This window comes from Mytilus galloprovincialis, chromosome 9, assembly GCF_965363235.1.
Source record: "Mytilus galloprovincialis chromosome 9, xbMytGall1.hap1.1, whole genome shotgun sequence".
Classification (NCBI taxonomy): domain Eukaryota; kingdom Metazoa; phylum Mollusca; class Bivalvia; order Mytilida; family Mytilidae; genus Mytilus; species Mytilus galloprovincialis.
The window spans coordinates 29785722-29846540 of record NC_134846.1 but is presented as its reverse complement, the minus strand read 5'-3'; the positions used below and the strand labels follow the sequence as shown (position 1 = coordinate 29846540).

At 31.3% G+C, this 60819-nt stretch overlaps 2 protein-coding genes across 2 annotated transcripts; both read right to left on the bottom strand.

Moving 5' to 3' along the window:
• Positions 1–22628: 22628 nt before the first annotated feature.
• On the bottom strand, positions 22629–25346 carry LOC143044770 (uncharacterized). The gene has a single exon (XM_076216932.1). The coding sequence runs from the start codon at positions 25335–25337 to the stop codon at positions 23769–23771; it is 1569 nt and encodes a 522-aa protein (XP_076073047.1). The 5' UTR covers positions 25338–25346; the 3' UTR covers positions 22629–23768.
• A 5233-nt stretch (positions 25347–30579) lies between these two features.
• LOC143044769 (annexin A5-like) lies at positions 30580–60112 on the bottom strand. The gene is made up of 15 exons (XM_076216931.1): positions 60097–60112; positions 58765–58993; positions 58296–58375; positions 57834–57929; positions 57332–57397; positions 56135–56236; positions 46049–46301; positions 45282–45376; positions 44108–44221; positions 42164–42254; positions 41238–41338; positions 40298–40549; positions 36581–36656; positions 35908–36020; positions 30580–31792 (listed from the first exon to the last, which is right to left on the bottom strand). Exons 1-15 carry the CDS (start codon positions 60109–60111, stop codon positions 31667–31669), a joined length of 1809 nt encoding a protein of 602 aa, XP_076073046.1. The 5' UTR covers position 60112; the 3' UTR covers positions 30580–31666.
• Between the last annotated feature and the right edge of the window lie 707 nt (positions 60113–60819).

Sequence of the window (60819 nt, the reverse complement as noted above, 5' to 3'; positions counted from 1 at the left end):
CATATGTGCTAAAAATATAGCGATGAAAGCGTACATGTATCTTAGAAAAACCTGTCAGAGTTTCAAGATCTATATTCAAGTTTTTTTAACAACAGAATCACCACATTTTAAGGTCATGAATAAGGTCAATCCATAGAATCATCTACATTTTCGTCAACGACATCTACCGAATTATCATCACCATCATCTTCATCATCTTCGTCGTCATCGTCAGCCATATCAACGATTTGATTATTCTGGTTGCTACAATCATTTGTACATTTGCAGCCATCTGTATAGGATAAACACATGAACATCTTTTGGTGGCAAAACCAACTTTACATGAACAGCTTATCAGTATCAATAAAGCATCTAACGCTGGCGGTTGGTCTAGCCAATTGATGCTGATCAAATCGTTCTTAACAATCCAACCATTGTTTTTTGGCGATGGAACAGTGTTGTGTTGAAGAGCAGATTTCCAAATCTTTGACTGAAAGTTGGCTCGTTTGATGTGCTTTAACATTGCATCTTTTGTTGGGGACAGTAGATGACAATGAATGTTTTTTGTATTGCAAAAAAATCTGCATCTTAATTCATTGATGTTATTATTCTCGTAGCCTTATATAGCACACAAAAACCTCTCGAGTGTTTTTGACAGTTCTTCGTATACCTCTTTAAAAGTTTCACCAAGACGGGATAGACCTTCTGAAAACTCCACAGAACATGTCAAAACGCCGAATGCTTTGCCTTTTCCTTTACAAGACAAAGCACTAACTGTACCACAACCAGTAATTGTGTGAAATCCTAGCAGTGCTCTACAAACATTCTCCCCCAATTTTGCGCACATTGATTGCACATTTAATAATCTGCATTTGGAAGACGTACCTGTCAGAAGAATAATATTTGAACTGATACAATTCTGAAAATAGCAGGCCAATACTTCCGCCACAATGGAATCGTAATCTTTTTTAGCTGCGTGTTTTGCACGAAGAAACATTTTTGTGTCGGCTTCTTCCTGTTTGCTTAGAAGCTCAGTGCATTTTACACTTGTCACTATTTCATTTTCAACAGAAATTTTGTGGCACATACTTCCATGTGATACAAATAAATCAATTCCTTCAAGTGTCTATAGGATTGTTTACTCCATTCCGACACAAAGAACTCAACAAGAGCAACTTTGTTTCTACCAAATGACAAAAACTTCTTCCATTGCCGAGGAACGATTGTGATTGTCTCGAAATTATTGTTATGATTTGCCCTCCCAAGGACCTGCGATCCCGTTCTAAATTTTTTATGGATATTGTGAGATACTGATCAGTGACAAAATCAATGCGGGGAGCTCTTTTTGAATCTGAAAGGATGGTTTTAAAAACATCATTTGCCAAATCAGAAAAAGTAGTTGGTATCCTTGTTATAGATAGAATGACTGCCATGCCATCAAATATCCACATGCTTTTCAAAGGAATAGCTTGCATTTGTTCAACGTCCTTTTCTAAAAGACCAACCAGGACAGATTTATTTGTCTTTACATGTGTACCATCAACGTTTGCAAGAGACCATGGAAGAGTACCTAATTCAAATTGGAGGACCTCTCGCATATCCAACTGTCTTGTCTGGGCTATTACAAGCAGGTGACCAAAAAGATTTCTATCTGATTTCAATGTGTTGTTGTTCTAATCAGCCATTAACTGTTAAGGATTATGTACCCTTCTGTTGATTCAATGCTAAACATATGGAAATTTTATAGAAAATCCACAGCCTTTATCCTTGTACTGTGATATTTGGCAATTTGAGGACTGATAGATATAGGATAATTGCATGAGTACTAGCATCGATTTCCTTAAAACAAGTTTATTAATGTAGTAATTGGTTAAAACAAATAAAAATATGGACCAAATCAAGTACGCCTTTTAAGGTGTGTTCGACTTTAGTGACTCAGCACGAGGTATTTTGAAATTTACAGGTTGGTTAGAATTTTTTGTAAAAAATAAACACTAGCACATCATAAAAAAGCAAGTGAGTAATCTATGTTTCAAATTTTATAACAAAAATCTCTGTATTAAAGGCTGAGGATTTTCTATAAAAATCTTGGTTTATTTGCCACAAAGTACTCTTTTTCTTTTAAAGGCAATGAAACAGTAAATTATAATGCATTACATCAAGTTTCCCCCTAGTATATGTACAAAATAGCCTTCTCTATTATTCATTATATCTGTAGTTTTGATACAATTGATGTTTGAAAAATTTGTACGAAAATGGCTACAGAAGGGGTCATAAACCTTAACCTTTTATTTCCTTTGTTGAAAATGTAACAAATGATTGTCTTTTGATTGGTTTGAAAATATTGGTTGACTTTTGAATAAGCCGTTCAGTAATGACATTTTCTGATGCCGACTTTCCCTTTTCATACGCGTTTGGAATGTCGCACCTTAATTCCGAAGAAGCAAAAGTACCCGAGGACAAGCCAGATAATTGCTCAGATGTTTCAAATGGATTTGTCCACCATCACAGTGTCTGAACCAATTTTAATAGTCAGTTTCTTCTCGCTTCATTTGCGTTTTCCAAGTTCTTTTTGTGCGGATGTTTCAGGGATAGCAATTCCTTCCAAATCTCGACATTTTGATGTTATTGAAGCTTTTTCATGTGTATTTAACAACCAAAATTTGACAAAACTTTTATTAAAACTGAAACCAACAATGCTACCTCTTGTTTTTGTATCTCTGTTCAATGTTTGCTCGATTGTTTGGTCAACTGGAGATTTAGAAAATCCATAAGAGCTTCTCTGAACACAAAAACAACCAGATGAAAGATATTCTTGCGCATCAGGATGGATATTTAGCATATGAAGCATATGAAGCAAATAGACTCACATGTATCGGGAATAGTTTTGACGGTCATATGCACAAAACTAAATGCAAACAAAGTAACAAAATCATTTGACAATATTTACAAAATTTATAAAACATTAGTGAAGCAATATATCCAAGTAAGAAAGAAAGAAAAAATGATTAAAAAAACACTTTCAAATGAGGAACAATGTAGACATAACGAAAAGCAAATAAATAGTAACCAGATGGTATGTCAAATCGACATAATGTTTTGCCAAAGAAAGTAAAAAGTCTGAACAAATTCCCCAACTGACTATTTGAAAGAGGGACGAAAGATACCAAAGGGACAGTCAAACTCATAAATCTAAAACAAACTGACAAAGCCATGGCTAAAAATGAAAAAGACAAACAGAAAAACAAGAGTACACATGACACAACATAGAAAACTAAAGAATAAACAACACGAACCCCACCAAAAACTAGGGGTGATCTCAGGTGCTCCGGAAGGGTTAGCAGATCCTGCTCCACATGTGGCACCCGTCGTGTTGCTTATGTGATTACAAATCCGGTAAATAGTCTAATTCGGTAGGTCACATTCATGAAAGGGAAGGGGATTTTAGTTACGACGTAAGGAACATATCCGATATCATTTGTGAAACGGTTATTCCATAACGGTCAACCAACTCGTAATGGCGTCCGTAAAATTTACGAAGGGATGATTTCAACTTCACCATTTGGAACTCTTGGTTTAGTAGCTTCCTTGTAAGCAGCAACCCTCTATCAAGAAAATCATGATAGGAAATGCAAGCACGGGAATATCGTATCAATTGGGAGATATATACCCCGTATGCAGGTGCTGCTGGAATGTTGCTACTTAGAAATGGAAAGTTCACAATTGGAAAGCTGAAATCATCTCTTTTGTCGTAAAGTTTTGTTTTCAACCGACCCTCATTGTCAATTTCTAGATGTAAGTCAAGATATGAAGCCGACTTAACTGTATCTGTAGTATCCTTTATCTCTAGTTCGATTGGATAGATGCGTTCCACATAGTCACCAAATTTTGAATTGTTTAGTGAAAGAACATCATCTATATAGCGGAAAGTAGAGTTAAATGATATTGCTAACTTCTTATCTTTCTTCCTAAGAAGTTCCTGCATGAAGTCAGCCTCATAATAATAAAGAAACAAGTCGGCAAGTAGAGGGGCACAGTTTGTTCCCATTGGAATGCCGACAGTCTGTTGAAAAACACGTCCTCCGAAAGTAACAAATATGTTGTCAATCAAGAAATCAAGCATCTTGATAATATCAGTTTCAGAGAATTTTTTGTTTGAATCAGAGTGATTCTTTACAAAGTAGGATTTATCCCTCCCTAAGACAAGATACTTGTATCTACGTTGGCCATTCTTTTTTATGAAGCAAAATGATACCAACTCTTTCAATTTGTCTTTTAGTTTGGAATGTGGAATACTTGTGTAAAGAGTAGAAAAGTCAAATGTTTTAATACTGTTACAAGATGAAAGAGAGTTTGACCTTCGTTCAAAGCAATATTTGTCGATTGAATGACTAAACAATCTTAACTCAATCACCAAATAGCTAAAACACAAAATGTAAACAAGCACACCTTTATTGAGTTCGATAGAGTGCACCCTTTCAGAACGCAAAAAAATAACTTTAATTTGTCATTTTTTCATAAATATTTTGTTACAGATTTTCTTTTTAAAATAATTTTTCTCGCAAAAACAACATAATCAACAATTCAATGTTTGTTTTCAGTTGCAAATTGATAAGCTTAAAGGTTGCAGTCATGTAATTAACTGCTCCATAGGCTTACATGCTAAACAGCTGATCTTTGAAAATAAAAAAATAAAAAATGCTACATAGAATAGAAAAAAAATTTCATGTTCATATCATGTATGTACTAATGTGAAATTGTAATTTAATCGAAAAAAAAGTGGCTCATGCCACGAAAAACAAAAATTACGTAACCCTGAAGTCAAAACATTTTTTTCTATTTTCTGTTTGCTGTTTTTACTAGGCCGCACCACTTCCAGTAAACATAATATCCTTCCACTTTCCTTGATTGATATCCCCAAAAAGATGCAAGATTTTTTTTAAATCTATATATATGTTTCAATTCAGCATAAACCTATAATCAAACAGAAAAAATTGAGTCCAGAAAAAAAATCAGAAAAAAATGGACTATTTTGTTTCCCTCCATGTAATGACATGCACCGGAAACTGGAGTTGTAATACAAGACTGGTACCTAAAGTGCTTATGTGTGCATGCACTCAGGTATGAATATATCATGTATATTGTCGACTTAATCGAAGACGGTAATGTGATGATTTCCGGTATTTCACGAGTATTTGTACGTACATATGTGTTATTGAATAATTCATATTTTAGACGATATATAAATACTACAAATAGTTTAAACATTGCATACTGGTCAATTTTAAAGTTTAATTCACAAAACCGAATAATTGTATTACGAATTTCTTTATAACATGAGAAAATATGCCTTAATTTTAACCCAAAAAATCGGATTGTTTGTAATGTAAATAAACATTTTTTGAAAACAAAAATTCTTCAGTGTTACATTTGATATGATAGTTTTATATCTGTTTTAGTTGTTTAAACCTATACTTTAATTTTTTAAATCGCTTTATATTAAAAATTTTCATTAGAAATTAATTAGTCGTGTTAGCTAAATGAGGGGACCAATGAAAGGGACGTTTTTAAACCTCTTCTGACACTTCTTTTTTAGTCTAACACCTTGTATTTTATCAATAAGATAACGAAGTTGAATTATATAAAAAAAAATCGCGGTACCCTGGGGTGTAACACAAACTCCTTAACTAGAGCGCTTTTGAAAACTTGTTGATGGACTAAATACCTAGATTTCCAATAAGTTGTGCTATATGAACATGTGGTGAAATAATCATTGTATTCCTCAGATGCAATACAAAAGATAAAATTTAAAAAAAAATGAACTCCGAGGAAAATTCAAAACGGAATATCCCCTGGAGAAGAATCCCAATTTGTAAAAAAAATGGCTTAAAATTCTTCCCAAAAAGACAACTTTTTTCCCAAACAGTGCAGTCTCAGTCATGTCAGTAGTAATTGTGCATGAATACAAACTGAAAAGACTCATTTAAAACAAATTCATGCCTAAAATGACTACATGTGCAGATTTGAGGGTCTATTTATGAATCATCACTGACATAACGGGGTGTTATATTAAAGTTTGACTCTTGAAAATGGGTCTGTAAATTGAAGTTTCAGTCAAATTCATGGTTTATTTTAAATTTCCCAATTTGATGAAAATGACGCATATTGTCCTAAGAAAAAAAGGGTAGGGGTAGTTTTGAAAAAAGCCAACAATATCACTGTATCAATAACGTGGTTTATAATTGTTTTTATAAATTTTCTGGTCTCTAAAAAGTTACTTATTTGATTATTTTTCAAATCATGCAATTTTATTAATGATTTTATCCAATATTGATAGAAATGTGGTGTATAGTTCCATATCGTTATCAAGTAATTTTATTTTGATAACATTTATCATTCAATGGTGTGCAGAAATGTTAGACACTCTTCCTTATGTTTTTATTAATCTTTTGTGTATGCTTACACAAAGATTTTAACAGCAGATCTGCTTTGCATAAAACCAATTAAGTTAAGATATAAAATCGTAGTATCGTATGATATGTTAAAAAAATCCGTCAGTTGGGAATAAGTCACAACTTTAGTAGTTTTATGCATATCAGCATTTGTTCTTTTTATAGAAATTTATTGTACCTGAATGTTGACAAAGTACACTTCACTAGTTTTATGGGTTTGAATTATAATGATGGATCTCTAAAAAAAAATGTATTGTGTAAGGTTAATCATAACCATTTAGCAAATATGAATAAAGTATTTGATCTCAAATTTCACTCCTATCACAGACAAACCTGTGCACCTGGAAAAGTTTTAAATAATAAATATTCAATTAGTGAGTTGTATTGATTTGATTGACAATAGACATTTGCAAACAATTGGTGATTCAAACTGTGTTACTTCATGGACCGTCTCAAATGAAGATTAAGTGATAATTATTTTTTGCAGTCTTTTGCAGACTGAAAAAAAAATGAACATTTAATTCCACGTACGTTTTTTGTTTATTTTCTTGAACAAAAACTTTTATTTTTCTAGGTCCAGTCTTGCCTAAAATAAAAACTTTCCGTAATGGAGCATTCTCCCATCACTATAGGTAAATTTTGTGGTGCAAACACAGCCGTATGTTTCAATTTTTTCCTCAATATTGGCGTTCGTCTCGTGAAAAGACTACTGTCTCCTTAAAGGTTTCGACGTGTACTCAAATGTATATATAAGTGTAATGCTCTGCACAACCATCTTATCTCTTTATCAGTCCAAGTAAATCTTTCTCTTTGTTATTGTCTGTCTGACTTTGATAATAATTAGCAAAGATTGCGCTGCGCAGACTCCGTTCTCGGCTTCAGTCAGGTGTCTTACTGATGTTGACAACGGTTGGTTGTCTTATCCTAATATGGAGAACCTCCTTACTTAGGGTAAAGATACAACACCACACAAGATGTTACGAATTGTTACTTATTTCCCATGCATCTCTAATGAAATAATATAAATAATTAATTCAATACTTTATTTGAATATGTAGTTGTTATTTCTATTGACCCCCCTATGAACATTACTACCCCCTATGGATCGATAGGGATCACCAAGTGACGGCTTGAAACAATTAAAATATGATAACTTACCCGCAGTGCGATAAATTAGATTAGCACACATCTCATGAAATAGAAATAAATAGTTTTACTTCCCTAGTCCGATGCTTGAACACATCATTGGGTTTTAACTAAACAAAATAAAAAAAATAGACATTACACATATCATTGATTTACAAATGTTTATGTCCCTGCATATATTATTAAAAAAAAAGATCTGTCTCCTTAAAGGTTTCGACGTGTACTCAAATGTATATATAATTGTAATGCTCTGCACAACCATCTTACCTCTTTATCAGTCCAAGTAAATCTTTCTCTTTGTTATTGTCTGTCTGACTTTGATAATAATTAGCAAAGATTGCGCTGCGCAGACTCCGTTCTCGGCTTCAGTCAGGTGTCTTACTGATGTTGACAATCTGTAATGAATAATAGTATTGTAGTTATGTCCCTTTCCCCATGTCCTTTGTCAATAGATAAATTGTTTATTTAATATATGAATGTTGCCTATTGGAATGTCCATGGTTTAAATGAAGATGGTTTGTTTATTGACAATATTTGGAAATATAATATAGTTTGTTTTGCAGACATCATGTTGAGAGTACGGGGTGCCGAATGGGACTTGAACTTTTTGTAATCAAAATCAATTTTGTGTACACAAAATTAAATTCTGTCATAACAAAATCATTTTTGTCTTAAAAAAACTATGTGATACAGACTTGTTTTATGAGAACTTCAATTTTGTAATGCGAAAATTCATTTTTGTAGACAAAATTCATATTTGTCATGACAAAATTCATTTTTGAAGACAAAATTCATTTTTGAAGACAAAATTTATTTTGTCAAATAAATATGCAAATATAAACTTATTTGCATAAAGTTTCCTGATATGGAAATTAAAACACGAAATGTGTACGCAATTAACATGTTGATTAGATTAGCATCCTGTGATTTTGTAATGAAAATTATTTTTTGTGTAGACAAAATTGAGTTTTGTTGAACAGAAGTGAAAATTTAACACAAAATTGACTTTTGTGACAGAAGTCAATTTTGTGTTACAAAAGTTAATTTTGTCTACACAAAAATAAACACGAAATTGAACTTTGTTATGACAAAAATTAATTTTGTCATTACAAAATTTTGTTTTTACTTTAGTGTAAACAAAAATGACTTTTGTGACAAAAATGACTTTTGTGACAAAAATGACTTTTGTGACACAAAATTGACTTTTGTGTTAAATTTTCACTTCTGTGTAACAAAACTCAATTTTGTCTCTACAAAAATAATCACATAATTGAATTTTGTGTATGAAAAAAAGTCACAAAATCCAAACTTTTGTTCACTGAAAGATAATTTTGTTTGACAAAAGTTTTTTTGTTTTTTTTGTTTTTTTGAACTTCAGATGCTTTATTTCACTATAATAGTTGTTAACAAAGCCCCTTAATGTTACAACAATGGCACTAAGGTTCTTTCCTGTATTGTTAATTACCAATAAAACCAGGGGATTTCATTGGCAAACTTTTTACAATTCTACATAGTATTGCGTGTTAGTTACAATTTACAGAGTAATAGCTGTCCACAACATGTATACATTACTTTACTTTACAATGAAAAGGTGTTAGACCACCAATTACTCCCTCCAATTTAGAACGTATGTAAAAGGTGTCCTACTCTGACACAAAATAGTGCTGTTGATGTCATTGTTTACTTAAACTAACCAACAAATTTGCAGAAATGAAATTTTTGGTGAAAGGGAAATATATTTATACCATTTTGAGCCAAAATTCACTTGTCTATGAGTTTGCATTAAAAATTCAGGATTAATGCGCTACATAGTACACTAATTTAAGATTTCCAGAAAACCGGGATTTATTTTGGTAGTACCTGTCTTTTCAAGATCAGAAATTTGTTACAAGACTTTAAACATTGGTTGAAAATTGGCATGTATAAAGGGGATACATGTACAATTCAGGATATACCTGTTTTCCTTGAAGTTAAACTGAAGGTAAAATATTTAGAAAGCTGTGAAAATTGCAAAATTTGGTTGAACAGATAGGGATTTTTAATTGGTGGTCTGACACCTTTAAGGGAAATGCGGTGAAACCCCAAATTCAGAAAACAATTGATTTTTTTTACTTTACTGATCATATGAAGTGATAGTAGTCACATTTCAAACTTTTTGGGGGCAAAAAGTCACATATTGCAAATTTAGAGCCTTAAACCTGAATTTGTGCTATTTTTAGCTTTTTCCCACCCTGACAATATGCTTTCACTTAAAAAATGTCCCAACTTGTTATAAATGCACAGTAAGTTGTTTCTGTGGTATTAACATTAAAACATGGTTATTTTACTACCAAAAAAAGTTGTTGTCATCAAGATTTAATGAAATTATTTGATTTTTATCCCTTTTATCATTGCGTCATAGCATGTATTTGGCAGATAACATAGCCTGATGTAAACATTGCAAAAACTCACAAAAATCCCATTTAGTATCTCAAATGAAAGTTTTATACCTTAATTTGTATCAACTGATACTAAATAAAAACAGTTAAATGACCATGACTGCACTTTTGATCATTTAATAGTCCCATTACTTACACCAGGTGTAAAAAAGGGGGATCAATATTCCTTGACTCTTCAATACCTTGGATTTTTTACTTAACCCATTGTAAAAATTGTGGAAAGTCTTTTAAGTAGTAGAACAAACAAGAAAAAAATCAACAAAACTGATCTTGATATTGAAGTTTATGTTCCTGTAGTCCAATATGAAATTTTCAAGTATTTTCTATCAAAGTTATAGATTACAGTCAGTTTAAATTGAGCTGTGAAATTTGTAATATAAGTCGCATTATGCTCAGATAGGATGTTTCTGACTTCAAATTGACTAAGGATTAAGAATAAAGCAAAGCAAAGATTTCTGAGCAACTTTTTTGGCTCTTTAAGGGAAATGCGGTGAAACCCCAAATTCAGAAAACAATTGATCTTTTTTACTTAACTGATCATATGAAGTGATAGTAGTCACATTTCAATCTTTTTGGGGGCAAAAAGTCACATATTGCAAATTTAGAGCCTTAAACCTGAATTTGTGCTATTTTTAGCTTTTTCCCACCCTGACAATATGCTTTCACATAAAAAAATGTTCCAAATTGTTATAAATGCACAGTAAGTTGTTTCTGTGGTATTAACATTAAAACATGGTTATTTTACTACCAAAAAAAGTTGTTGTCATCAAGATTTAATGAAATTATTTGATTTTTATCCCTTATATCATTGCGTCATAGCATGTATTTAGCAGATAACATAGCCTGATGTAAACATTGCAAAAACTCACAAAAATCCCATTTAGTATCTCAAATGAAAGTTTTATACTTTAAGTTGTATCAACTGATACTAAATAAAAACAGTTAAATGACCATGACTGCACTTTTGATCATTTAATAGTCCCATTACTAACACCAGGTGTAAAAAAGGGGGGTCAATATTCCTTGACTCTTCAATACTTTGGATTTTTTACTTAACCCATTGTAAAAATTGTGGAAAGTCTTTTAAGTAGTAGAACAAACAAGAAAAAAATCAACAAAACTGATCTTGATATTGAAAGTTTATGTTCCTGTAGTCCAAAATGAAATTTTCAAGTATTTCTATCAAAGTTATACATTACAGTCAGTTTAAATTGAGCTGTGAAATTTGTAATATAAGTCGCATTATGCTCAGATAGGATGTTTCTGACTTCAAATTGACTAAGAATTAAGAATAAAGCAAAGCAAAGATTTCTGAGCAACTTTTTTGGCTCTTTAGGTGTCAGACCACCAATTACTCCCTCCAATTTAGAACGTATGTAAAAGTAGTCCTACTCTGACACAAAACAGTGCTTTTGATGTCATTGTTTACTTAAACTAACCAACAAATTTGCAGAAATGAAACTTTTGGTGAAAGGGAAATATATTTAGACCATTTTGAGCCAAAATTCACTTGTCTGTGAGTTTGCATTAAAACTTCAGGATTAATGCGCTACATAGTACACTAATTTAAGATTTCCAGAAAACCGGGATTTATTTTGGTAGTACCTGTCTTTTCAAGATCAGAAATTTGTTACAAGACTTTAAACATTGGTTGAAAATTGGCATGTATAAAGGGGATACATACATGTACAATTCAGGATATACCTGGTTTCCTTGAAGTTAAACTTAAGGTAAAATATTTAGAAAGCTGTGAAAATTGCAAAATTTGGTTGAACAGATAGGGATTTTTAATTGGTGGTCTGACACCTTTAAGGGAAATGCGGTGAAACCCCAAATTTAGAAAACAATTGATTTTTTTTTACTTAACTGATCATATGAAGTGATTGTAGTCACATTACAATCTTTGTGGGGGCAAAAAGTCACATATTGCAAATTTAGAGCCTTAAACCTGAATTTGTGCTATTTTTAGCTTTTTCCCACCCTGACAATATGCTTTCACATAAAAAAATGTCCCAAATTGTTATAAATGCACAGTAAGTTGTTTCTGTGGTATTAACATTAAAACATGGTTATTTTACTACCAAAAAAAGTTGTTGTCATCAAGATTTAATGAAATTATTTGATTTTCATCCCTTATATCATTGCGTCATAGCATGTATTTGGCAGATAACATAGCCTGATGTAAACATTGCAAAAACTCACAAAAATCCCATTTAGTATCTCAAATGAAAGTTTTATACCTTAATTTGTATCAACTGATACTAAATAAAAACAGTTAAATGACCATGACTGCACTTTTGATCATTTAATAGTCCCATTACTTACACCAGGTGTAAAAAAGGGGGATCAATATTCCTTGACTCTTCAATACCTTGGATTTTTTACTTAACCCATTGTAAAAATTGTGGAAAGTCTTTTAAGTAGTAGAACAAGCAAGAAAAAAATCAACAAAACTGATCTTGATATTGAAAGTTTATGTTCCTGTAGTCCAAAATGAAATTTTCAAGTATTTTCTATCAAAGTTATACATTACAGTCAGTTTAAATTGAGCTGTGAAATTTGTAATATAAGTCGCATTATGCTCAGATAGGATGTTTCTGACTTCAAATTGACTAAGGATTAAGAATAAAGCAAAGCAAAGATTTCTGAGCAACTTTTTTGGCTCTTTAAGGGAAATGCGGTGAAACCCCAAATTCAGAAAACAATTGATTTTTTTTTTTACTTAACTGATCATATGAAGTGATAGTAGTCACATTTCAATCTTTGTGGGGGCAAAAAGTCACATATTGCAAATTTAGAGCCTTAAACCTGAATTTGTGCTATTTTTAGCTTTTTCCCACCCTGACAATATGCTTTCACATAAAAAAATGTCCCAAATTGTTATAAATGCACAGTAAGTTGTTTCTGTGGTATTAACATTAAAACATAGTTATTTTACTACCAAAAAAAGTTGTTGTCATCAAGATTTAATGAAATTATTTGATTTTTATCCCTTATATCATTGCGTCATAGCATGTATTTGGCAGATAACATAGCCTGATGTTAACATTGCAAAAACTCACAAAAATCCCATTTAGTATCTCAAATGAAAGTTTTATACCTTAATTTGTATCAACTGATACTAAATAAAAACAGTTAAATGACCATGACTGCACTTTTGATCATTTAATAGTCCCATTACTTACACCAGGTGTAAAAAAGGGGGTCACTATTCCTTGACTCTTCAATACCTTGGATTTTTTACTTAACCCATTGTAAAAGTTGTGGAAAGTCTTTTAAGTAGTAGAACAAACAAGAAAAAAATCAACAAAACTGATCTTGATATTGAAAGTTTATGTTCCTGTAGTCCAAAATGAAATTTTCAAGTATTTTCTATCAAAGTTATACATTACAGTCAGTTTAAATTGAGCTGTGAAATTTGTAATATAAGTCGCATTATGCTCAGATAGGATGTTTCTGACTTCAAATTGACTAAGGATTAAGAATAAAGCAAAGCAAAGATTTCTGAGCAACTTTTTTGGGCTCTTTAAGGGAAATGCGGTGAAACCCCAAATTCAGAAAACAATTGATTTTTTTTACTTAACTGATCATATGAAGTTATGGTAGTCACATTTCAATCTTTTTGGGGACAAAAAGTCACATATTGCAAATTTAGAGCCCTAAACCTGAATTTGTGCTATTTTTAGCTTTTTCCCACCCTGACAATATGCTTTCAAATAAAAAAATGTCCCAAATTGTTATAAATGCACAGTAAGTTGTTTCTGTGGTATTAACATTAAAACATGGTTTTTTACTACCAAAAAAAGTTGTTGTCATCAAGATTTAATGAAATTATTTGATTTTTATCCCTTATATCATTGCGTCATAGCATGTATTTGGCAGATAACATAGCCTGATGTAAACATTGCAAAAACTCACAAAAATCCCATTTAGTATCTCAAATGAAAGGTTTATACCTTAAGTTGTATCAACTGATACTAAATAAAAACAGTTAAATGACCATGACTGCACTTTTGATCATTTAATAGTCCCATTACTTACACCAGGTGTAAAAAAGGGGGTCACTATTCCTTGACTCTTCAATACCTTGGATTTTTTACTTAACCCATTGTAAAAATTGTGGAAAGTATTTTAAGTAGTAGAACAAACAAGAAAAAAATCAACAAAACTGATCTTGATATTGACAGTTTATGTTCCTGTAGTCCAAAATGAAGTTTGCAAGTATTTTCTATCAAAGTTATACATTACAGTCAGTTTAAATTGAGCTGTGAAATTTGTAATATAAGTCGCATTATGCTCAGATAGGATATTTCTGACTTCAAATTGACTAAGGATTAAGAATAAAGCAAAGCAAAGATTTCTGAGCAACTTTTTTGGCTCTTTAAGGGAAATGCGGTGAAACCCCAAATTCAGAAAACAATTGATTTTTTTTACTTAACTGATCATATGAAGTGATAGTAGTCACATTTCAATCTTTTTGGGGGCAAAAAGTCACATATTGCAAATTTAGAGCCTTAAACCTGAATTTGTGCTATTTTTAGCTTTCTCCCACCCTGACAATATGCTTTCACATAAAAAAAAAATGTCCCAAATTGTTATAAATGCACAGTAAGTTGTTTCTGTGGTATTAACATTAAAACATGGTTATTTTACTACCAAAAAAAGTTGTTGTCATCAAGATTTAATGAAATTATGTGATGTTTATCCCTTATATCATTGCGTCATAGCATGTATTTGGCAGATAACATAGCCTGATGTAAACATTGCAAAAACTCACAAAAATCCCATTTAGTATCTCAAATGAAAGTTTTATACCTTAAGTTCTATCAACTGATACTAAATAAAAACAGTTAAATGACCATGACTGCACTTTTGATCATTTAATAGTCCCATTACTTACACCAGGTGTAAAAAAGGGGGGTCAATATTCCTTGACTCTTCAATACCCTGGATTTTTTACTTAACCCATTGTAAAAATTGTGGACTGTCTTTTAAGTAGTAGAACAAACAAGAAAAAAATCAACAAAACTGATCTTGATATTGAAAGTTTATGTTCCTGTAGTCCAAAATGAAATTTTCAAGTATTTTCTATCAAAGTTATACATTACAGTCAGTTTAAATTGAGCTGTGAAATTTGTAATATAAGTCGCATTATGCTCAGATAGGATGTTTCTGACTTCAAATTGACTAAGGATTAAGAATAAAGCAAAGCAAAGATTTCTGAGCAACTTTTTTGGCTCTTTAGGTGTCAGACCACTAATTACTCCCTCCAATTTAGAACGTAAAAGTAGTCCTACTCTGACACAAAATAGTGCTTTTGATGTCATTGTTTACTTAAACTAACCAACAAATTTGCAGAAATGAAACTTTTGGTGAAAGGGAAATATATTTAGACCATTTTGAGCCAAAATTCACTTGTCTATGAGTTTGCATTAAAAATTCAGGATTAATGCGCTACATAGTACACTAATTTAAGATTTCCAGAAAACCGGGAGTTATTTTGGTAGTACCTGTCTTTTCAAGATTAGAAATTTGTTACAAGACTTTAAACATTGGTTGAAAGTTGGCATGTATAAAGGGGATACATGTACAATTTAGGATATACCTGGTTTCCTTGAAGTTAAACTTAAGGTAAAATATTTAGAAAGCTGTGAAAATTGCAAAATTTGGTTGAACAGATAGAGATTTTTAATTGGTGGTCTGACACCAAAAGGAAAACGGAGCTTTGACCGTCTTTGTTTAGCTTTTAGTTTCGGATTAAGCGAATTGTGAAAGAGCATGGTTTCTGATCGGATCAAGAGGTCAGTATAATTGAATTATGATTGTTTTTTAGAAATACACTTAACATTGAATAATATACTAAACATTGAATAATATACTATATCTGATATTCAAACAAAAAATTAAAGAGGCATTTTGTTTAGAAATTGTTCTTCTTTTTATTTCATTGAAATTTTTGTGATTCTCAAAAAACTAGGTGAATTAAATTTAAACAAGACAGACAGAGAATCAAATTTCTAAAAATTTTCTTTGAAATTTTCTCAAAAGGAAATTTTCTGGATGATATAAAATTTGTGTATCAATTTCGTGTTTTCGGATTGACATCATATTCACATATTTGGTTCTCTTTTCTGATAAATAAAAGCATTTATAAATCACAAAGCAAACAATTGTTATAATATGATGAAGAACATAATATTCAACATCTTCAATTGTGTACCCTATTACAAGATTTTTCAGACAAAAAACATGTTGACCAATATTAAGATACATAAATATTTTGTGTAGTAATATCCAATAATTGTTTACCCATGTGCATTCAAAGAAAAAATTAGTATAGCTATCAGATTTGAAACATAGCTCACAGTTTTCACTATTAACTACCTTCCAGCGATAAGATTATGGTTGATAGCTAAAATATTATGCAGTAGTTTCCATCTGAACATTTTTAATCTTTTATCTTTTAAAAAAAGAAAGGTAAAAGATAGATTTTTTTTAATGAAATAAATAACATTTTCGTCTGGTAGTTGGCTTTTCCATGAGCAAACACCTACTGGAAGCTCTTTATTTGACCTGATTATAATATTATAATTTCTTTAAACTTAATTTTGTGTAAAATTTAAATTTGTAGTATGCTACAAATTTGGTTAAACTGAACACATTTTTGTGGAATAAAACTCACTTTTGTCCGTACAAAATTGAATTTCGAGTACAAAACTACAAGAGTCCCATTCGACGCCCCGTAGAGAGAGTATTCTGGAAATCTTCAAGGTTTTATATCTCCCTTTATACATGTTATAGTTAAGCCTACTTAGGCAATAAAGGGGGAGACCATCAGCTGACATGCTAGTATTTATAAAAGTTAAATTTAAAAGGTAATAAAATAATACGAGATGTCAACGAGTACTCGAGCAAGGCTCGGTAGTACCGAGTATTACCAAATTGATACTCGACAAATCGGTTTACTGTTGCTTTCTTAAGTTTAAACAAAAAAATATGTTTATTGAGTGTACCTCCCAGGACATTATAGAATGAAATTCAAAACAGTGTGGCTGTGGCCATTGATTGACACATTAAATTCATCCATTGACTGGGACAATTTAGGTGAACGTTTGTATGTAACGACCACTGCTCACTATGTACTTTTTAAAGACACTTAAACTATGGGGTCACCAAAGGTTCTCAACACCTTAATAAAGTAATTCGAAAAATTAATCAGAAATAACACGATGTTTTGATTTATATCAATAATATAAATCAAAACATAAAGGTTATTCCTGATTAATTTTTCGAATTATTTTTATAATTAAAGGCATTAAGAAACCTTTGGTGACCCCACAGTTAAATGTCTATCGTAGGTACGTCGTGAAGAGTGGTCGTTACAGACAAACGTTCAAGTAAATTGTCCCAGTCAATGGATGAATTTAATGTGTCAATCAATGGCCACAGCCACACTGTTTTGAATTTCATTCTATATTACTCAAAATTAATTAGAATACGATTCAATTGTTTGTGTTTAACTGTCATTTATAATTCATCAAAACAGAGGTATATATAGGTTTTATGAACAAGAGCATTTTTCCTAGGCTGACACTTTTAGCTTATCTCAGTCAGTTCCCCACCTCTGTATCGTCAGAGCATATATTTTCAACAGTAGGACTGTTAATTATCTAACAAATTTGAGAAATCGTTACCTCCCAGAAAAAGTTGAAAAAATATTTTTTTTATTTTTAAATAAGAACAAATTCGTTGCACCCTGTATCGACCCTCAGAAAATGATTAATGACATCAGTAAGTTATAATTATCACCCCTTTGTTATCATAAAATGTGTTTGTTTACGGTTACCAAATACTGTTGTTTGAGTAAAAAAATCTATAGATATTAAATAAATAGATTAATGTATTACCAGTTTACATAATAAGAACATGTGGTTAATGAGCTATACATTTTGGTATAAAATTCCAATGTAATAATTTCCATAAGACAACAACCTACAATACATAAAATGGGTATTTTTTTGTCTTTCCATTTTGAAAATGTTTCACCGAGCGAGTACCCAAACGAGTAATCGATTAAGAAATCATCCTCGAGTTGACATCCCTAGAAATAATACAACTTTTCAATATGGTTAAACAATAACTTTCAGAAGTTTTCTATGTTTTACTTGCACACCCTATGATAATAAAGATTTTTCTGAATTGACATTCACATAATGGGAAGATGATATTTTCTAGGTGAGATGATTTTAAGCGGTGATTTAAATGCACACACAAGTTAAATGACTTTATTAAAAATGATGGTGTTAATGAGAATTTTATAGACTGTCCAGTACCTGAAGATTGTATACCGTATTTATCCTTAGAAAGAAAGAAATTATGTAAAAAGGTGAGAATTGTAAACGGAAGATTTCTTGATTATTCACTTGGCTACTTTACATTTTATGAGAGGCAATGGTAAGAGCACAGTAGATTGCATGCTGATATCATAGAATTTATTTTATACCATCAATAACTTTATATTATTCCACCTACTGATCTACCAGATCATTGTTAAAAAGCATTGAATATTTTGTTAATTTTAAACACCCTAAAGAAATAAAGAAGAACTATGGTCCCTTCCAAGTACTTTTAAATGGACATTTATATGAAGAAACCAGTGTAGAAGACATTCAATCTTCGAATAAACTAATTGGCGATATCATTCTTAATGGTATTGACTACTTAGTAAGAAAAAACTAATGAAATCTATTTTAAGCCACAAAAAGTCAGTTTCTTTCGAACCAAAAATCATCATTCAAATACAAAACCTAAAAAAATGTATTGATGTCAAATGATTGCTTTCTCTTTATAATGTGAAACTGGCAAATGAAAAATTAACTCAAAGAATTACATTCCGTTTATATTGTTAAACGTCCTTTCTATTGGTTTTTCTTAGCATCGAAAAAAACAAATAATTTGAATTTTTCCACGACACCATAAGTATATAATACTTGTTGCAGTACTTATAACTTTATGAAATAGCCATGGTGTAGTGGTGAGTGTATCGGACTACTAACACAAAGGTTCCTGGTTCGATTCCAGAAATACAATTTGTTCTCTTGGAAATAGATTAGCTAAATCACCCAATAATAATGCATTAAGGCTGACTTATTGCAACTGTAAAAGATAATACAATAAACTATGCATAGGGGGAATTACATTGCAATGTAATGCATTTTATTACAATTACTTTGACAAAACTATGTATACACCAGGGTTTTCGATATCACAAACTAGTCAAAACATTTACTAAATTTTATCATCGGTATAACATGTATAAGGACATCATTCGTAAATATAGCTCAACATGCAGACTTCTTATACTTTCAGGTATTTCACATCGAATTTTTAATGAAATATTCTTTAATAAAGCACAAAGGTGTCAGTATTCACCTCAAAAACTAACAAAACCTTTGAATAGACTTATTAAGAAGGGATATAGATATTATATAACAATTACTTTGACAAAACCATGTATTAGTTTACAGTTACTTTGACAAAACCATGCATTAAATTACAATTACAATTACATACATTTATCAAAGCAATGCATTCCATTACAATTATTTTTGCAAAGTAATACATCACATTACACATTATATTTGTAAATGTTAATTTTAAGAGAAAAAAATCAAACATTTTAAAAAATAACATGAAGTAACAAAGGTTTAATGTTTGTTGCTTATACATATTAAATTTAAGTATATATATATCAAGTAAAAGTCTATTCAATACGACTATTACATATTAACATCATAGGGGTTTCAAGGTTTCTTTAGAAAAAAAGATGAAGTTTAATATTTAATTTAACTAATGTTTACTTTAATTTTATAAATATTCATTTGTTTTATTAATTCCGATCAAAAATATGTACTGATAATTTCTTTCCTAATCTAATATTAAACAAAGAGATTAATTTATGAACAAGAGTCAAAGTGGTGAAAAGATTGATTGTTAAACAAACTAATTAGTGTTTTATGACAATGGTCAATTTTCCTGTTATTTAATTACGACAATTAATTGCAAGGTATTCATTGATGTTTTGAAAAAAAATAGAATACTTTAACAGTGATGCTTTGCAAATAAAAAAAATATATCCAAATGGTTATGTTTTTAAGAAAATGTAATTAATCCACAAATCTGAAATTCTACTTTAGCTAAATCTCAAACAATCTGTGAAAGATCGATATTTAGTATGTGAAACAAGTAATGCCATGTAATATAATGTAATGCATGAAATTACACAAGGTTTTTTCTCTCAGGTAATGTCATAAATTACAATTACATGTAATTCAAAAATTGCTGCACCTGATATTACTTGAAAAAAATGTATAATAATTACAAAAAAGCATAATAATATTGAAATTTAATAACTATAAATTTAAAATAAAAAACATTATAATTACAAATTAGCATTACACCATGCGTGCAATAAACTAAAAAATAAACTAAAAACAGGGTGCCGTATACGGTGCATGAAAAGCTTACCCTTCCGGAGCACCTGATTTCACTCCGGCTTTTAGTGGAGTTCGTGTTATTTCTTATTTATTATTTGTAACTGTTGATGTAAACGTCTTTTGGTTTTATGAGTCTTTTTTTACTCCTGGGTTTTGATTGCTATTGTCTTTTATTCGAGCGTCATTGATGAGTCTTTTGTAGACGAAACGAGCGTCTGGCGCAAATACAAAATTCCTGGTATCTTTGATGAGTGTATGTGCTGTGTGAAAATATTTGTGCTATTCATTATTTCTCAGCAGGTGTTTATCAGGTGTTTATCAAACGTTCACGGTTTATTGGGACGAATTTTTACTGAATTTATTTTTCTTGTGTAAGCTTTTTTTATATATATATATATATAAGGAACATTTAAAACTAAAACAACAATGGCTTATTGACGGAATCATATACTTGTTTTCTACAACTGTTGCGGTTCATTTTGCGAATCATAAGTCCTTCATGGCTTCAAAAAACATAGCAGTGAATAGTAAATATAAGGAATCACCTTGTGTGTATGGGTACTCGCAAATTCCATGTTAACAACTATAAAGTGCCGGCATGTTTTAAAAATTGATTGTTTTTATACTGAGAAAAAAAATCTGTCAGCAGTAAAAAAGGGTCTCCAGATATACTCATGATACTCTGAAAATTGTTACTCGCGTAGTGGCGATAACCATATATATGAATTCTAAAAAAACTATAAAGAACTTCTATTTGATATTTAATCTAGAACTATGTGATTTTTTTAATACTCCCCTACATCCCATCATTACCCATGTGAAACTGAAAATTCGTTTAACAAAAACAATCCACAATGCTTTTCAGTATTAAAATGGTAGCATACGCTATCAATTCATAAATTATGATACTGTACTGTGGCATACACAAAAGTATGGTAAATAGTCATAGGTGAAACATGCTACACAGAGGAACAATTAATTAGTATGCTGGAGTTTGAACGGCCAGTTCCTTATTGGCAACAGAGTTGCAAAATTTTGAGATTTTTCAACAAATTGGCGGCATGTCTATTGGCACGATATGTCTGCTTTTTCTTGCCGACTCTTTTCTATTTTCATATGAGTTCTTCAGATACAAGTACTTGTCAAAAACAAAAAATATCAGAGAAGATCAGATCATATAATTTCACATTGAGATATATTCATGCTGTTCTTTCCATTTACAATCAATACTTCTCTGATTGGGTTTCATAAATATATATATTATAAACTTAAATACTACAAATTATAAAGAAACAGCAGTCGCGGCTGCATCCGCCTTAGCTTTTGACCTATACCTCTAATTTAACATAAGCGGTCATCTCAGTACTAAATTTATGACAAAAAAGACAATGATTATTTTTAAATTATCAATTTCTCCCACATAAGTACCTGTTACCCAGGCTTTACAAAACGTCATCCGTGTCTGAGTAGAAAATTGATGAACTATGCTGTATATATATAAAAAAAATTCTTGCTGACATTTGTTTTCTTTAAAGTGAATAAGATTATAACAATATTGACTGCTGCACCCCTATATTATGTGTGTTTGTTTTGTTCACACATAGTTGTCAATACAATGGAATTTTATGCGTCAGGCATACAAGTGAGAGGTTTGGCAATCTATGAAAACAGGTTTAAATCCATCATTTTCTACATAAGGCAAAGCATATACCACGTCAGTAGAAATATGAGAGAAGTTTCCAGTAGTTTGGCGTGTTGTAACTTTTCCTTGTGCAATTCGATAAATAAGGGACTTTCAAATTTGAATTTTCCTTGGAGTATGTTCGTCATTTTACTTTTTACATCGTTTGTTTCCAAATATTCGACTTAGGGCGTTCCTGATGAAGATGAAACAAGAATAGCTATTCGGACGCATGGAAACATAAAGTGTTGTTTTAAATTTTTTAATACACAATTTTTCAAATTTAAGTAAATACAAACAACTGTTTAGCCTTCTTGGTCCAAACTCATACAGTATGTCTTTAAAATAAATAAATAAGTAAAGAAATAACTAAGTAAACCTAGATTCGTAATTAAAATCAGAAAAATAATTTTGGATAAGATTCTCATTTGCAGGATTATAGTTAAGACGAAGTGCATTTATTCATAAACATAAATAATAAAGGATGAAGTTTCAGATAACTGTTTCCTTATAGAAACATCATTTAAAAAATAAACTTCCTTTTAACAAAAAAAAACATTATGGTTTCAATTTATATACCAAGCATAACAATTTCCGCCTTTATAGGTCTAATGTGAGATGCAGTCGAAACTTAACAGTTAGTATTAAATAAACTCATCAAAGACACAGGATTGAAATCTGGGTTTTCTACCTCAGAAATACATTACATTAGCTGTATTTTGCAAAACGTTTATAAATTTTTGGTCCTCAATGCTCTACACCTTCCTCTTTTTAATGTTCTTTTTAAGATATTTTGATTTGAGCGTGACTGATTGGTCTATTTAGGTAGACGTAGGCGAAATATAGATATTCATTCCTGGTATCTTTGATGCGTTTATTTAATTGCAGTATTATATTGCATTTTTCTTTTGACAATTGTATAACAATTGAACAGGAAGTATATAACAGTGAAATAATATCGCAGGAATCAAACGACAAAATTCTTAGTAATTCAGTTGATAAATACATGAGACTTCATGCATATTATTAAAAGGTTGCACTTTGTAAATACAGCTGTTTTGGGGAATATGGTTCGTCTCATACATACATAATGTGGTAATGTTACCAGTATACATGCACATGGTAGGCGGTGGTATTGAATGATAAGTGAAGAAAGGTGCAGCGCATAATTTAAGTAAACATTTAAACTCTTTGACGTTTGGAACATATAGTTGTTGAAAATATGTTTTGACCTTTGAATAATAAAGTAGTGCATATCAACTTTCCATTCTAAGATATAATTTTTTAAGGAACTTCATAGTAGAAGTGCATGACACAGTTTGAGTCGCAAAGGGAGTTCTTATTAGAAATTGCATTGTCTACATTTACAAAAATGCAACGTAATAAATTCATATTTATTGCAAAGAACGAACAACGTGTTATATTTTTTGCCTTTTCAGATGGAATGTAGATACAGCTTGAACGAAAATGAACTGTATGTGACGCTTCCATATTTCATTTCAATCATTTAAGTTGAACAATTGAAATAAAGATAAAATATTCCGTGTAAAGAGATTCCTTTCGTCAATATTTATATTTACTTAGATTTATAAAGACCATACAATGAAATAAAACATTCAAATTTAAAAAATATTACAAAAGGAAACCAGAATTGTCTAACTTTTTGTATGTTCGCATACAAAAATGTATTGTAAAGACTGTTTTTGTATAGGAACTGTGCAACGAAAAATGTATCTGAAAACCAGAAACCTAGATGAACAAGGCTTAAAAACAGGCACATGAAACGAACAGATGTTTGCCCATTGGTAGATACAATTCTATATTTTTTCATTTGCAAAATGTATACAGTTTGAAAATAGTATGCAATTATGCGGATCAAACCTTTAATGGTCAAAATGATTCGATAACTCGGAACCAATGCGAAAATATGAGCCATTAAATGCATCGAGTAATACCCAACGGTTGCAAGAAAACTTAATATCAACATAATATCTCCTACAGAGCAGGAATCATCCGAATTTCTGGGCTGGCACTGATTTGACATGATATGAAAGGATCGGACTACAACAATGATTAAAAGTACGTGTTCTGCAATGTTAATGTAAATTGACAAAAGCCCGAAATCTATCTTGATAAGAGCAACAGTTTCCATAAATTCTAACACCAATCGAGGCGATATAAACAATGCTCCTAAAGCTATTGTACTGTACTTTGTCCTGGCACTGGAAACTATATTCCTTGCAATTGCCGTTACCTGTTGTTGATCTCCACTTTGTAATAAAGGTGTTAACTCAGTATTGACATAAAGTTCGTCATTATCATCGTCATGACTTCTGAATACATATGATCGCATTTGCGGCCACATTTCAGAAATGAAAATTAACGATAAAAGAGAGTATTCTAAACGCATGGGATCTAAGAACGGATTTGCTAAATCTGGATAATCTTCAAGTGATGTCTCTGTCTTGCTATGATGGCACCGTGAAATATTGGAATGGCTATGAGAGCTAGAGTTATTCGATAAAAAGTCGTACCCATGCGCAGAATGATAAATCCAATTGGAGAAATTAGCTACTACAAGCATGATCAGCCCATAACATGTGAAAAGTGAACGCCTGAATTCTTGCTTTGAAAAAATATATATAAAAAATAATTGTACCGTATGAAACATCACTGATGCGAAATCAAATAAAACTGCCTGTCCGACACTATCATTTGGACGTAAATATACTTTACATTTGACATGTACCGCTAATTTTATAATTCGATAAATTACACATCCGAAGCAGAATAAACATAAAAACTTCAGTCGGAGTGATTTTGTAGCATTTGCTAAACTGCTGTTGATATTTTGTCGATTTCTTTGTTTCTCTCTACATCCTACTGCAAGGCATGACACAATGCCACAGAAATTCAAAACGATAAGAAATGGGCGTGCTACATCTAAAGCCCTTTCGTTATTTTGTTGAATACCGACTGCTGTTAGCATAATCTCTGCTACAATTATAACAGAACTTGATAAAATGGTTAAACCAGAAATCCTGCCGTCATGCATCAGCTTTCCATTTGATTTCCCTGCTACAACGTTTCCTGCCGTAAGAGGTAGCACAAAGGCAGCTCTAAATATGGATTTAATGGTTTCCATTTTTCCTTTGCTCTCCTTAAAAGAAAATAACATTTAATTTAACTGATGATTAGTTATAGACAATATGATTTGCATATACCTGTTTTAACAAATTTAATGACACTTTTGTCACGGTGCTACAGGTTCAAAGGAGGACCATTAGCGGATCTCGACCTGTGTTCCTGCATGCAATTGATATAATTCACATGTTTATGAAGAATTTGGTATAACAGATCATTCCCCTTCATTGAATCCAAAACAACGTTGCAGAAAATTTTCTTTGTACAATGAGTTAATGAGCGAAACTTCGAATGTTCGGCTTAAACGAAAGTTGCTGCACATAAGATGTTAAATTGCTTACTGCTCAACATAATGAGGTTAAACGTTGAAAACCAAATATGAAATAATTCCCTACAATGGCAGCAAAGACATTAGTTCTCGAATAAATCTCTACACAAGGTTTGTCCTGCAGACTGACGGGCGTCGTAGAGCGATAAATAGACTTGCTTTCGCTTTTTGTGACGCCAGTAATTATTAAATTTCTCTGCTTGAAGCTAATATTCAAAAACTTTTATTAAATTGCCATGATTAATCATTTCAAATAGGATTGCCTGCACAATTAATAAAAAAAAGTTTCGATGTAGTATTTCGTCAAGCATAAATTAAAGGAGATAGCAGGTTCAAAAAACCTTAAGGGTTGATACCCAAGAAAGTAAAGATGCGGAAAGACGCGTGTTTCGTCTACAAAAGAGGGACAAAAGATACCAAAGGGAAATCTTGTACATTAGTTTTTAAACATTTTTCGTGAAAATTTCCGTTTATTATATATTAAATAGCTATCAAAGGTACCATGATTGTAATTTAATACGCCAGACGCGCGTTTCGTCTACATAAAACTCATCAGTGACGCTCAGATCAAAATAGTTATAAAGCCAAACAAGCACAAAGTTGACGAGCATTGAAAATCCAAAATTTCAAAAATTTATGCCAAATACGGCTACTTAATGTAATCTATTCATGGAATAAGAAGTGCTGACTACTGGGCTGGTGATACCCTAGGGGACGAAACGTCCACCAGCAGTGGCATCGACCCAGTGTTGTGAATAATTAATTATAATTAAGGTACCAGGATTATAATTAAATACGCCAGACATGCGTTTCGTCTACATAAGACCCATCAGTGACGCTCAGATCAAAACACTGTCTGATCGTAACCTTTAGATCAACTGTAACTTAATTATATATTTTGATAAGCATTAACCTGCCAAAACAATAAATAATTTTTACATAATATTATTTAATAAATCTAATATAATGTATTGATAAATTATGTTGATGATGTAAAATGAACATTTAAACAAAATCAATAAAAAGGCAACACTTACAATCACTGTTCCTATAGTCAAGTGTAGCGGGTAAGCATCTTAAGAAAAAAACACTTTTAAACTGTTTATAGTCGTTTATCGTTTCGGTTATATCTTCCTTGTAAAAACCAGAGGCGTTTGATGTATTAGCTTACACAACAAATGTATTCAAGTTCATACGAGGAAATAATATAAAACATTAAACATGAAAATCTTTTCATGTATTCAAGGTATATAAGATTTATTTTTCTTCTTCCCCTATAGTCAATAATATTGACTGCACTATATCATGCATTGAATAATAATACAAAAGTATCTTAGGATTACTTTAAAATGTAATTATTATAAATAAAAATAAGATTTCGTGGATTTGAATAGCTTTTCGGGATTTGCTTTTATCAGGAACGCCAAAAAAACTAGTAAGGATAGATAGTTTAACAAGTCAGGAGTTATGATATTACCAAACAAGTTCGATAATCAAAACCCGAATCCAGCTACACAACCTGATGGTGTTGGAATTGTTGTTATTCAAATAAGGCAAACATATGGTGTACCTGAACTTGATAATATAAGAAGTGCATTTCTCAAATGTATCTAAAAAGTAAAATCACAAAAATACTGAACCTAAAGGAAGATCAATTGGGAAAGTCCATAATCACATGGCAAAATCAAATAACAATTAAAACGCATCAAAAACGAATGGACAAGACATGTCATATTCCTGACTTGGTACAGGCATTTTCAAATGTAGAAAATGGTGGATTAAACCTGGTTCTATAGCGCTAACCCTCTCACTTTATTGACAGTCTCATCAATTTCCGATATTTTTACATTGATGCGTTAAATAAACAGACACAATAAATAAAATAGTCAAAATATGGGTACATCAGTCATCATCGTTTAACAATATTAAAAGGAACAATTTAACAGAACACAAAAACATCTACTATCTACGAACACATTTATTGATTTGATTGTCTGACGTCAGAAAATTGTATACGTCACATAAATTTGTCGTTCAATGTGCGTACAAACAATTTTAAAATTTTCCTGGGAATGTTAGCATACAGGGTTAAAAGATCAAAAGTATGTAATAATAAATTTAAGAAATAGACCGAGATTTAAACTAGTCCAAAATCTAACTTTACTATGAGACGTTGTATTTGCAAACTGTATAAACATGAATAAAAATGTTTAGTCGCAATCACGAAATTAACTCTTTTTATTGAAGATTGCAATTGTATTTTGACCTGTAAATAAAAAAAGACTCATAAAAAATACCAGGCTTATAATTGTGTTCGCCAAAACGTCATTTCGTATAAAAAAAAAAGTATAAAAAACATTTGCACTCGACAAATAAAAGTATAGGTCAAATAAAGAAAACATTTAAAGAGCCTTAAGAACCCAATTATCCTAAAGATTTGGACAAAATAAAAAGTTATGTCGAACAATTAAAATATCATAAACATTTAATTTATAAATATGTTCGATCCTTATCAAAGATTACCTACGTCAACGTCAATTAAAGTGATGACTACTTGGCTAGTAATACCCTTTATAATACCTTCAAAGGCAGTGGCATCGACCCTTTGGTGGTTAAACAATACTGATCAAAGATGTCAGACTTATAATTCTGTACGCTAGACGCATGTTTGGTTAACAACAGACCCAATAGTGAAAAAGGTTAAAAAGCACCGTGGACCAAAAATTACCAATGGTTTTGAAAAATAGAGCGAAAGTAAACTATTTCTGGGGTACTCAATCATTAGTATTTTGAATAATTCATTTAAACAGAGATAAAGATTTTTGAAATTTGATTTTGTTATGTTATTGTTATTGTTGGTTGCTTTGTCTTCCATAAAGTTTATAAAGATTTTCTGACCTGTCAAATGATTAAATCCCATAGTGTAAGAAACAGCAGTTGTACATTGAAACTTTAAAAGTAGAAATTCGATTGATGCTTAGACTGTCCTAAATACAAAATAGGTGATTTATCAATCAAGTAAAAAAATGATGATAATTACTTCAATGTGAAATATTCGTGTCACCGGTGACACAGTTATTTCATGACAGTTTAACTTAGAAACATTTTCTAGTGATGAATTTCTTACTCAGAAACAATAAATAGTTATCAAAGGTACCAGGATTATTGTTTTATACGCCAGACGCACGTTTCGTGTATATAAGACTTATCATTGATGCTCAAATCACAATAGTTTTAAAGCTATTAAAGGAACACAGTTGAAGAGCATTGAAGACCCAAATTCCCAAAAGTTGCGCCTCATAATGCATAGGTTATATAAGCTGGGATATGAAAATCCTTAGTTTTTCGAATTGTAAACAGACAATTTATAAAATTGACCATATAAACTTCCCTATGAATTATAGCATGAGAAAAACAAATCCTTTAATCTTGTTTTAGTTGGGAGATATACACACTATATGTAGGTGCTACAAGGAAGATGCTACATGGCAACGGAGCATTTGTTTTTCAATGCAACTGACTACCATTGTCAATTTCTATATGTGTGTCCACTATAATTCACCTGCATATTTGATATTCTTTATTTCAAAGATGGGATTGAAAATGCATTCAACATAAGTCACCAAACCTTGAAAATGTAGTGACAGCACATCATCATAATTTCGAAATTGCTTCACATTTTTATAATGGTTCTTTGATATTGAATTTTGCTTTTATATTTATTTTTTTAATTCGCAAAACGAATAGTAATAGGATTATGCTATTATCTTTTCATTCTTCCCGAGACTCCTAAAAGGACACTTCTTCATAAAAATAAAGGTACAAGTCGTCAAAGAACGGTCCAAACTAGAAATTTCCAAAGATTTCCTAGCATTTAAAGTTGGACCACTTTACAAGTGCTTATCTTGATGAGAATATGTTTCATAACCTCACCTTCAATAGATTTTGCTTAATTTACAAGAAACTAGGATTGAACAAGAATGTGTCCCAAGTACATGGATGCCCTATCCGCACTATCATTTTCTATATTCAATGGACTGTGAAAATGGTGGAAAATCTCTAATGCCATTGGAATTAAAATTAGAAAGATCATATCATAGGGAACATATGTTTACTAAGTTTCAAGTTGATTGGACTTCAACTTCATAAAAAAACTATCATTTTCTATGTTCAGTGGACCGTGAAAATGGGGGGAAATCTCTAATTTGGCGTTAAAATTAGAAAGATCATATCATAGGGAACATGTGTACTAAGTTTCAAGTTGATTGGAAGTCAACTTTATCAAAAACTACCTCGACCAAAAACATTAACCTGAAGCGGGACGAACAGACAAAAAGATGATCGAAGGAACGAAAGGACAGACGGACAGACAGACCAGAAAACATAATGTCCATAAATGGGTCATCAAAAGTCAGGCTAAGATCATCTTAATGTGCTTTGTAATATTTGCAAGGTCCAAAGCCTTTCTGGTTATACATTGTACAGCTAAGTTTCCTCCTACATTAAATGCAGCAAAAACTGTTTTTGACTAGTTCAAATATGTGCCCCATCATTTATTACAAACAGTCGAATTTTGGGAGAGAGCCTTTACTATGACGAAAAAATCAAAGCACAAAAAATATCTAAAATTCTAGCATTACCTTTTTTGAATTATTGGTCATGTTTTTAACTATTTGGGCTTTCAATTAAGTCCTGACATTTGTCATTTTAGGGCCTTTAAAGATTGCTATGTGGTATTGGTTTTGCTCATTGTTAAAAGGCCTTACAGTGACCTACATATACTAACCTTCTACATTATTTTGTTTGAATCAATTGCGCAGAATTGGTTCTCATTGGCAATCATACAACATCTTCTTATTTTTATATTAACACACTTTTTATTGTACCAGCAAAGTATATACAAACAACAAAGACAATGTGTAGATCTATTTTATTTGGTCAAATGTGAAATAATTTTCAACTCTCATTTTTATAAATCAAGTAATTGTAAAAAAAACAATCAGTTTTAAAATGAATCAATGTACCCTTCGTTAAATGTGATATTACAAATTACAAAATTGTCCAGCATGCATAAGTGTCTAATTTTGACCTTTCATATAAAGAGTAAATTGTACAATTGATATGTTTTGTAAATTATTAAACTTATTGCTAGTAATAGTTCATGAAACTTTATGCAAGATTTTTATACTTCTTTTTCAATTTAATTCATTATAGACCTACATCGTTTAAATACAAGACAACATGAAATAAGAGGGTTAGTAAAATAAAGTTTAAAAAAAATAGTGCTACTTTTCATATCACAAAAAAAGGTATCACAGTTTAACATATCACATTAACTAACCTAAATAAAGAAATTATATTATGACAAACAGGAAATGCAATATTCCATTGAGGTATAATTACGTGTTGAGGATCATATTCCTTCAGGGGAGATAAATCAATAAAATGCTATAAAAAATCATAGTATACATGGATGGAATGTACAATTATATGTATAAATACAGAAAGTATGTGTATCTGTTTATTCATAATCTTTTTTTTGTTATTATTATAGATGCATGGAAGGGAATATTAAAGATAAAAACATGGACGGGATATACAAAAAAAATTAATGCAAATAGATAATCTTTTCTATTATATTGCACAGAAATCATTGTACGTGACTGAACTTAATTTAGTTGCTAGATTTTGACAAAGAACATAACGACTCATGCACATATGCATATCTGCAATATAAATTCAAGTACCCTACATCTACTAAAAAAAACTTGGAATGCTGTATTTAGGCCAAGCAAAATCGATTTGATCTTAGATTCAAAGAAGGCTCTTTTTCAAAATACACTAATAAAAATTATATATTGGTTTTAAAAATTAAAACTGATTACCAGGAAATAAAAGTCAATAAATAACTATATGCAATGGAGAAGATAAAATGTTGAATAATTTCAAGAAAACAGTAAAGAACACAACAGAATATGTCTTTTAACTTCTTATATTTAGTGTTAATCTTTGCCAACAACAGCCTGCAGCAATTTTCTGTAGTCTCCAGAGCAGTCATCCTGCAACCATTTCCATAAAGTCTGCTTGTTATTTTCCAAGAAATGCTTTTTGATCTGAACCATATCAATCTGAAAAGATATTATTTACATATACAATGTTTAGGCCAATTAAAATTAATTGATAGATTTTCATCCCCGCCCGCCCCTCTGAAATCTTCCCGCCTCGATTTTTTTTATTTTTGAAAAAATTATGATTCCGGATTTTGTTTATTTCCGTTACCGGTAACCGTCGATAATTTCGTTTCATGTAAAACTTCCTGTTTCAAATTTCGGTTTTGTATTTCTGAGAGTATTCTTACTGAATGATGAAGTCGATATATTCTGCTGATCTATGATGACAACATCATCTACCGAGAATAGAGATTATTTACGAGAAGGGCGTGAAATATACGGGTTACGAGTAATACGCTGTGTCCAATAACGCAAATCGCCGTATGTCACAAATGACACAAATGTTTGTGAGTAAAACATTGAATTTATTTTATTTATACAATGACTTTGTGTCAAGAAATTTGGACTGTGAATGAAATCCAAAAGCGTAAGAATCGTGGAACACATTTGACTGGAAAAAAGAAATTGACACAAGCATGAACTTTTTAGATTGGTGACCGTATATTGAGTTCAGAAAATCGACAAACATACGCATTTTTAATTTATTAATTTATGGCAAGCTCTTAGATTTAGCCATGCCTTTCGTTTTTTGTAAAAAAAAAACACCAGCAAACATCATCTGTCCCAATACCCACGATAGAGTCATTAAACAACTTTATGTTGTACATTGTAATTATATTTGCATCTTGCATATTTAGAACCAACCCTATTATTTCAACACTGTTTGAGTTTTAATTTTATTCTGTACTTAATTCTACTCGTGTTGCATACCAATGCATTTGCTTCATTTTATTAGGACAACAAAACATTGCTTAGAAAGCAAAATACAGTTGATGTAGGTAGTCCAACTGAAGAGAGCATTTCTCCACATTTCTGCTGTTTACTATAAAATAGGTTTCTAAAGTGGCAATTACATGTAGAACAGTGGTTGCCAATCAGAGATATATATTTACGAATTTAAAAAAGCGGCAGCAGCATATGGAGTATATATGTCTTAATTACTCTAGAGCTAGCTCAAAGTGCGTTGATTTTGTTGAACGAGTAATACTGCTATGAATCAATCAAATTAAGGTCATCACTCAAGCAATTTTATGGTCGCCATCATGAGCTGATTGGCCATTATAACAAACATATATCAGTGATATTCTTCCTCAGTCATAACCACCTTTAATCATTACCGAACTGAACCAAGAAATAACATGACGGGTGCCGTATACGGTGCAGGAAATGCTTACCCTTCCTGAGCACCTGATTTCACTCCTGGTTTTTAGTGGATTTCGTGTTGTTTCCTACTTATTATTTGTAACTGTTGATGTAAATGTCTTTTGGTTTTATGAGTCTTTGGTTACTCCTTGGTTTTGATTGTTATTGTCTTATACACGATTCCTTATGGATGTATTTAGATGATATAAGCTTATTGTTACACTTGCATATATGAATAACACGTGACAAGAAGGTTTCATATGAAATAAAATTTAAAAAATAAAATCCTCCCACCCGCCCCATTTTTTTCAAAAATTTGGATGAAAATCTACTAATTAATTTTAGTTGGCCTTAAAAGATTCAATATCTGTTTTTAAGCGAACTATGTAACTCAGCAAAAGTGGCATAGAAATCTATTGCCCTTTTCAAATATATTATATGTTAACAACTGTTGTCTCAGAAACAATATGCACTTGGAAAAAATGTAACCAAACATGTAGCATTCATTACTAGCAAGGCCTTTATATTTAAGCCACTTTTCATTTTTTTTTATTTATCATTATTGATTATTGTTGGTCATAATATAGATTTTTTTATATAGTAATATAATCTCCCTTATCTAACTTTAAATTAATTAAAAAAGGGAAATTTATCGTTCATTTGGTTATATAAACTCTAAAGCCGTTGAAAAGTAGCAAATGTTCAGTGTACGGAGTGGCTATTTGTCTGGCTAGTCGGACGAATAGTGCCAGGGCTATTTGTCCGGCCATTGCAATGCGCATGTCATTATGTGCGTTCGGAAGTGCGTGTAATATTAATTTCTGTAGCACCAGGAGGTCGCATGTAATCCGATCACTGATTTTCAATTTTATGATCATGGCTGAAAACGGGGATATCAATATTTGTGATATATTTTGACGTTTTCGGAATTTTAAAATGGAATACTATAGAATGAACTTCAAAGAATGATACAATACTCGCTACAGCTGTATAAATGTTGGAAAAGATTTTCAATGCAAGAGTAGTTGAGAAAGGCCTTTACAATTGCATGTCTAACTAATTAAATTTAATTATATTTCGCAAATGAATCTTGCAATTATTGAAATTGGATATAGTGGGATGTGGTGGGACGAGATTACCAAAAGTGGGGAAGTTGGATATAGAATTATAAAAAGTGGGGTAATGAAATATGGGGGACAACAAAGGTGTGATCTGGAAAAAAAAAGAAAAGAGGAATTTGGGAAAAGGAGTACACCGTGTCACCGACCCCCTCACGTAAATTAAATAAAATTCCACCTGAAATTTCTGAATAAGATTTTAATAATGCTGTTTCCTTATTTTATTAGGGGGAAGGGGGGTGGGGGTGGTTATAGAAAAATCTCCAGCCTCTCACTCAAAATATGGATAACTTTATGTCAAGGTGTCTATAATTCTCTTTGACCGCTACAGACAACCTTTTTTAGCTAGACACAGTCCTTTATGTTAACTTAAAATGCATGAATCAAACACAAACCGAGTTTATTTTACAAGTAATTTCTTCTCTCTTCTTAAATTGGAAATATATTTGATTTTTTTCTAATTATCATTATCCACATTGGACTATATACTAGTATAAAGAAAACAACAATTTCAATTACCAGTAACAAGATGGGATCCTAACAATAAAGATTACAAACATTTGCTACCCCCTGGTGCTGCTGAAGATAATATTACACGCACACACAAATAGTGATATGCGCATTGTATTGGCCGGAGAAATAGTCCTGGTACTATTCGTCCGGCTAGCCGGACAAATAGCAACTGCCTTCAGTGTATTACTGAGGATTCATTTATTTTTGTGGGTATTAATTTTTCTTCAATTGAGCAAATTTTAATTTTCGTTGATAATTGATTTCCTGATTTCAGGCCTATAACGAATTTGGACTTTGTTAATATATTAATTCATAGATAACTTTATCAAAACTCCACTAAAATTAGTATCTTTCAAAGAAAACTAAATCCACAGTACCCCTTTCTCCTTTCATTAAGCTAATATTGTTTGGTGAGAGAACATAAGATAGTATTTTGAAAAAGGACACCATTGGAGTGACTGTTGCAATGTTAAAGTCAAATATTTAAAGTCATTTCAGACATATTTTAAATGTATTATACTCAATCTTAGGCCACAGACCACATTTAATTCCTCTATCAGTTCTTTATAACGTTTGTATCATTAAAAAAATTGCACCATGCACTTTTGTCAAATTTTTCGTGTGTATAATGTATAGCCCTAGTCCAAATATATATCCAAAATTCAGAAAGATTGAAACAATCACTTTTACAAATTTAGCCAATACACATCCATATCCCTATTGACAAGTCAAGAGATGTTCCGAAAACTGTAAATATGACCTTTTTGCACTTGGCCTAATCACTCATTCCATATCAAAATCAGTTTTAAATGCAACATCCAAAAATTTATTTCACCTCTCTTCTTTCATTTCCACCCCAAAAAATCTAAGAAATGAGTGAGGAAGGGAAAGAAAAAAAAATAAGGAAAAATACACTCTAATTAAAAGGAACTATATTCGTGGACAACGAAAAGCATGGTCATTAATTGTGGTCTTGGGCCTATAGTCCTGTTAAAACATTGATAAACAACTTTTAATGACAGTCTAAATTTGCAAAGGAAATTATCATCTTAGCATTTATCTATACCTAAACATACATTATATGTATATCTCATTTTTCCAAATAGTTACCATAATGGCTGAAATGTACTAAAACTTAAGCTGCAATTTTATTTCTAAAACCCCAAAATCATTGTATCTAAGATTAGTACCTTTTGGTCCTATAGAAAAAATCTTAAAAATTTTTACCCCTGAACTTACCTCACTTCTGGATGTAATAATTCTAATCAGACGATTGTCCTTGGTTCCTAGACCTTTCATTGAAGATGTTAATTCATCTGCAAAGAACCTTGGACGACACTTAATATTTTTCACTGAAATTAGAAAAAAAAAGATGAACAAGTAATTTAAAAAGAACAATACAACCAATCTTAATTTGACATGCTGCTTCGAACTACTTCTAGTGGATGTTATTTCCAAAAGTGTATGTTTGTCATTTTTGTGATACATCCCGATCTAATGAGTGAAGCCTTTTAATACTGATTTGGGTTTGTTCTAATTGTGCAGTTATCCCCATGTTCAAACTTAGGAGGAGGACTTCACCCCAGCCATTCTTTATGTGCTTGTCATAAGGCAGATTTGTAGTTCTATGGTTGTGGTTAATTGCCATCTCCCATGAAATAAGGCATATAGACATGCCTTTTGAATTGATTAATTTGTCCTTAGTCAGGGGCCATATCAAGGTTACAATTCGGTATCAGATTTGTTTATGATGGTCATACCATGAACTGTCATTGATCTTTTTCAAATGTGGATTCAAACATAAATTGACAATTATTTCACATGTCCTTATATATATTTTTATAAAACAATTATCCTATTTTATTATTACTTTACATATACATAAATAAAATTATGTAATACTATATCATACCAATAGACAGAAGTCCTCTTTCAAAGTCCCCAGATGTTTCACGGCTGACAGAATTTTCAATATCTCTCTGAGTGATCTGAAATAGAATGGTAATGATTAAATTCAACAAAGAATATTGCTTTACCAATGTGTGCTTTATTCTACTCCCAACTTAAGTTTGAAAAGTACCTAACTGTTAATTAAGTTTTTTTAAGTTTGAGTCAATCAGAACTTCATATTTTCCAAACAAAAAGATCATGTGATGTCTACTTCAAAATATGAGCTGGAATTTGAAAGTGGCATATTTTTAATAGATAGATCACAAATTAAAACTATCAAGGTTTCTGTCCTTACACATGAATAAAATTGAGAAAGAAAAGGAAATGTGTCAAACAGACAACAATGCAGCCCATATAAAATTGAGAATGGAAATGGGAAATGTGTCAGAGACAACAACCCGACCAAAGAGTAGAAAATAGTTGAAGGCAACCAATGGGTCCTCATCACAGTGTGAATAAGAATGTGTCCAAAGTACATGAATGCCCCATCCGCACTATCATTTTCTATGTTCAGTGGACCGTGAAAATTGGATAAAATGTCTTATTTGGCATTAATATTAGAAAGATCATATCATAGCGAACATGTTTACTAAGTTTCTAGTTGATCGTACTTCAACTTCATAAAAGACTACCTCGACCAAAAACTTAAACCTGAAACAGGACAGACGGACGAACGGACGGACAGACAGACGGAAGCAGAGACCAGAAAACATAATGGGGCATAAAATGGGGCATAAAAACAGTAACCTGAGGCAGACTTCAGCCAAATGTATGTATGACATTAAATACCTTGACATATTCATTGTATGTAGCCCTAGGCTGTTCATAATGTCTACAGGCAAATATTTCTACCTCAACACATGTATGTATGTAAGCATGTATGTATGTATGACAATAAATACCTTGACATATTCAGTGTTCTCCCCAGGCCATTTTAGCGTCGCGGTACCGCGACGCTATATTTTTTACTGTGATGCTATAATAATTCCCGCGACGCTATAATTGTTTTGAAGATGCTATTTTACTTGTCCTCAATTTTGAACTTTCATCTATTATCGATTATGATCATAAAAATTATATCACCTTTAATTGTAATCCCTTTAAGTCGGACACTAAAGACAATTAAGAGATTAAATAGCTAGGTGTTAATTGCCCTCAGGGTGATAACTGTTTGGATTCGAATATCCCAAGCTGACACTTGAGACACGACTAATACCACGTGTCTGCAATAACCAATTTCGACATGGAAAAATGCAATCACAAAACAATTCGAAATCTACGTTTTGTATAAGAAACTTCAAAGATTGAAACGATTTTTATTTATTTTTAAAAAGGTCGTTTATTTGTGCAACTCTCCAAAAATTACTTTCCTTCTCCTCCGGTAATACGAGAGCGAGAAAAATTATCATAATTGGCTGAAGTTTATGTTTAATCCATTTAATGCATTAAAAGCGTCTTATTCATTCACCTTCTCTTGCCAAACAATGTTTATTCTCGGACTAATTTTCGTAAATTTTTCTACGCCCGCCATTGCACATTTTTGTGTAAACTACGGATCGGAACCGGACCAGATATGACAAAAATCCGCATTTTCACGATAATGACAACAGATGGACAGTAGACAGCAAAAATATACCAAGAGAGAAAACTACTCTTAACAGACTATTTGTTAGATAACTTTGTTAAAAATACATATCATTTTAATGTAAAAATAAGAAACAACTGGAACTAATTCATTAAGTGCCATGAAACAATGAATTTCATAAACATGATAAAAAAAAGTTTTTAAATTGATTTTTTTTTGCTACTTTTGCTACTTTATCTTTACTTGATATACTATAAAAGAAATAGTTAATTTTGTGTACTAGATATTTAATTTTGTATATATACAGGTTGATCTATAATGAACCATTCATTCATTTGACTTATTGTTGGGTAAAAAAATGTAACTGAAACCACATAATTATTTATTTTTATTTGGCACAAGAGGAAAAAAATAATTCTGTAACTATAAATGAATAAAGAAAACATAAACTGAAACAACTGTTTTTGAGGTTATAGTTTAATTGTATTCTCAGTTATGAATTGAACAATATAAACTAAAACATATTAAAGAAATAGAGCATCAACGCGACGCGACAAACGAAATTAAAAAAAATACAGTTATTTTTATTTACGCAAAATGTGATGCCAGTGTTCTCCCCAGAAATTTTGGATAGCATCACATTTTGCGCAAAAAAAATTAACTGTATTTTTTTTAATGTCATTTGTCGCGTCGCGTTGATGCTCTATTTCCTTTATATGTTTTAGTTTATATTGTTCAATTAATAACTGAGAATACAATTAAACTATAACAACAAAAACAGTTGTTTCAGTTTATGTTTTCTTTATTCATATATAGTTACAGAATTATTTTTTTCCTCTTGTGCCAAATAAAAATAAATATGTGCTTTCAGTTACCCAACAATAAGTCAAATGAATGAATGGTTCATTATAGTGCAACCTGTATATATACAAAACTAAATATCTAGTACACAAAATTAACTATTTTTTTATATTATATTAAGTAAAGATAAAGTAGCAAAAGTAGCAAAAAAAAGTATCAATTTAAAAACTTTTTTTTATCATGTTTATGAAATTCATTGTTTCATGGCACTGAATGAATTAGTCCCTGTTGTTTCTTATCTTTACATCAAAATGATACGTATTTTCAACAAAGTTATCTAACAAATAGTCTATTAATGCGTAGTTTTCTCTATTGGTATATTTTTTCGGTCTACCGTCCGTCTGTTGTCATTATCGTGAAAATGCGGATTTTTGTCATATCTGGTCCGGTTCCGATCCGTAGTTTACACAAAAATGTGCAATGGCGGCCGTAGAAAAGTTTACGAAAATGAGTCCGAGAATAAACATTGTTTGACAAGAGATTGTGAATGAATAAGACGCTTTTAATGCATTAAATGAATTAAACATAAACTTAAGCCAATTATGATCACTTTTTAAAGAAGTATAAAATTTATTTTAGCTCAAAACCAAAATTCTCGCTCTCGTATTACCGGAAGAGAAAGAAAGTATTTTTTTGGAGAGTTGTACAAATAAACGACCTTTTAAAAAAAAAATTGTTTTAATCTTCGAAATTTTGTAATACAAAACATAGATTTCGAATTGTTTTTGTGATTGCATTTTTCCATGTCGAAATTGGTGAATGCAGACACGTGGTATTAGTCATGTCACAGTGTCAGCTTGGGATATTCGCATCCAAACAGTTATCACCCTGAGGGCAATTAACACCTGGCTATTTAATCTCTTAATTGCTTTAAGTGTCCGATTTAAAGGGATTACAATTAAAGGTGATATAATTTTTATGATCATAATCGGTAATAGATGAAAGTTCAAAATTGAGGACAAGTAAAATAGCATCTTCAAAATAATTATAGCGTCGCGGAAATAATTATAGCGTCGCGGGAATTATTATAGCATCACGGTGATAAAATATAGCGTCGCGTTACCGCGACGCTAAAACGGCCTGGGGAGAACACTGGATGCTATCCAAAATTTCTGGGGAGAACACTGATATTCATTGTATGTAGCCCTAGGCTGTTCATAATGTCTACAGGCAAATATTTCTACCTCAACACATGTATGTATGTAAGCATGTATGTATGTATGACATAAATACCTTGACATATTCATTGTATGTAGCCCTAAGCTGGTAATAATCTCTACAGGCAAAGATTCGAACAAAAGTTTCCTCATCAGTACCCCATCTGTCTTCTCCAGCTTTGAAGAGATTTTTAGCATCAGCTTTGGCTCTTTTGATATCACACAACTTATCAAAGTTGACCTCAAACATTCCTGTTGGAGTACCATCAGACATTATTTCTTCTACTGCATTCTTAAGTTTCTCTTCTGAAATGTGAGATCTGTTACCCTACAATGGATTTAATAAATAAATTAGATATTTCTTATTGTAAGTTTCCTTACCCTAGCAAAAGACAGCAGAAGCATTATGTTCTTAAGGGGGCTTGAGAGTATAAATTAAAAAAAAATATGAGATTTCGCTATTTTTTTCTATAAATGAACTTTATCCTATATTTAATAGAAAAATAAAATAAAAATATGGGGTCACCATTCATTTAAGCTCACAATCTGCCTTCGAAAGAAGCATGCATTTTTGTTAATGTCTTTTTTTCTGTTGAACTAATAGGAGAAATAAAGGTAATATCTAAATAAACTTAATTACAGAAATCACTTAAATTTTACAATTGTTTAGTTTAAGGATAGCTCCTTTGAAAAACATAATAAAAAATGTAGGTCACCAATGAGTTAAAAAGGTATTTCAATTTTAATGCAAAAAAATGGCATTTTTTCACGAAAGGGAGATAATTTGAAGTTTTGCAATGATATTAACATTTTAAAAGTCATCTCGAGGCCAAAACAAATTGATTTTTTTGTTGATTTTTGTACCATATCATAAAGTTACAACTAATAGTGTAATAAATAAAAAAAAAATTTAATTTTTTGTTTATTTGTTTGTACCCATGAGCCTCCTTAATACCAGAGTTAGACAAAAGAAATTTACCTTACTTGAACAGTAGACCCCAGATTTTTTTTCTTACCTGAGCAGCAGACACCAGAAGTCTTTTGAAGTCTCCACTGCAGTCATTTTCAATATCTTTATCAATCAAACCTTTTGCTTTCTGTGAATTTGGACTGGCAACTATAAAAAACAAACACAGCATATATTAAGTAGAGGTTCTTTGTGTAGCTCACCTAAGACCATTAGCATGAAAAGTGATATAAAATGCAAGCAAACATTCGGATGGTAAAGCCTTCAACGACCCCATAGATTTTTTTCTTGGGTTTGAATTTGATACTTAATGAATTATTCTATCTGGTTTTTGGATATGAAATATTTCAATTTCCAAAGCCATATGATATAAAATATTTTTAAAACATTTTAAGGAAAAAATAAGATTTCATAAACACCTACCCAAGCTCAACAGATTGATATAGCAGAATTTATTAACTAATTGATAAAAAAAAATGTATGCCTCAATTACAATGCAAGTTGAAGTATACACAAATTCCAGTTCTAAACATTGGATTTAAATTCATTTTATAAGCAAGAAAATATTGTCATAGGTCAACATGCCCTACTCCTTAAAAACTATAACATACGCATGTTCATTGAACCACAAAATTGAATAAAAAACCCTAACTTGTTAAATATTCCAAAAAATGTTCATGTTATAAATAGTGTACCAAGTTTCAAATTCATTTGATAACAACTTCATTGTAATTCACCTTGACCACATTTTGACCTGAATCGGGACAGAAAATAGATGAATAAAAAGAGAGATGCAACCCAGACAACATAAGTAGTTATCATATGTAGGGCATTGAGGCTGACAATTTCTAAAAGCAATGACAAATTTGAAAATGTCATTTTTTTATGCTTAAGGTCACTAAAGTGCAAGTGATAAAATTTGAAGTTAATCAAAATTTTTAATTCTTGATTCATATCATATTATCAGTATCCTACCATCATTATAGCAATCTCTGATTGCCTTTATTTGTGGATTGGTTCTGGTTAGAAGTATTTCCATCAGAGCTCTTTCATCTGTACCTGGTCCCTGTCAAAATATAAACAATTGCATGTCTTCACAGAAAGTACCCATGCGTAACAAAGTTGGTGTCACTAGTGACCCTTCTATCACACCTGAGATCATTGCCAGTTTTAGGCTGCTCAATTTTAGCTTCTAACAAATAATTTTGTTGGCAGTATTATTTATTCGCAGCAAGTGACCATATGTAACACAGTGGTTGTTATTTTGTCACAGTGGAACTGCTTACCAATCTGTTGAATCTTAGATCATTGCTAGGTCCAGCCGTTTAATTATAGCTTCTGACATATATTGTAATTTTTTTTCTTTTTTTCATGGTTTTGCCTGCAGGTGATACAAGCTAATTTTCATTCCATCACATCATATAACGGTTTTGCTAGCGCTCGTCACTTTCGTATTTTACAAAAGAGTTTTCTCATTGACGAAAGTATTTCAAATCAATTTCGTCACTTTAATTTTGAAAGTGTAAAAAAAATTTCGCAATAAGAACTAGAAATCTACCTGTCTTCATGTTTTTGACAAGTTTATGACTTCCAGGTAATTAACATTTTCAACAGGTGTTACAAGTTGTGATTACAACTAATCCGCTTATCGCCATCAGATGGGTCACTTATCCGTAATTTATTAATTAACCCCATAATTGAATGACCATCATAATTATTTCCCCAGGAAAATTAGTCAGTCGGCATTTCAACAACCAGGAGAATAATTTCTTCATTTAATCAAAAATGTAACAACCCGGACAGCAAATTCGCATTTGAATTTCAATATTTCCCAAACGATCACAATCTGAAATTGGTTTGTCGTAGATTCGTCATTCGAAGGCATTTTCGTCATATTTTATTTAAATTTTCATCAAAAACTTTCGACAATTTCCATTTAAAATAAAGAACTTTAATGTGTTTATTGAAAAAGTTCACGAGAAATGTTAAACAGGTGCTTCCTGTATTGTGTTCTACGCATGCGTGAAAGTATTCGTATGACTATTTATAGACATTAAAAACGTAAAATACGAAATTTTAGAATCAATTAAACGAGAGAGACAAATATATATCTCTTACCATGGAAGTATTATATTGAATATAATACTTCCATGAATCGAAAAATTATAATTTCCTGGTGAATCCGGACTCGTTTTGAATTTATTATCCACGTGTCACTTCCCGTTTTCGTTTCATTTTAAAACCGAAAGTAGTAAACGTGATCTATTGTTGATTTGTTTACAACCTCCTTTCAGTCATTATAATCGTTCCAAAAAGGATTTTATACATCTCCAACTTGATAGAAATCATTTACAAATATCGACTTAGACGTTTTATAAGGATAATGATTATGCAGTGAAATAATCATTGCAAATTAATTACTGCTGTGATTCCTTGTTTAAAAAAAATAGAATCCATGCAACTTTTGTTGATCAGGATGACCCCTGGAACAAACTGAAGAGAAATTGTGAACTAAATTTCTGGATTCCATGTCAGAATCTTTCATAATAATGGCCAATACAGTCAAATCATACAATAACTGCCAATCATGCTGGTGCATCAATCCCTTAAAATCTGACTAAGTCAAAAGATGAAGCTAGTAAAATACATCATTGGTCCATTGCTTTTTACACAAAATAAGGTTGATTTTAATAGCGCGTAAAAGTGACTAAAGCCCTCAAAATCCTAGCTTAAACCCTGCATCATACATACTTAACCAAATAAATATATCTGTATAGAGCCCTGATACATCTATATATATAATACAATGTCAACCAGAAATTTTTTCTATGCATTTATCAATGAGTCATCAATGTATGAAAAAATCAAGTATCTTGACTTTGACTCCTATCAGAAACCATATAAAGTGCAGAACCTTACATAAATAGCTTCCTTAATTGCCCAAGCATCATACTCTGCAGGTGGAACAAACAAGGCTAACACTGCTGTCTCAAAGTTAAATGATAAATCTCCTTTCAAATCTTTGATCAAATCCTACAAAAAATATAAAAATATAATGAAAACCTGCTTACAACAATGCTGGTTCAAAACACAGAGGAAATACTGTTTTGTGTGTACACTATAGAATTGTCTAACATTCTTTGTTAACAGATTAAGTAATTAGAAAAGAAACTAATGTTTCATCCTAATCAGGCAAAGTTGATATCGACTCTTTTGTCGACATATAGTTTTTAAGTGTTTATACATCCCTGGATTTTAAATGTTTGGGTTTAAGCGTTCCTGATAAAGGAAATCCAAAAAAGCACTTCAGCCGCCCAGAATTTATAAAGTTACACATTGATCATGATGATGTTGATAGTATATGGAAGAAAGTCCCTGTTTATTAAAATTCAGTTCTAGATTATGACACAAAGTTGACTGCAGTACTCCAATATTTGAAAATGTTACCTGTTATGTCTGTTTTGCTCATACATTATTGTTAATATAATGGAATTCTATATAACTGTCATACAAGTGAGAGGTTTAGCTAGCTATAAAATCAGGTTAAATCCACCATTTTCTATATAAGGATATGCCTCAATACAAAGTCAGGAATATGACAGTAGTTATCCGTTCGTGTGATGTGTTAGAGCTCCAAATTTTGCCATTTGATAAAGGACTTTCCGTTTTGAATTTTCATAGGAGTTAAGTATTTTTGCTATTTTACTTTTTGATTGTTTTCCCAAATGTATAACAGAGTAAAGATACTCTAGCTGTGGTACACATCTAATCTTATCAAAGTTTTGTAAAAATGAAACTTTTTGAAATATATGTCAATCCAACTCAGTACTTAAATTTCAATAGTGCCACATGTGGAGCAGGATCTGCTTACCCTTCCGGAGCAACTGAGATCACCCCCAGTTTGTGATGGGGTTCCTGTTGCTTAGTATTTAGTTTTCTATGTTGTGTTTTGTGTACTATTGTTTGTTTGTTTGTCTTTTTCTTTTTTAGCCATTGTCAGCTAGTTTATTTTTAACTTATGAGTTTTAATGTCCCTCTGGTATCTTTTGCCTCTCTTTTCTAAATCATGACTCTTTACAATTACTTATCTTACCCTTCCATAAGCTGTTTTGAAATTTTTCTTCAGTTCTTGTCTCTGAGCATTACATCTGCTTGCAATAACATGGATGATAGCGTCTTCATTTGTACCTGTTAAATATTAATATTTCAAATTCAATGTTTTGCCTGCCAACAGCTTCACAGCAAAACACAAGAATGTGTCCATAGTAAACAAATGCCCCAATTGCACTTTCTATGTATAGTGGACCATGAAATTTTGGTCAAAACTCTAATTTGGCATTTAAATTAGAGAGATCATATCATAGGGAACAATGTGTACTAAGTTTCAAGTTGATTGGACTTCAACGTCATCAAACACAGATGAACTGATAGACAAACAGACCAGAAAACATAATGCCCATAAATGGGACATAAAAAAAATGAAAAACTTAAAAATAGATGGCAGCTGATTGGGGAAATATAGTTTACAATTGTAAGTAACAGTTTTATAAATATTTACTAGTAATTAAAATGTATACACTTCAATTTAATATATAGGATTAAATCCCCTTTAAGTCTTTGATGAAATACAAGACAAATTAACAACCCTAACTAGTCCCAGGATTGAGGATTGATTTTTGATGTTTGAATGCCAGTATCAGTACATTTGGCTATTTGGAAGCCAGAATGCCTGGAGAGAACCACAAATTTAGATTTACAGGCTAGTGAAACAGTAGTTTAGCTTCTTAGACAGTTCAGACACATACCCTACCACTGTTCCAGAAGGATTCAAATTTACTACTTGAAAATAAAAAATCGTACCCCATCCTTTGAGGGCATCTCTCAAATATTCACAATCAAGCTCTGGGTCCCATTTTAGTGGTTCATCTTTATTGAATTCATATCCGTTTTTTTCTGTGTTAAATTGTAACACTGGATCATCTTCTGTATAGTATGGATATCCTACGACTGTTCCACTTGTGACGTCTAAGGTACCAGATCTATCAATACGTCTCAATAACTCAGCTATATAGATAGCCTTAACTCTCTCCTTAATCTCCTCTTCAGTGGGTCCCTATAACATGAAAGACTGTGTTTATTAACAGTTGAAAAAAATTTCAAAAATTTATGCTCATTATATATCTTTTATCTTTAATGCAGAAAAATGGCTGTATTCTGTTTGTAAATCAAAGAAAATATACAAATGGTGTTGATTCTAGATATTTGAGGCAGCAAGTTTAATATCTTGAAATTGTGAAAGATCCATTTTTAAGAAATTAAATCTAACATCATTCAATTCCTTATTAATTTTACTACATGGATATGTAACTTTTATTCATTAGCTGTTCAGGGTCAGGCAAGGTTTCGTGTTGAAGGCCGTACTTTGACCTATAATGGTTTATACTTTAATAAAATTTAGATTTGACAGTTTACATTGATGAATATATATAACAGCCAGTAAATAAACAATAAAATTCATGAACTTTTAATAACCAAAAATGCATAATACTCAACATTTAAACTTTATAACAAAATCAAGAACTGTTGTGTATAACAATGAAACTTAACATTCAACAAACTCAAGAAATTTATAAATACCCTGGTTTTAGCTATGTGTCTGGCATAAAACTTAAATATTAACACCATAATATTTATTTTATATTAAAAGTTGACAGAAAATAATACAGAAAAGAGAAATCTTTAAATATTTCATTAATAAAAGCGATGCTTAGTATTAGGAATAACTAAAGATTAAAATACAATATTAATGGTAAACCTTTTAGTAGAAAATGTAACCTTAAAAAAAGCTGTTCTGTGCTGTTTGTAAGCTTTAGGGTCAATTTCAAGTTGTTCATTTCCTTCATTCACTCACAGGACATTGATTATGAATGATAATACTATCTGATCATAAAAGCAATAAATATAATTTACATGTAATAGCATAAATATTAAAATCAACTGAGTTTTTTCAAATTATCTGGAAAATCCTCAATTTTCTAAATCAATTTTGAAAAAAGAAATAAACAACAATGTGTCTTAAGAACATGGATGTGGCAGGATGCCCCATCTGCACTATCATTTTCTATCTTCAGTAGACCGTAAAAATGGGATAAAATCTTTAATTTGGCATTTAGATTAGAAAGATCATATCATAGGGGACATGTTTACTAAGTTTCAAGTTGATTGGACTTCAACATAATCAAAACTACCTTGACCAAAAACTTTAACCTGAAGTGGGACAGACAAACGAACGGACAGACAAATGGACGAACAAACAATGGACGGACGGACGACGTACAGACCAGAAAAAATAATGCCAATAAATGGGGCATAAACATGAAAAAAATAATCCTGAAAATTTTTGAGGGTGAATTTTTTCCATGCAGGTATAAGTAACTAATCCAAGATACTGGCACAGAGCATTTCATTCATAAAACATTATTCAGTACATTATTTGTGCTAAAAACACACAATCTAGAATTTCCAATGGTTGTTTTCTGAGTTTGAGTTATCGAGTATGATGATTGTACTCTAAAGTTCAATGACTGATAGCTTTGATCTTTACTATGAGCTAAATTAGAGCAGCTATATCTATAAATACATGCATTCAGCTAGAAGATTAATATTCTTAAACTTTCCTTTTTATGAATTTTATGGTAAAGTAAACATATATACTGTGGATTCATTAATATTCGTGGGATACCAATTTTCAGGGATTTCGTGGTTAAATGTGAACCACGAATTTAAATATTCAACGAGGTACAAAATTTCTATTGGCTTGTATGCAGACTTTGGAAAAGCCATGAAATCTTAACTCAAACCAGGAAAATTGTTGTCCACAAAAATAAATGAATCCACAGTACATAAAGAAGTAGTCACACATCTTCTTACACTTAAGGAAAAGAAGTAGTCACACATCTTCTTACACTTAAAGGGAAAATTCGCGATTTTTTACTTATGGTTTAAATATGTTCATTATGACATAATATATATATTCACAAAGTTTTATCGCTATAATTGCAGTAATAAAGGAGAAATTCAATAATCAATGAAAAAATATTAACAACTTCCTGTAGGTCGTGACGTTTTCTCCTGGTTTTTGCATGCCGGGATTTAAAATACAATCATTAAAAGTCTTGGCTTTTAATCATATTTTAACGTAATCGTAAGCGCGTCGATGACTTCTGCTTTATCTAATAACCAGCCGATAATAAGAAGATAAAACGCACAGACGTGCAATTGTACATATTCATGAGATAAATTTTCTATGTTAAACGTATATATTCAAATTAATTTTTTAGACAACATAAAAAGTTTTAAATTTATTTTTAATTAATGCATTTTCGGACTGATAAGGTGAACAAATTAAAGTACAATAATCTGTAAAGACAATATGTTGGTGTACTCTTATTGACCTTTTACTGTCTCTGCTATGACTAGGTTTATACGATATGTGTATTCACGGTTCTGTGGCAAAACTCGTAGATGGCTTGTTGAAAGGTAAATTGTTATTTGCACTTCGGTATTATGTTAACCACGCCTCTATGGCACACCTTGCCAGGTGTGACTGTCTATTCAGATTAGTGAATTATAAAACAAGGGAGCATTTAATACACACATTTAAAATACATATTCAAGTTGGTGACAAATGAAAATAGATCGCCGTGGAATTATTTAATTATATTTGGTGCTATTATTTATTTGAATTCAAATAAATTAATTTACTAAGAAATAAACAATTTTCGGTTAAAGACGGGAAACTTAATTCATGTGTCAGAATGAAATGATATACACCTCTTGTCCTTGATTTATGTCTCATAAAAAAAGGGGAACTTAGAAATTAGAAATAGCTTTACCAAAGCATTTTGATTGTCTTTATTAGGCGAAAAAATGTACGAGAATACTTACATTTAGACTTTTGAAACCCATGTATTAATTAATATCTGAAACTATTTGAAGATAACTCTACCGAAGCGGAATATAATACGTACAAATAAAGAAAAACTACTGTTGTTTTTTAATCTTTGCACATTAATGATTTATTATTGTTATCAAAAATATTGTTCATTTAATTACTTAATTAGTACATAAAATATGTCTACCGCTTGGCATTAAATCTCGGTGTGGTAGGAAACGATTATTACATATAGATTATATTATTTTGATGAGGATTTGAAAAAATTATAAAAACACATTAATTAGTTAACATACATTCGAGACCAAATACAGTTGTTGTAATAAAACTTATATTTTAGTCATGCATAACTGATATTGACGAAATTAGAATAGTTCGTCCCAACATCGTTGTTCTTGAAACAATCATTATTAGTATACATGTAAGTTTCCTGACGTATAAGCGCCATTGAGGATGAGCTCCAGAGAAAGCAGACTAGTAGCGTTTCGTTAGTTTGTTTGTTGGGAAAGGAGAGGAAATGCAACCACTTGTACAGATAAACGACAGAATAACCATACAATCATATATAGTCAACACAACCAGAAAGAGTTCCAATCGTTGGACGGGGAATATGAAGGCTTCAAAGAATGAACAAGTGACATGTCTAACTCTGAACAGTTAGAAAACGGACTATCGACATCGACCGATTGTTCTTGATATTTGAAACTGCATGCATATATACGTATACGTTTATGATAGTGATGAGTTCTTGCGTCTGACAAAAACTAAATTCCTTCAATCATGGTTATATCTTGCCATACGTTTATATTGGTTCGTTAGGGGATTACTCAAAATCCTATTTGTGAGATGTAGATTCATTTCAATACCGAAATTTCGTCTATATATTAAGATTCACAAGTTATAACACGGAGGGGAGAAGCTCTGAAGGTACATCACTCCCATTTTGTTTGGGTGTGGACCATCGATGTTAACAGCAATATTAAAGAATAAGATGATAATGGTAGAAAGAACTATGGGCGTCATGTGGCAAATATAACATGCATATCGGACCATGAGTTGTCAATCTGTATGAAAAGATTTCCAATACAACCATATTATTGAGAAGGAATGTTTACATGCTATACTCTCGTACTAGTATTACAGGGTTCTTGTGGCGTTCACCTTAGACACACATCTTTTTAACGATGTTTAAAAAAAAGACAGAACCAATTTAATGTCATATTTCCCTATTTTTTTAATATAACTAAAAGTCTTTTATCTGACAAGAATACCCCTATTTAGCGGACAAGCAATTTATTTTTATAATTAGTGTCCGTCCAGTGGCATATATAACAATTGTGATGACGAATTCCTTCCTTTGGTCGAGAACAATCTTATTGAAATATAAATCTGTGATTTTACTATGTCCACAACTTCGATGAACCAAAGCAAGTTATACATCGACCTGTTCTCTTCTTCTTCTTCTTCTTCTTTTGGTATACAATAGTGGTAAACGGACAGAAAGTCACAGGACAAAAAGTCACAGGACATAAAGTCACAAATTTGATAGGACAAAAAGTCACAAATAATTTATTGACCATTATTTTAATATATAAGAATAAATCTTGAAATATTTACGTTTAAATACATATATTCATATTAAAGTTTAGGAAATGTGTCAGTATACTTGAAAAATTAAGATTTATTTAATTTTAATCATGCATAAGATGTTTTTCTTGGCACCATGAAGCCATTTAAGTGCCAAGTAACTTTGACATTTTGTTTTTTTAACAATTATTTGATAATCTTTGATATTTTTTTGATATATTTTGTTTAAAAAGTTGGTTTATATACAATAGTTTAAGAAAAATACAAAAATATTTTTGTAGAAATAAGCGTTTTTTATTCAAAGAAAATAATCAGAAAAAATGAATTGTGACTTTTTGTCCTGTGACTTTTTGTCCGTGACTTTTTGTCTGTGACTTTTTGTCCTGTGACTTTCTGTCCTACATTCACAATAGTCTATCGACATTCGATGATTACATACTGTTGGCATACGTGGACTAGTTTATTTACAAAACTTTTACCCCAATTTATTCAAAATATATATTTTTTTCTTATGTTCAATGTATACATGTATATATTTTAAATTGCGCTATAGTTCCGTAACTTTCTACCCAGTCGTATAAACGAATCGTCGACAAGTGCGTTCATTTTTTAAATCAATATTTCTGGTATGTTCCACTCTGTCCTTCACTATTGACAACGAGTATGTATTACATTTTCCCAAATTCACCCTTGAAAAAAATATTTAAATAGATTTTAATTTCATCAAATCTTATTTTTTTGGGTATTATTTATATTTTTATGAATAATATTCTTTACACCAGAAATGTTATTTATAAACAAGCGTATGCGTTTAGTAATGACAAGTAAGACAGACTTGTATATTATACATCTGATAGTTCAAAATGGAAAGTTATAAGTTATCGGCCGTGTACACTGATCAATACCTGCAGAAGTGAAACGATGCATGAACTTTCAAGCCCGACAGGAAATCGATTGAATACCTGGACGTGTCACCTCACACCCCTCACAATACCTTTGGAAGTAATACCTTTAGCCATGCTGGTGATCAGATGAGGGAAGATCAGAATTTATTTGAAAAAAGTTTATTACTTTAAAGAATTATGAACAAATTAGATTTTCGAAAACAATTTTCACGGAACACTTATTTATGATTTCAACTTTGACTTTTTACCTAATTCCAATATCAACAGTTTAAAACAACAGACCATGGTAATTAAAAAAAATAAGAATATTTTCCGTATGAAGTTAGTTAGTCGGATAAAACAACCGTACGAGTGACAAGATATCGACACGCAATTACGACTACATCGGTTACTGTCGTTTTGTTCCTTTGTGGTTTATAGACATATCGTTGTTTTTAATCGGGAAGGAAGACAAAATGGCCGAACGCAGAGAATTGATACTCTAAATTTAAAATCGATAGTGATCGTTTATCTAGCGGAATAAAACTTTTATATCTATGAATTTGAGCATTTTTATACAGAATGAACATAATATCAATTTTTAATTTTTTTGCGAAGTTTCCCTTTAAGGAAAAGAAGTAGTCACACATCTTCTTACACTTAAGGAAAAGAAGTAGTCACACATCTTCTTACACTTAAGGAAAAGAAGTAGTCACACATCTTCTTACACTTAAGGAAAAGAAGTAGTCACGCATCTTCTTACACTTAAGGAAAAGAAGTAGTCACATATCTTCTTACACTTAAGGAAAAGAAGTAGTCACACATCTTCTTACACTTAAGGAAAAGAAGTAGTTACACATCTTCTTACACTTAATTAGGAAAAGAAGTATTCACACATCTTCTTACACTTAAGGAAAAGAAGAAGTCACATATCTTCTTACATTTAAGGAAAAGAAGTAGTCACACATCTTCTTACGCTTTTAAAAGGAAAAGAAGTAGTCACACATCTTCTTACGCTTTTAAAAGGAAAAGAAGTAGTCACACATCTTCTTACACTTAAGGAAAAGAAGTAGTCACACATCTTCTTACACTTAATTAGGAAAAGAAGTATTCACACATCTTCTTACACTTAATTAGGAAAAGAAGTATTCACAAATCTTCTTACACTTAAGGAAAAGAAGTAGTCACACATCTTCTTACACTTTTAAAAGGAAAAGAAGTATTCACACATCTTCTTACACTTAAGGAAAAGAAGTAGTCACGCATCTTCTTACACTTAAGGAAAAGAAGTAGTCACATATCTTCTTACACTTAAGGAAAAGAAGTAGTCACACATCTTCTTACACTTAAGGAAAAGAAGTAGTCACACATCTTCTTACACTTAAGGAAAAGAAGTAGTCACACATCTTCTTACACTTAAGGAAAAGAAGAATTCACATATCTTCTTACACTTAAGGGAAAGAAGTAGTCACACATCTTCTTACACTTAAGGAAAAGAAGTAGTCACACATCTTCTTACACTTAATTAGGAAAAGAAGTATTCACACATCTTCTTACACTTAATTAGGAAAAGAAGTATTCACAAATCTTCTTACACTTAAGGAAAAGAAGTAGTCACACATCTTCTTACACTTTTAAAAGGAAAAGAAGTATTCACACATCTTCTTACACTTAATTAGGAAAAAAAGTATTCACACATCTTCTTACACTTAAGGAAAAGAAGTAGTCACATCTTCTTACACTTAAGGAAAAGAAGTAGTCACATATCTTCTTACACTTTTAAAAGGAAAATAAGTAGTCACACATCTTCTTACACTTAAGAAAAAGAAGTAGTCACACATCTTCTTACATTTAAGAAAAAGAAGTTGCAAAAAGTAGTTCCTTGTCTAAATAGGGTTTAATAAAGCCATGAAAGAGTTATGGGGTCATTAGTTCTGGCTGGATTTTTTAAAAAAATGAGAGAGGGGCTTAAAATGCCCAGAAATATTGTCCCTTCACTTATCTAATTTTAAATAATTTGATATAATAAGTTAGCGGTCATGTACAACAACTGGTATGTTGAACTGTTTACTGTGAATAAATCCTAATATAATTAACCAGATGCTCCGCAGGGCGTAGCTTTATACGACCGCAGAGGTTGAACCCTGAACGGTTGGGGCAAGTATGGACACAACATTCAAGCTGGATTCAGCTCTAAATTTGGATTGTGATTAAATAGTTGACACAGCATAGGTTTCTGACACAGAATGAATGTGTTCTAATGAACTTAAAATTTTTGTTTTCTCTTAGAGCAATTCACTATGCTGTTGAATATTAATCCTCTCAAAAAAATGTTTGAAGAAATTTTCTTTTTTATTTATGAAATTTCAAATGAGAAAACTTGAACCCAATTTTTTTAATCACATCCCCCTTTCCCTTATTCCAAAACTAATCTCAATTAAAATTTCTAATGGAGTTTGCAACAATAACTACTCATTTAAATACATCATAAAATATTAAGATGTAAAAAAACTGCTTGTTATCACTGAATGGTAAAGATTATTTTAATTTATCAGTTGGTAGTAAAAAGTGAATATACATTGTATATTGTATATAACAAAGATTTAAGTTGATTCTGGACAAAGAAAGATAACTCCAATTAAAAAAAAATCTTGCTATTGCACAATATTTTGCAATTAGATATTTCTTGCTTACTATTCTGGACAAAGAAAGATAACTCTAATTAAAAAAAAATTTGCTATTTCACAATATTGTGCAATTAGATATTTCTTGCCATTGCGCAATACTGTGCAATTGAAAAGACTTGCTATTGCACAATACTTAATATAATAATTTTAGATCCTGATTTGGACCAACTTGAAAACTGGGCCCATAATAAAAAATCTAAGTACATTTTTGGATTCAGCATATCAAAGAACCCCAAGATTTCAATTTTTGTTAAAATCAGACTAAGTTTAATTTTGGACCCTTTGGACTTTAGTGTAGACCAATTTGAAAACAGGACCAAAAATGAAGAATCTACATACACAGTTAGATTTGGTATATCAAAGAACCCCATTTATTCAATTTTTGATGAAATCAAACAAAGTTTAATTTTGGACCCCGATTTGGACCAACTTGAAAACTGGGCCAATAATCAAGAATCTAAGTACATTTTTAGATTCAGCATATCAAAGAACCTAACTGATTCATTTTTTGTCAAAATCAAACTAAGTTTCATTTTGGACCCTTTGGACCTTAATGTAGACCAATTTGAAAACGGGACCAAAAGTTAAGAATCTACATACACAGTCATGACAGTTAGATTCGGCATATCAAAGAACCCCAATTATTCAATTTTGATGAAATCAAACAAAGTTTAATTTTGGACCCTTTGGGCCCCTTATTATGTTGGACCAAAACTCCCAAAATCAATACCAACCTTCCTTTTCATGGTCATAAACCTTGTGTTTAAATTTCATAGATTTCTATTTACTTATACTAACGTTATGGTGCGAAAACCAAGAAAAATGCTTATTTGGGTCCCTTTTTGGCCCCCAATTCCTAAACTGTTGGGACCTAAACTCCCAAAATCAATACCAACCTTCCTTTTGTAGTCATTAACATTGTGTTTAAATTTCATTGATTTCTATTTACTTAAACTAAAGTTATTGTGCGAAAACCAAGAATAATGCTTATTTGGGCCCTTTTTTGGCCCCTAATTCCTAAACTGTTGAAACCAAAACTCCCAAAATCAATCCCAACCGTTCTTTTGTGGTCATAAACATTGTGTCAAAATTTCATAGATTTCTATTAACTTAAACTAAAGTTATAGTGCGAAAACCAAGAAAATGCTTATTTGGGCCCTTTTTGGCCCCTAATTCCTAAAATGTTGGGACCAAAACTTCCAAAATCAATACCAACCTTCCTTTTGTGGTCATAAACCTTGTGTTAAAATTTCATAGATTTCCATTCACTTTTACTAAAGTTAGAGTGCGAAAACTAAAAGTATTCGGACGACGACGACGACGCCAACGTGATAGCAATATACGACGAAAATTTTTTCAAATTTTGCGGTCGTATAAAAACATCAGATATAGAAACCTGATACACAAAATTTTTGTTGTTGCCTAATATTTGGATATTCATATTCTTGTTGTTGCCTTATGTGGATATTCATAAACTATTTTGTGTCTTCCAATGCAAGGAAAACATAAATAATCTGCTAGCTGAAGTTCTATATTGTACAATACATGCTATACTTACTGATCTTCCCTGGAAACCAATCAATAAATAATTAAATATTGTATAGATCTAAATAAAACTTAAGTTACTGCAAGTAAAAAAAACATCAGGGTGTGTAACATCAAGATTCTTGCTTATAGTCAAATACAATCATATATTGTTCTAGAATTATCTTAATCTAATTTGTAGTTTACTTGTTAACTCAGTTTTTCTAATTTCCCAGGACCAAATCAAATATGTGCACAACTGATGCTGAAGAAGAATCTCACATATTTATATAATTCAGATTTGACTTACACTATTTCCTTCTTCGTCATCCTCTTCTTCTTCTTCATCATCATCTTCCTCCTCCTCCTCTTCCTCGTCATCATCGTCCCTCCTTTTCCTCCTCCTCCTTCCCTTTTAAATGAAGTTATTATTTAAATGTATAATGCAGACAATATTATCTTTTTTTCTTCCCATAACCTCTTACTGTTCTTACTAACTTAAATGAAATTTTCATTCTATTTATTTCCCGATTAACACGTCCTTGTATTTTTACCTTTTCCTTGTTTTATTTTTCTTTTAAATTTGTTAAGGATACTTATAAGCTAATAATAATTCTTTAATAAGATATCATGTCCAAACTTTACAAAGTTTACCCAGCTGTTAAAGCCAGAACCATATTTTTGACATATGCTAAACATTTTTGTATCGCATGAAAATTTAATATTAACATGAACATAGTTATTTTCCCACTCTTATTGGTTTTTATTTTAAGGTGGTACCCAACACTTTAACTAAAATTAATTTGGCTCGTTTAATTTTCTTGAAATTTTGACGAAGTATTTACTTTGACCCTTGAACAAAAATATAAAAACTTTAAAAAATTTGAACCAACTGTTTAATCAGAAAAATACACTGGTTATATAGCAGTTTGACAAACACTTATTTTGATCATTGAGAAGCTTAATATTCCCTTATGAACACAACGTCATTAAAACGTTCTGCTGATTTTACAGAGTTATCTCCCTGTAGTGTTAGGTACCACCTTAAAGGAATTCCAAATGATTTTTTCTCTAGTTGCTAGATGATTAAGATATAAAATTCAAAGTATTTTTTGTTGATCATGGAATATTCTTAATTCAATTCATTGAGATTTGCACGTTTATTTCATTTTCTTCCCATTTACAATTGCTTACTTGATACAGGCAAAATTGTTATTTACAGGAACTAATTTTAATATACACTTTTCAATTTAAATTCATTTGTATGAGACACTGCATTTTATTTGTGTTAATATCCTAAATTCACTTCATCGTGACTTTGCCTTCTTAACCTTTTTCATTTGGGTATCAGTGATGAGTCATTTTCATAGATGCGTGTCTGATGTACAAATCATTATATACTCCTGGTATCTTTGATGATTTAATTTATGTTAATGAAGATAAGCACTTTTTTTCTTCTCTTCCCTTTAAAGATTTCTCTTAGCATGCTGGTTTTCAATATACTCACCTTCTTTCCTTTCCTTCCCTTCTTTCCTTTCCTTCCCTTTGGGACACCATACTGCATTTCTACTTGCTAAAATAGGAAAATATATTGATCTAATAATTGTTTTTTACATTTTCAGTTAAACATTATAATTGAATAATATTTCACACTTTAAGACAGCATTTTTTGTTAGAGATCTAAGAAATTAAAGAATAGACCTATGACATTCCTAATTCTAACACGTCAAAATAAAATACAGATAACCAAAATTCACGTCTTATTTTTCTGGACAACTCTGGATTCAATTAAAAAAAAATAGTTTTATAAAATAAGGTATGAATTTGCAATGGTATAGGTCTTGCAAAAATAAAAATACTTATTTAAAATTTTTATCACATAATTTTTTGGCAGCAATTAACAGCATGTACAGATATTGCAACAGTAATCTATCCCTCCATTGCCCATTCTTCAAAAATATAAAAAAAATTAAATCCCCAAAATTTTCCTAATTAACAATAAAACTTACTTGTCTCATCATCTGCTGCATCTGTTGGTGCATAGATGCCATTTGTGTGTCAATCCCATTTTGGTAAACACTGGGAGGAGCTGGAGGCGGAGCTACCTTTTTAATGAAAACAAGCTTCATCAGATTTTAGGGGTTTATAATAAGTCTTATGAGGCATGCTAGATAAACTATTCCTCTTCATTTCTTAGAAAATTTAATCTAATCTGTCTTATTTTTCTTCACAAATTGGAAATTTGCCTTTGCATTAAATACTAAAAACTTGTTTATGACCAGTCAATGACAGTTTGAAATTCAGGTCCACATGATAGTTGCTTTTGTAGCATAAGAGAGACAGAGTGACAGAATTTGCCTTCAAATGTTAGCCCTTGGTGACGGTGGTCGTTGAATTTCCATTTTTGCCTGTGAAAATATTACCCAGAATGCTTGTCAAGTTGTCAGAGTTCCAAGTAACAAATATTTTACCTGTTGATGACCAGCATACATTGACTGGCAGTTTGATGCAGCCGTGAAATTACCATATCCATTGCTATTGGTATAACCACCTGTAAAATACATAAGTATTCAAATGAGTATTTTCAACTTTGAGCAGAAAAAGGTTCAAAAGGATGCTGATAGCTATTAGTTTCAGTGACTACATAATTAAAATTTCACTTTTATTTAATTACTTCATAAAAAAGAATGAAACTGTTTCCAAAAGATACAGATAGTGATAATACATGAAGTGTATTATCATACACGTGTCATAAGGATATGAGATTGTCTAACTTTTCACTGAAATGCTCCTTGGAAGATACAGATAGTGATAATACATGAAGTGTATTATCATACACGTGTCATAAGGATATGAGATTGTCTAACTTTTCACTGAAATGCTCCTTGGATCTGATATTTTTGTTTAAAATTTTGGACACTTCTGTCCTGGAATTCTTACTTTGAAAACCATGCTGTCCTCCAGGGGGTGGGGCAGATCCAGTTTGGTACCCTCCTCCATATCCACCATATGGGGAAGCGTTGACATTATAGGCATTTCCATACCCCCCACCATATCCTCCTCCGGGGTATGCTGGTTGACCATATCCTCCTCCTGGTGGTGGTGGGGGTCCTCCTCCAAAACCCCCACCAAAACCACCAAAGCCACCACCTCCTCCTGGGTAATTACTCTAAAATATACAAGGAATTATTACTGATTATGCTGATTCCTTATTATGTGTGACAGTGAGATATACCAATTTTTGTGAATATAGTGGTACAGGTAAACCACAAATTTAAATGTTTAATTGATGTTATATCTACTAAAATGCAAATTATACTCAATCCACAGAAATCTGTACCATACCACCCCCCTCCCCAAAAGAAAATAGAGAAAAAGTTTGAGGAACAGCTTTTTGGACATAGATTGTCAATATTTTTTTACTGTACATGTATTACTATAACTACTTTAGAGAAGGGGATCCAGTTTACTGTATCCTATATATATTGGTCAGGTGTACAGGTACATGTACCTGCTACTGGATCCTTGCTGTGTGCTATCATGAAAGTAAATCATTGGGTGCCTTAATTCATTGTACTTAGGTTGATAACTTGCAGATTTCTCTGTTTTCTATATATATGTATTGCTGGTCACAGTGACATTTGCAAAATTTTGGAGGAAAAATTAAAGTCATAAGAAACGATGTTCTTCCAATTCTTTAACCAATGCATACAAACATCATAAACTTAGTCTTCTGTGCATGAATTTATCATTTTTTACGTGTAAATTTCGTATAATCGTTATTTTTTTTTTTCAATTGGTCAGTGCTGTTGTGAAAATATGGCAGGTACAATGTAATTAAAGTTTGTGTTTTGAAGCGGAAGTTTAACGATTGTCACCTGTTTGTCAACAATCGACAAAAAATCAACAAAAAAGCATGGAAATTGAGCCTGTGTTTAACATGTCAATTCAGATAATAGTTTATTTTAAGGACATCCATGCATATTGTGATCACCAAATTTTTACGAGATGGGTCACACTGAGGTCACTTTGCATACGGAAAATATGTCAGGGGATTAAAATAAAGTAAACTTCTTCTAAATATGAATAAATTAAAGAATTTTCTTCAGAAAAAAGTATATGTACATAAGTTTTATAATGAAAACTATCCATTGAGTTATAAAAAGCGTCTGCATTATTTTTTTGATTTGAGGTTTCTTATGACTAAGTCATTTTAACTAAATTATCAAAAAAATCTTGTTTTTTGCTACAATATCTATAAATATAACTTACCTGATAAAATGCCATTCTGAAAAAAAGAAATAAATTATGTTTATTATAATAAGTCAAAAACATACATAACCACAGTTATAATGTGTTAAAAGTTCTGTTCATGTTCAGTAAGAAAGATAGAAAAAATATGTTTATACTGTGACATGAATTTTACCATGTTTACAGGAAAGTGCATGATTTCAAAAGTCCTCTCTACTGCAAGTTTGGCCATACTTTTTAAAGTAGTTTCAGCCATGGTAGAGGCCTTAATTAGGACAGTAATTAAAGAGAAAAAAAAACAAATTAAAATCCATATTTTGGTCATACACAAAAAATGTGTTTGAACGTAATATAAATATATCAATTTAAAAATAAGATATTTTTATTTCAATTAAAGGGCCCATGATGAGCAAAGTAATTTATTACAATGATTTTTATAGTTGTTACAATAATGTTGACATAAATTATAAATATGAATTTAACTTATTCAATTCTTGGATGTTAAACCACAGCCAGATCAGAGCTATACACATAAAAAAAGGCATATAATATTATAAGTTACATAGTGTGCTAGTGACCTAATACGGTATATATGGGGTCAGTAAATTCCATATGGGGTGAGAGCGAAGCTCGAATCCCCATATGGAATTTACTGACCCCATATATACCGTATTACGTCACTAGCACACTATGTAACGAATTTATCTTACCAACTATCTGAACGTGTGAAATTAAGACTAGTGA

Excerpts from the sequence above, each read along its gene's own strand:
- LOC143044769 (XM_076216931.1), bottom strand. Across the intron at positions 58,376-58,764 it reads AGGACAGCATGGTTTTCAAA|GTGGTTATACCAATAGCAAT; the intron begins GTAAGAATTCCA and ends TGTATTTTACAG. Across the intron at positions 40,550-41,237 it reads TTCTGGTGTCTGCTGCTCAG|GGTAACAGATCTCACATTTC; the intron begins GTAAGAAAAAAA and ends AATCCATTGTAG.
- LOC143044770 (XM_076216932.1), bottom strand. The coding sequence starts at position 25,337 with ATGGAAACCATTAAATCCATATTTAGAGCTGCCTTTGTGCTACCTCTT.